This window comes from Rattus rattus, chromosome 4, assembly GCF_011064425.1.
Source record: "Rattus rattus isolate New Zealand chromosome 4, Rrattus_CSIRO_v1, whole genome shotgun sequence".
NCBI classification, from domain to species: Eukaryota; Metazoa; Chordata; class Mammalia; order Rodentia; family Muridae; genus Rattus; species Rattus rattus.
Window position 1 is genome coordinate 22,742,539 of NC_046157.1, and position 71,653 is coordinate 22,814,191.

The following is a 71,653-nucleotide window of genomic DNA, read 5'->3' on the forward strand; positions in this document are numbered from 1 at the left end:
GAGAAGGAACACAGTAGGTTTGCCTTTTGTCTGAATACCCAGGTTCTAACGGTCCTGCTGATTCTCAGCACTTAACCATTTCTCCAAGACACTTAAGACCAGGGTCTCACTAATAACAATGCGTGTGCACAGCCACCGAGCTAGGTTAACTCAAATCTCTGCATTTGAAATAGGCTTATCATGACTTTTGATTAGCTTATCAGACCTGATAGCCTTTATTTTCACCATGCTAGGGTGGCAGGCAGTGAACTCTTTCAGAAGTAGGAACGGTGTCAACTCTACTCTTCCCTAAGCTTCTCCAGGAAAAGGCTTTGCCTTCTACTCAGAGGTCTCTTGTGCTTTGTTTGTTTGGTTGTTTGTTTGTTTGTTTGTTTGGTTGGTTGGTTGGTTGGTTGGTTGGTTAGTTGGTTGGTTGGTTGGTTGGTTGGTTGATTGGTTGGTTAGCTGGTTGGTTGGTTAGTTGGTTGGTTGGTTGGTTAGTTGTTTGGTTGGTTAGTTGGTTGGTTGCTTAGTTGGTTGGTTGGTTAGTTAGTTGGTTGGTTGCTTAGTTAGTTGGTTGGATGGTTTGGTTTTTTAGCTGAAATGGCATCTAATCTAGTTCAAACCAAGCAAGACCACAAGTAGATCCATGTTGCTGTGCATCCTACCACCTCTCCTCCTAATGTTTGGCAAATAGGGTTTACCTGACTGTTGGACACACTGACTAAATAGGGGCCTGATTTAATCTATACATTTGCAAAGCCACGTTCTGTTTTTATGCAGGTAAAAGCAAAAAGAGAGTTCGTAATACTCTTTCCCATGCTTTTGGGAACCTCCATGACCCACTCTGAAGAGCAGAATCTACAGACCAAGTCATGGACTCACAACGACTCTGAGTATCTATTTCCCACACCTCTAAACACCATCAGCCTTGGTCTTTAGATGGATCTAAGGTTGGGTCCCCACTCATCTAAGTCAACCAATTTCTCCAGTCATGGTGATCAGTTAAGGAGACACAAAGAAAATCAGTTTGGAGTTGGGGGATTCACATATGAAATCCTAATACTGGGGAGGATAAAACAAGGGGATTGCCCATTTAAGGTGACAGAGGGGGTGGGGGACAAAAACCTCTACTTAGACTTTAAAAACATATCTTAAGATGTCTATGACATCACCAGAAAAAGGCTAACACCCTTATCTGCATTCACCCACTCTAGGGTCAGTTTCTCACCCAGAGAACACACACTGTAGCTCTCAGGAGCAACCCTGTAAATCCCAGGAAAGAAATGACTGCTGAAAGTAGAAACAAAAGATGTAAGATATAGGGTTCTCGGGGGACAGGCGAACTCCTGGGTGAAGAGTTCTTAAATCCAGCCATTATCCCAGTACTTCTCAGCTACACAGGGGTCAATAAATCCCAGGTAAGTCACAGCTACTTATTTAAATTGGCTCTATAGAGAAGCCACTTAAATAAATATCTCTCACTCACAATGAAAAATACCCCTCACCAACACACCGTCAACTCCCTCTTACGCTTAGTTTTGATGTTACTTGCATTTCTTTTGGCTGTTTGTAGATTATATAGTTATACTCTGAATCAAGAGCAATTATGTATTAAAGTATTAACAATAAGTGTTAAACAGAGAATAATAGTGTACAATAAAATGCCAAGACATTTTACTGGGAAGATATCTGAGTTTTTCTGCTCTTCAGTCTTCTTATTGGAAGATAAAAATCACTTTAAAAAGCTCTGAGTGTATTGTAGCAGTTACCTAAAAATACGGCATGTTGCAAGCTATTGTATACCTGGCACATAGTAGTGGGTACAATTTAGATGCAAGGCAGATCGATAAAATAATAATGGTTCTACCATTTATAGAACCCTGCTATCTATCTGCCAGGCACTTTTTACAGCCTCCCACTTTAAACTGCGCCGGCCCCTGAAGGGTATTATCACTGTCATTTGTCAGATGCCAGAACCTAGGCTGGGAGAGGGCAAAGGTTAGCAGCAGCTAAGTGCAAGGCTGGCATAGAAAGCCAGCTTGGTTTGACTTCAAACTTAAATACTTTCTACTACCCCCAAGCTGTTGTCAAGAAAAGGGCAAGCAAGAGATGCAGAGAAATTCATAGTCAGTTCTGAAAGCAATCAAGAGACTTTCAGTAGAGCCTTGCCAGTTTTGAGGACACACAACGTTGTCAGTTATTAGAGGACAGAAACAAACCTTAGTACATCAAAGCTTCCTTCCTCAACCCTAGCACACTGACAGGCAGGGTACCTGATGGGGGCCATTTCTGTCCCATTCATCTTGTTCCAACAAGTAGGAGGGCATACAGTATCTGACTGGTGAGCTTCAAAGAATGCGTCACTCTCTCTCTGTTCTATTTTCCTTTCTGACTCTGTGATAAAAGACCCTGACCAAAAGCAACTTAGAGGGAGTGTCTTTCATCTCACAGGTCACAGTCCATCACTGAGGAGAGTCAGGGCAGAAAGAACCCCAAGCAGAAACCTGGGAAGAATGCTGCTTGCAGGCTCATGCAAAGCTAGCTCTCTAGCCTAGACCAGGTGCCTACGGAATGGTGTCACCCACAGTGGGCTAGGTCCTCCAACATCAACTATCAATGAAGTCAATGCCTCTACAGACATAGGCCCATCTAATAGGTAATTCTTCTCTTAGCTTCAAGCTATGTCAAGTCAACAGTCAAAACTAACTAGGGCATCCCTCTCCAGTATAGAGGACATCAGGTATTTTTTTTCTTTTCTTTTTATTTTTATTTGCTTTTCCATGCAACTGATTTTACACAAGCAGGTTTTCCAACTCTCTCTGTACCAATGGGGTGTGTTTGATTTGGGGGTTCAGCAGTAGCAGACCCATTGCCGAACCGGCAGCTCTAAAGCCATGGCCAACATTCCAATTTGACCCATAAGAGAGTTTACATTTTGGTTTCCATCTGTCTCAGTGGGGGATTTAGGCATAATTTTGAAACCTCCTAAAACTTCAGCAGTACATTCAGCAGAATATTCGGTAGAAGATAAACTATGACACGCTCAGAGCACACCATGAAGCCTGGTGTGATGTGAACAGCGGGGTGTGAGGTAAAGAAGGTGAAGACAAGACGATAAGGTTCGGCCACAGGGTATCATAGGGTGCTTACAAGGAAGGCCAAAAGGTTGGATTTGATGTGGGTGACGAAAGTGGATAAAGTTTCTCAGTGGACAAAGACATGACACGGTAGTATTTAAACCACAGAGTAAAAGAACATGGCGATTATTTTTCAGCGCGGTCAAGAATGAGTGTGCCTGAATCAATCCGAGTCAAATGGCTTCGTGAATTTCTGAGTGAGAGCTGAGAGTCTGCAATAGCAAAGTAGACCCGGACACAGAACTGAAGGGCTGCATAGGAGATCTCTGTGAGAAACCGATTAGGCTACGGTGACAGCCCTCCTATGGGAGGGCCTAGGGAGTTTGGAGGCAAGCCTGAACGATCCCTGAGCTGGTGGAAAGTGGGAGTGGGCGACCAGATGTTGGGTCTGAAATGTGTCACACATAGATTTATTCCTGACCACCAGAGATAGGGAAGCCGGGGCAGGAAAGAGATAGGGGATCAGCACCCTTCTTATAGAGGCGCCACACCTTTGAAGACCTCTGGGGAAATTGGTGGAGATCGGGGGCATAAATAGGGAGCTTCCCAGAAATGGCATGGGTTCTAACAGGAACATTGGTGAAGTGGAGAGGGATTAGAGGGGAGCACATAAAAACGTTGCAGAGCAGGGCACTTACCCCCCTCTCTACTACACCCACAGTTGAATGCAAAGAAGCTTTCTGCTAACCAGCCCATCTTGGGCTCCTGGGCCCGCTTCCTTCGTGGGCTATAGTAACACCCTCGCACTCTACTCTCCCCTCTCCCTTTCAGCAAAGAAGGATGGCTCTGGGGTGCTCAGGTTCGAGTCCCAGCCCTGGCAAGGATGCCCACTGTGCAGCCCATCCGGTTGCCGCTGCAGTCCGCAGCTAGTTCCTGCTGTCACCCCAGCCGCCGCAGGCCAGCGCCCCTCCCGGGCGTGGGTTTCCGCGGTTTTCCCCGCCTTTGTTGCAGGGACCCCTGAGACATGGACACCCCGTGCCTTCTCTTGAGATATCTGAGGATTCTTGGTGGGGGTCTAGGAGAGGACCGGGATGCCTGCGGTGCACGGAGGCTCCTGGGCTCCGGGCGGGGGCCAGGAGGAGGGAGCGCAGCGGGAGCCGCGGGGGCCGCGCTGCAGAAGGGGAGGAGAATGGGGAGGAGCTGGGGGGCCGGCGGGCGGGGAAGGAGGGGTCTTAAGGGGCGGCGAGCCCAGGTCGGACTTCCTCGGAGCCTGGTGATCGGCGACGCTCCCACCTTCGCCTCCAACTCGCTGCTTCCACCCTGCCCAGTGTCCTCTCGAGTCCCGGACCCGAGCACGGTGAGCGCGGTGCAGAGGCCGGGTCGCTGCGGGCAACGAGGGTCCTGGGTGGAGGGGACGAATCTGCGGGACCCGAAGAAGTTTCTAGGGTCTGAGCGGGGCCCAGCGCCTTCACTCTCACCCTCTTCTCTCTTCCGCAGATGTGGAAACGCTGGCTGGCGCTCGCGCTGGTGACCATCGCCCTGGTCCACGGCGAGGTAGGTGACCGGTTTCCGGGGTTTGCGCCCCAGCGGCCGAGAGTTCGCCCCAGGGATGCTCCCTGGGGGTGGGACTGAAGGTCCCCCATCCTTACGTTGGAGTGAGACTCTGGTACGCTCGGAGCAGAAATTCTGCCTAACAAAGTTAGATCTCGATTCTGAGGTAGTTTGGGCCATAAACTGGAGCCCCACCACGCCTAATATGGAGAGAGGCTGGGGAGTGGGGAGAGGGGACAGGCTGGGCGGATAGGGGCAGAGGCGGCGGACAGAGCAGCCGCACAGTTCAAAAAGGCGCCTCGAATTCTTCTGTTCACTTCAGAGGAAACTGAGAATAGTTATGGACTTTTCTTTCCAAGTCTTTCCTGGTGGGGGAGATTTAAAAGATTTTTTTTTTTTTAACAGTAAAATGAAATGTCCTTTCTCCTTCATAGAGTGAGTTGAGATTCCCTGAAGTGCGTTTTCTTCTTCGTAAAATGGCCTGGATTTTTGTTGTTGTCGTTGTCATTATCTGGGCCCCATAAGACCCTTTTACAATCCAAATTTCCCCTTAAACTCAGTTCAGCAAGTGTGGGAATCTGTGACTCTACCCTTTGGGGGCCTCTGGTTTCCAGTTAAAACATGCAGAGCCTCTCTCTCTCTCTCTCTCTCTCTCTCTCTCTCTCTCTCTCTCTCTCATGTTTTCATTTTTTTTCAACCCAGTGACCTTCCTGAGACACTACAAACAAACCAACAAACCCTATGCGCACAAGCCCCTCCATTAACCCAAAGGTTTATGGACAGAAAATAAACAATTCTAAATTCCCTGAGCTCCAGTCTCCAGAAAAGTGAGGTCAGAAACTAAACATTTGATAATTGTGGCAGGAAATGTGGAAGGAATTAAAACGCATGAGAGAGAAGAAATGGAATGCACATTACAAAAGAAATAGCTCCCTGGTGGGTGGTTTATAGCCCCTCCAAGTTTTTCTTTCACATTACAGCTTAGCCCCACCCTTTGTGTCACAGCTTGACTCTACCCCAGAATTCATCAACGCATACAGTCTTCAGGACTTTAAAACACACACACACACACACACACACACACACACACACAGGCACACACACTGTACTGCTTTAATTCACTGCATCATTGATTGAGGTAGAAACAGACTATTTTAACTCCTAGTGAAATAAAAGCAGCAAGTATTTATTAGGTAGCTACTACTTGTATTAAGGTTCTACTACAATCATAGGGAAACTGAGTCAGAGAAGTTAATGTTACTTACGAAATAAGTTATAATAGTGAGGGCAAGATTCGAACCCAAGCCGTCTGGCTCCAGAGCCCAGGCTCTGCACACCTCCCGACCCCACTTGCAAACATGAAGACTTAGAACTTCACTAAGTATTTTGTATCACTAGGATTACTTCTACCATTTCTTTTTAAGCCTTTCAGCCCTGTGAGGTGGGCTTTGTTAGTTCCATTTTACAGAGTTAAGGAAACTCATTAAATTGTCCATGTTCATGTAACTAGATCTGGAAGTGGGTCAGTGTGTGTCCAGCTCCCTCTACCTTTCAGGCACTCCTCAATGGCACTCCCAGCCATTTTCTCTGACTGGAGGAAATATCCCCAAGTTTTAACCCTGGTTAAAGAATATTCCTCTATCTGTATGATGGACCTCAAAACTGTTAGCGAGTGGCTCTCACCTTTAATCCCAGCGCTTTGGAAGCAAAGGCAGGTAGATCTGTGAGTTCAAGGCCAGCTTGATCTACATAATGAGTTTCAGAGCAGCTAGAACTACACAGTGAGACCCTGTCTCCGGTAATGAAGATTAAGATGATGATAAAATAGCCAGGCAGTGGTGGCACACGCCTTTGTTCTCAGCACTCAGGAGGCAGAGGCAGGTGGATCTCTGTGAGTTTGAGGTTAGCCTGGTCTACAAAGAGAGTTCCAGGACAGAGAAACCCGGTCTTGAAAAATTAAATAAAAAAAAAAAATCAATTAATCAATCAATTTAAAAGAGAGCTGCTGTTCTGTGATAGATGAAGTGAAGTCCTGGTTAATTTCACAGCCAGCTTAGGAATTGCGACTTACTTTGTGAAAAGACAGAACCGTTTGCAGAGCTAAGGAGTGTGGGGTCCGTCTCCTCAGCACAAGACTGTGGGTCCCAAGGTCTGGGATCAGTTCGAGGTAACCTGCTCCTCACTCCAGCCTGCCCATCCCGCTGCCCAGCAGGGAATAGCTCGCCCCAGGTAGTAAGGCCCCTAGCTACAATTTCCTGCTGGAGCTCTATGGAAGAACATTCAGTTCTCAGGCAAAACCTGCAGGGAAAGAGGCAAAGGGAGGTGCTGAGGCATGAAAGCCAGGGGAGCTGGTGCAGAAAAAGAGGACACATGCACAGTGAAGAGGAATCCACCGACAGGAGCCACAGCCGCGCCACACTTCAGGACTCCACTTTATTAAGGATTATTATCTTTTAATCAACCAAGCCTTTGTTGCCTGACCTTCCAGATAGCACTTGTTTTAATGCACGTGTTAAATACTACATCTTTACTCATGGATGAAAAAGTAAATTAACCCTCTCCATGGGAGACGTGACTTGGAATACATTTTAAATACTATAGTCGCAGTTAATGATGCTTGCAGTAGAATTTTTCTCCCCTTGTTAACTATAAGAACCTTCAGCAAACACTCAAATATGGTATTTCTGGTCTTTTGGCACGAGGCCATTTTATTAAGATTTAGATCTGCTGCAATCGTGCAAATATTGTCGAACTCTCAAAAACAACGAGACATAGAAGAAAACGTGAATTTTCTTGGTGCTCTTTGCTTTAATTATCAAACCCAAAGATTTATTTCACTTTTTTAAACGCTGTTGATCGGTTTACAAATTCTGTTGTTTTTTTGAAAAGCCCAAGGCCTTTGGAGTCAGCTTTCAGAATCATAGCTGTTCCTTCTTGGGTAAGGGTGGTCGGTATGATCTTAATGTTAGCGTGTCCGTTCTATTTGGTTAGGTTTGATAAACTGTTACTAAATCTCACTAAGGGGAAGCATTACATTGTTTCCATATTTTCTATGCTCTGATGCCTGCCACCTCAGAGTACCATTGTGGTTGTTTCCTCCCTTGGCAGTTTCTCTACTTTACCTCTTGGATGTCCTTGCCGCCAGCCTCCTTCAGAATAATGCCCCACCCATGTGAGCACACGGGCATGCGCTCTTCAGAGCTCTGCACGTGTGCACGGCTCTAGACATACACATGTTGGACAGAACTAGGCTCGGGTTGGGGGCAGCAGCAGAAGACTCTACTAATATATATCCCCTGGCCTGGCCTTTCTATTACACACACTTCCTACTGAAATGACCGAGGTTGTTTAGGAATAATGCATTTGGGGGCTAGGGGTGACATAGAGAGTTCCAGGTATCAGTTTGTTTGGCCCTGGAATCTTGAGGAGTATAATTCAGTCGCTCTGCTATGACAGGCTAGAGGAGACACACAGCCCAACTGCCTGCTTCAGGAGGACAATCTTAGTAAGTGTCTAAGTGCCCCCCGCCCCACATTCCCAGCTTAGTTTCACTCTGCATTCTGAGTCTAGAAATTCAATATCATAAATTACATAGACAAGGGACAGATTTACAGAGGAGATCACTCATTCCAGCAAGGAATCCAAACTTGAGCCGTGAGCTGGGAATGTGTCTCTTGAGACAGTAGTGTGGAGAAGCAGTAACAGCTCCGTGGACAGATGTGCTGTGCTTAGCTGTTAGGCATGCCATGCTAGCAGGCTGTCCCGGCTTTGTCCTTAGGAAGCCACACAGCTTAATGTCATTTACACCTCCTCACAGGCATGCAGTTAATCACTAGCTTAGTATCTGCCAGGCTGGGAAGGGTTGGGGGCACCTCTACATTCTATAGAATTGTTCTTGAGTCTACAGGGTAACCCACACACCCCCAGCTACAGCTTCAGGGCACTTGCAAGCGTAGGCATTAGCGAGCAAAATGATCTCCTGTACATAAACTACTTGCTGTGATTCTGAAGGTGCCGTTGGGAATCGAGAAGTTAACACATAGCTGGACACCACTGAGTAGCAAAACAGATGGGCAAGCACCTGGCAGATGGAGGTGCTGCGGCTTCCAATGTCTTTGGAAGGTGGATGCCTTAGAGTTCCTGTCAAAGGGAACTGGGTGACAGGAAGCTTGGGCGAACAAGTTGAAAGGCTGTAGCAGGAAGTGGCTCTAGGGATTATGGCTGAGGTGGCTATAAGGAGCCCAGAAGCAGTCTCTAGACAGCAGCACAAGCCTGAGGAAGAATTAAAAATAAAAGATCAGCTGTAAATCCCCGGGGCCACACGGACGGATGGGAAATGGAATGGTTTCTTTTTCTCTCTCCTCTCCAAATAACTGGACATCCAGAAGACTTTGAACAAGCATTATTCGCTTCATAATACCAGCTATTATATTAGTAGGGAAACGTAAGTATGTTAGTCCTGTGAGTCAGATGATGAGTGACCTTCTAGGTTAAATGCATACTTCTTCCCAGCTTGCTCAATTCCAAACCCCGTGGCTTTGTCAAGGATGCTTTCTCCAAGAGTGAGCCATGAAGGGCACAGAACTTCCCTTCACTGTTTCCCTCAGGCATAGCACTGTCTGGTTCAAGCCACGAATGCTCTGCACACACGCAGAGAAGAATCCAGCATGGTGTACCGGGCTTGATTTCTGTGCTCTGCTTCCTTGCAACCCTACTGGCGAGTCAGGAGCTTTAAGCGCTAACAGATGAAGTGTAGATTAGACCAACAGTATTAACAAGTGACCAGGGCAGCCTGGTCAACATAGAAAATTCTAGACCAGCCAGACCTACATAGTAAGACCCAGTTTCAAAAATATATTTGTTTTCTGTTATGTTGACATAGGTCCTCCCATAATTTTGAAAATTCCCTTTTTGTTTCTAAATATTTATTTATTTTATGTCTATGAACATTCTACCTGCATGTTTGTCTGTGTACCCCTTGTGTACTTTTCCCCCTTAGAGGTCAGAAAAGGGTATATGTTCCCTGGAACAAGAGTTAGCGATGGTTATAATCTGCTATGTGCATGCTGGGAACCAAACCTGGGGGTGTTCTACAAGAAGAAGTGCTCTTAACCTCTGAGCCATCTCTCTAGCTCTCAAAATTTTGCTCTGTTAATGAAATCTATAGAATGCAGCTTGGAAAGGAAAGGCTGTGGGTTCAAGGCAGAAAAGTCACATAGTGGAAACTGGGTGTGAAAGGTTTTGGCCCAGCATGCATTTCATCACTCCTTGGTGAAGAGAGATTTTCTTTTAATCAGTCTCTTGGTGTCTAGTGACATTTGGCAGATTCTTAGTCCGTGTTTTAGCAATAATGAATTTTTATGAATAAGTGACAAGGTTAACTCACTCTCTCCAGGAGTCTTATGATTAGATGTTATGTAAGTATTTGGATGTGTAGCTAATTGTTATATTTAAGAAAAGTCTTCATGATGCCTGTCACATTATTTAGAAGAGCTGTAACATTAGGACTGCCCAGACATCTAGCTGAAGAAGGGAGGACACAGCTATGGGTACCATTCTGGGCTGTGTTAGAAAACCTTACCCAGAGAGGTAATTTTCAATGTCTTTATTCCAGCCTTTTCTGTATCTTCTAAACTTTTATGAGTGTATCTTAGCTTCAAGTCCCATGAGAACACAATGCTAACTTTTTTTCTCATGTGTATGGACATATGATCTGTGTGTATGGGTCAATGTTGACGTGTATGTGAATGTGTGTGGAGACCCAAGGTGAATATGCGTTTGTGTTGGGTGCCTTCCTCTAGCCTTCTGCACCTTATTAACTGAGACAAGGAATCTCAGTTACACCCAGAGCTCAGAGACATGACTAGACAGTGATCTTACTCTAAGGGTTCCCTGTCTCCACCTTCAAAGTACAGTGATGTCTGCACACCTCCATGCTTGTCCACCATTTATGAGAGGTCTGGGCATCTGAATTCCATTTCTCTCATTAGCACAGGCAGTGCTTTTCCACTGAGCCATCTCCCAAGCCCAGCATTAACTTTTTCTTTAAAGTGACATTAGGAGGATAAATTCTTCTTGTAAAAGGAAACGGTCACAGGAATCATGACAATGAAATATCAAATGAATAGGACTAACAGGGGTGACCTTAGGAGAATATGGAAGGCGAGGTTCAACAACTAGTGGGTCTTCCAGAGAACTGGTCAAGTCAGTAGTATGTGATGACCTTAATAAACGCCATAGGCAATGAAAATAAGTACCTGCCGACACTAGAGTAAATGGCCTACAGAGGTAGCCTGAACAAAGCATGCATGCAATTCCTACCTTCCCCTACCCATGACAGACATGACTAATCCATCATAGAATTCTTTCCTATGGAATTCAGAGGAGGTTCAAAAATCTCATTCAACAATAATCCTTGTAGCCATTAGCAATCAGTCAGAGTCCCTGTGTGAGATGAAAGCTATTTGTCATTTCGCTGGAATACTCAATCCAGTTTGGCAAGCACTGACAATTTTTAACTGAAATTAGGATAATTAGATGGGAGAGTTCAGGATGGTGTGGCTGACATAGACAACAGAAAGAAGAGCTGCTGGAACCGATGTCGAAAGTCTCAGGAGAAGCCATATACCAGTTTCTGGCCCAAGCATCTAGGTAAAGCAAACCCTTTCATGTTGGCCATCAGTGAGGATGCCGCAGTGAACCGGATCTTGGTTACTGTAATGAAGTGCACCCTTGCCCTAGCTGAGACTGGAGGAGCTGCTGCTCTCACCAATAGCAGCTTCTGCATTCGCAGAGTCTGGCAGGAACTTGCTAATAGAACACTCTCTGGGTAGTTGCAGTACAAAATATAGCCTATAAATTCGCATTTTCTGCTTTGCTTGAAAGATTTCCGTGTAATCTCCTCACGGACTTTTTATGTCCTCATTTGGAAGTAATCACTATTACACTATCCCCAGGATAAAGTCTAAATTTATGGTGCCTGGTATGTCCTCTGGATAGTGTGCCAGGCACGATTTGTGACCAATCGGGCCATTGTCAGGTGAACTGTGGGACATAGGGCAAAAGCTATGTTGTGTTGTAGGCTCATGCATGTGTGCATGTGTGTGTATGTGAGCGCGTGAGATGGAATCTTTGACTCCATGTAGGGAAAGTGGCTCTTTGCTTCTTTCTTGTTTTCAAGATTAAAGTTCCTTGTCTGAGGAAGAAAAAAATGTCTTCCCCCAGTCTTTCACATATCCCTCTCGATACTTAATAAATATGACTTATTAATCTGCAGTCGCCTCAGGCATTACCTCATGGCTCTTACTGGGGTGTGATATCAGTCACTTTGCACACTTCCTTCCATTAGCGGCAGCATGAGACTAATAGGACCGTACAGATCTTTTCCTGGAGACACTGCCCGCCTTGTCACCATATACAGCCCAAATGGCTCTGACCATTGGGGACACCGGGAATGAGCAGCCGTCCTCACCCTTGCATCTGGTTTAGAAAATTCTGAGAGGCAGCAGTGAGATTCGAGGCCCCTGCCCACCCGGACTTCCAGGGGCTGCTCCTGGACAGCTGGGATCGTTTCTGCCTACTGATGTCTTCTCTGTCAGCGTGGCAGCTGTGGCAGCATCTTGTACAGAACTTTATCTGAAAGGGTGTCTCTTCTGGGCTCTGGTGTTTTCCCGTTTTTCTTGTCATTCTGAGGTTCCCCACATCTCCCCCTTCATTGTCCCCTGTCCTTGACCCAGGTATCTCCAAGTCTTTTATTTACCTGTTCATCTGTTTTTAGTTACACTAAAGCATGGAACCCTAGGCCTAGCCCAGCCTAGCCATGACCTCCACCGCTGAGCATCTCCCCTAACCCTTGTGGTAGGATCTTGCTGTGTGCCTCAGGCTGGCCGTGACGTTGTAACGCTTCTGCCTCTGCATCCCCGCTGCTGAGATGACAGGCTGGTGCCTCACTGCCTGGCCCCCGTGGTCTGTCTTCTACATAGACCCTATTACAGAGCACTTCTGTTACTCAGAGTGACAATGACAGTGTGGAGCAATGGGATAGTTGGGATAAAGAGGTCCTGGGATGTGTTTCTCAACTGTCAGGGACACAGAACCCGGTGCTCTGAAGGAAAACACTGGGTCCTGTTAAGAGAGCACTGCTCCACCCGGAGCCCAGCCTGACTTCAGCTTCCATGCTCACACACCCCTCCCCCACTCCCACACACACACACACACACACACACACGCACACACGCACACACACACACACACACACACACACACACACACACACACACACACACACACACACCCCGTTCCAGGCCAGGGCTCCCGCCTGCCTCCTTCCCCCTCTTTCTCCTCATCCTTATTGTCTAGCCTTTCTTCTCACGTTCTTCCCACTCCCCTTCTGGCCATCACCCGGAAGTGCTTGAGCTGTTAGGAGCTGACAGAGAACCTACAACCTCCCGCTTGTCTTCACACAGTTTAGACTCACAGACCCTGACGTGCTCCCATGGGTCACTCCTCTGAAACAATTCCTCTTCTCAAAATCAACTAGAAAGAGGAAAGCCAATGGTCTCCCACACTTGTGCTCCCTGTGGGGCACGAAAACCTCCTCGCCAGAGCTTTTGGTCTAGTGTAGCAGTTCTCAAACTGTGGGTCCCAAATGACCCTTCCTTTCACAGGGTGCCTAAGACCATTTGAAAAACAGTTATTTACTTTAAGATTCATAACACTAGCAAAATTAGTTATGAAGTGGCAATGAAATAATTTATGATGGGGGGGGGTGGTCAGGAACTGTATTAAAGGGCCGCAGCATTGGGAAGGTGGAGAACCACTGGTCTAGTAGGAGAAGTAGCCAGGGAAGGTCACGGCTTCAGCCCCATCCAGTGTAAGAAGCAGTGGGACAGGGCTGAGAATCTACCCTATGCTGAGGTCCAGGAAAGCCTTCAGAGGAAGGTTACAACTGAGCTTGGAAAGGGACCCACAGTTTAGCATAGGCAGAAAGGTAGCCTCTATTTAACCCTCACAAACGGATAAGTGACTATTTTTTTAATAAGGTCTGGTTTTATTTTTTTAAAGATTTATTTATTTTATGTATGTGAGTACACTGTCACTGTCTTCAGACACAGCAGAAAAGGGCATCGGATCCCATTACAGATGGTTGTGGGCCACTGTGTGGTTGCTGGGAACTGAACTCAGCACCTCTGGAAGGGCAGTCAGTGCTCTTAACCGCTGAGTCATCTCTCCAGCCCCATAAGTGACTATTATAAGGCTCATTTTACCATGAGGAAACTATCTAGCTACCCCGCATCAGCTACCTAACCAATGGCAGAGCCGGGATGTAAAACCCAGGGTTTGATATCCCAGGGTCAAAGTTTGGTGGTTCGTGCCCCTGTGTCTGATTCCTAGAAGCCAGACTCTGAAATCACACCAGCAATGTTGCTTGTAGTATGGTCTCAGCACTGTCCTAGTCACTAACCATTCCATGCACATCCATGCTAAGTGGCTCTAGGACCTGAGCTGACACTGCAGCCCTGCCGGCCCCAACCACGAGATCCCCCACTTGAACCCAGCCCCGGCTGCTTCTCCGACTGTAGTTATTTGGAAACATTGGCAGCTAATGGCCAGAGACTTGGGAGATGTTTTAAGGCAGTTTCGGTGTCCTTGAAACGTATTCTTCACAACTGTTCCATACTATGTAAAGCCAAACTGCACATTGGCTCTGAACTCCCACGTAATTGCTAAGTATGGCTGTCCAGGGCACAGATCCCTGGCTGAGGGGCCAGTGGGGCCAGTCCCACCCGGCACTGCCCTCACCAAGCCATGCACCCCGCCACAGGGCCCCTCTGCCACTCAGAAGAAAAGGCCCCTTTCCCCACTAGCTTCGATTAACAAGCTTCCCAAAGCGAACATTGCCCGAGTCATAAACCTATTGGACTGTGGCTGCCATTTCTATGACTGTGCGTTTTAATCAACTAGCTTCATCAGAGTCCTGGGGCCTCCGTGAAAAGCTGGTTCTTTGAATGTACAAAGCTAAAATATCACAACTGGGGGGGGGGAGTGTTTTTAAAACTATGGTCCTTCGCCCGCACAGTGTGCATCTTTTGGCTGTTACTCACTTCGGTTTGGGTGGGGGAACTCCTGAGTTCTCAGGAACTAATAAGATCACATCCCCAGCTCCCCGCTGATGGATGGGTTAACAGAACTTCCTTCAGCCAGATTCCAGCCCCTGGGACGAAATGTCTTAGATAGAGCGAGCCCCCAGCCTGGAGCCTGTCAGAGGTTGCGTCCTGTGTTTGCATTTGCTGAACAAAGAGCTACGGGCTTTCTGGCCTGGCTCTCCTCCCTCCTCCTTCACTTCTCCACTGGGAGAGGCCAGCTAAAGTCTAGACAGCAGCGGCTGCTTGGCACTGTGCCTTCCCAGCAGCCCGTAGGGCTCTGCAGCCCCGATTCCCTCAGCACTGCTCACTCTGGTTCCTTCCCTTGCTCATTTCCTGCTTTTCTCAAAGTCCGCCCTGAGTTGTCTTGGGGCACCAGCATGTACCCACACACCAGGATGTAAAACCTGTGAGTGAATTATGAACCTGCCCAGGACTCGGCTGCTCCGTGAGGTTCTGAGCTGAGAAGTTACGGCTGGCCACGTGGCTGAGATTACTGTCCTTGGAGGGAGCTAGCTTCAAGCAAGCCTCCATCTTTGCCCAGAGAAGGCTGGAATGAAAACCCAGTGGTACCCCCAAGTGCGGACTGAGACAAACATTTAACCCCTCATCCCCCAAAGAGAGTGAGAGTGGCCCACAGTTTAAAATCTATCCCTATAAATCCACACATTCTATGATCGTCAAAATACTCTTAATTAGAAGTATCTCAATTTCTGGGGAGCCATGGGAAAGAGAGGCTGGCCAAGGACCAAGAAAACAGAGTGAAGGAAGGCAGGAGGCCCCTGGGTTCCCCTCTTATGTAGTGAATGCATCATATAAGTCCAGAGTGTGGTGCCTCGGTGCCTTTGTGCCCTGCAATTCCAAGTCCTGATTACTCCACAGATATGAGTCATTCGGTCTTTCTACTTCGAATGGCAACTGTGCATCAACACTGCGGTGGGGGTTGGGGTGGGGGCTGCAGAACTCCAGATCCCATGGCGTTTAGGGAGGGATCAAAAAAACACCGAGGACAATAGCAAAATGAAGATCCTTCCAAACTCCAAAGATTTTCGTGACAAAACCAACTGTCTTCCGACTTTTCCCTTCAGACGCAGTATTGCTTCAATATAGCTGTGTGTGAAAATGTTTGGAATCCTTCTTGCCTCTCACCATGTTGCCTGGCCCATAACCAGGATCTAGGAGCTCCTGAAAGGTGTTGATGAATGCCCTGCCTCCCTCCCCCAGCCCTGCTCTATGAGCCAGCAATGAGTGTTTGTGGCTCTGTCAGGCACTGGTTTTTGTCTTTGTATCAACACTGAGATCCGGTGACTTGTAGGAGTGACCTTAGTAAGCAAGCCAAGGCCAGCCGGGATGCTCTGCCCACCAATGAACTTGGAGCCCTGGCTCCTGAGCCCAGGCTCTCGTAGATAGCCAGGTGCTAAGTTGCCCTGACTTCTGGTCATGAATGGGAGCTAGCCATGCAATGTCTGTGTCCTTCCTAATAACGGTTCTTGCACAGGTTACAACTGTGCACATGCATATACACACACTTGCACATCCGCGCACGCACGCACAATGGCTTAAATTTCGCTCCTCAGGAAACAAAGCCATCAGCCTTATCTCAGTAAGACTTTCCTCAGCAACAGATGCCTATGGAAACTAACGGGGAGGGGCAAGTGTGCACTGGCATTTCCTCTGATTGGCCGCCTTGATCTACCCTTTGGCTTCTGCATACCGTCAAACCTGGGCACAGTGCTTAGTTTGGGGGATTAGGAAACTTATCTGCTAGTGAACTCGTATGTCATTCAATCAGTCGGTCGGTCACTCCACGTTAACCAAAAATGGTCAAAACATCTGCAGTTAGCTAAGCCAACTAGGTTTTGGAGAGGGAGGGTAAGGGACTCCAAGCCAGCCCAGGGGCATTCCTGGTTACTATCCCAGGGATCATTGGATGGTTTACACCGTAGGGTGGTAGAGGAGGAATGACTGCTAGGGCAGCTATATCTAGTGAAGCAGAGTGCATGTGCTCACGGTGAGCGCAGACCCCCTCCCCCCTCCCCAGTCCCCTTTACTGACAGCCTCTGTTTTGAGGCCCAGGGAGCTTCATGGCTTCTTGCTGGCCTGGTCAGGTTTACAGAAGCTTCTGTTGGAGAGGCAAAAGTATGCACAAATGGCTGGCACGGGCTTCTCAAAGTGCTGTAGGTAGGATTCCACCATTAATTAGAGCGGGGCCAGGCTACCCCAGAAACTTCGGGCTCTTCTAGTCTCAAGAATTTTTGGAATGTGAATGTGCCCGGTCCCCTGGTCCCCTTCATGTGCCACTTTCTTTCCTGTCTTCTGACAAACACGCAGGGAATCCGATTTCCTAGGTAGGCATTTATGCTGAAGGGAGGGCTTTCTCTTTCTGCATCAGTCGGTGTCTGGATCTTGTTCGCCCAAGATTCCTGCAGTGCACCATGGGTTGGCTAAAGACCAAGAAAAACTCAGCCGAGGGAACACCAGTTGACTTTGGCTTCCTCAATTTCCCTTTTGGACGGTGGAGGGAGGAGAGTGGGGGCTGGCATCCGGGGGCTTACTAAAGATGGGGTGTAGTGAGTTCACTCCTCACTGTGGCACTGTTGTGGCGGGAATGATGACATTCCCCACTCCTGCCCCACCCTTGGGCTATTTGACTGTTGAAACCACTGACCCCAAGAGAACCACAGTGCCCCAGGAAGCTCATGCTGGGAAAGGGCCAAGGCTGAAGCCTGGTGTCTGCCAGAGGGGAGCTTGTCTCCTAGAAGGAGGTTTAACACAGCTCTTCCAACATCACCTTTTGGGAGTGTCCAGAGCCAGTGCTGGGGGCCACACCTTTACCTGGACTACTTTGCACACCTTAGGATACCCCCTGTTTAAACCATTAGGACCCCAAGGATGGACTTGCAGGGGACACTTTTCCTAATGTGGCCACATTGAATAAATCTACTTCTATTATTACTTGTTTTTGATTGGTTTATTGAGGATGGGAGTCCCAGCCTGGCTTATTTTGGGGGTTGCCATGGCCTATTTCTTTTCAAAGCTTTTATGATTGATTGATTGATTGATTTTGTGTGTGTGTGTGTGTGTGTGTGTGTGTGTGTGTGTGTGTGTGTGTGTGTGTAGGTCAGAGGCATCAGTTCCCTGAGCTGGCATTACAGTTGGTCCTGAGCTACTTGATGTGGGTACCAGGAACTGAACTCTTGCCTTCTGTAAAAGCTGTGTGCACTCTTAACCAAGCCTTCTCTCCAGCCCCTTATTTTTTTTTTTTTTTTTTTTTTTTTTTTTTCCCGAGCTGGGGACCTGAACCCAGGGCCTTGCGCTCCTAGGCAAGCGCTCTACCACTGAGCTAAATCCCAACCCCCAGCCCCTTATTTCTTAATAAAGTGTCCTAATTTTTTGAAGGCCATATTCCTTTCAGGAAGATTATAAAGTAAGCCGCCTTCTCCTAGAAATACAACCAGGAAAAAAGTTTATTTCCTACTAAAGACATGAATAATTTGCTCTGTATGAGATATGGAACTTTTGTTTGTTTGTTCATTTATGGCTTTGATGTTTTAGGCATTTTAAAAAAAATACCCCCAAAATCCACAGTCGTGATACAGAATCCTATAAGAACAACTAATATTTGAGGATTTTGAACTGATTCGGTCATTTTATAGCTCAGGACACTGCATTTCCCTCAGAATCCCTTGACGTCTAACCAAACAGAAGGCTCCCCATGTCTTGGTCAAGTTGTTCCGCTGAATGGTGGTTTAATTAGGAGCCTGCTCTCCTCACAGGCCGATTCCCTGCCTGACTGGGCTATTTTTACAGGTGATGTTGACATTTTGCTCAGTGTAAGTGGCATTGGCATTTAGGGTTCGTGCTTACTCACCTTACAGTGACCTGGGATCTAAAGACCTCATTCCCAGGTGGCTGGTTTTGAATTATAGAAAATGTCTTCTTTCTGCTGGGGAATGGGGTGGGGATTGCTTTCTGTGTAGCTGGCTTGTTGACTATGTGTCTGTGCGTTTGTAGTTGTGTGTGTGTGTGTGTGTGTGTGTGTGTGTTTGTAGTTAAGTGTGTGTGTGTGTGTGTATTTGTAGTGTGTGTTTGTAGTATGAGTTTGTAGTCTTTGTATGTGGTGAGTGTGTATTGCATGTGCTTATATGTAGTGTGTATGTGTGTGTGTGTGTGTGTGTGTGTGTGTGTGTGTGTGTAGTATGAGTGTGTTTGTCTCCCAGGTAACTGAATACAATTATAGCTCGAGACTACCAGTCTGTGGCCTCGGATGTGACAGTAGCCATATTTAGAACGCTATAACCTTCCCTTTAAGGGAGACACAAAGATTAAGGCTTTCTAAGGCTGAGATGAGAGTATCCAAACCATGAACTATTCCAAGGTGATTCTCATCCTAGAAATGTATATATTCAATCTATAGCCCGGGCTGGCCTCAAACTCACAGGCAATCCTCCAGCCTCAGCTTTCAAACGCTGGGATTATTTGTGAGCCCAGCTGTCATGCATATTTCAAGGCTAATGTTCTAATTACTCATCCAGGCAACTTTGTGTAAGCAGAGTCTGTCTCTAGCCAACCCTGGGTCTCGGTGTACCCATTTCACAGACCTATCTGGAGCCCTCTGCTAGTCCAAGAGAAGAGTCTCCTGGGAGCGACTTGGGTGTATGCATCAGCATGGTTCTTTCCATACCTACCTCTGGATATCTGGGGTATCAAGCAAAAGTACTCAAGAATTAAGTACTTTTTCTCAGAATTAAAAGTGGGGCTCTCAGGGACCTGATTGCACTAGGTAGACCAGGCTAATCTAAACCCCACCCAAGTGCTGGGATTAACTGTGTATGCTACCACATCTGTTTTTTTCTGGTTTTCTCTTCCACTACCCATTCTCCATGCTCTTAGCAAATTCTACTGCAGGCTCTGCTGTCAGAATGCGTCTATCGCCTGTCTGGACGCTCCTCTGTCTCCGTGGTCAGCACGGCAGTCTAAGCCACCATCATACTGTGTCTGCGTTACGACAGAAGCAGCCTAAGATGTTCTAGTTGTTTTCTGTGTATCTTCTGGCCATCTGTCTGTCCATTCATACAAGCCCTGTCTACACACTCTGTGCAGTGCTCTCCGCTGTCCCTTACTGGGCTATCTCCTCAGTGGCTCTGGGCCCTGGCCTCTGTCTTCCTGTTATGCACTGTACTGCAGTCACATTGGCCTTTTCCCCATTCTGGGAGCATAACAAGTCCCATCCTGCTTTGCACTTTGCTTCCCTTTGAGTGAACTAACGTCCACACTTCTGTTTTCATCTCGGTTGTTACCAACCATCCCCAGTAATAACCCCTTCTCTCTCAGCCTTCCATAACCCGTACCTGTCTCCCTCCAGCATCACGGTGTGAAGTGGACTCGCTTTTGTTTACTAACAACCATTCTAGAATGCAAACTCCTTAGAAACAGGGCCTTTGTCTGTTCATGCCCCAACGGTTCCCCGGCTCCTAGAACTGCGTCTGTTAAATGATGCTTGTTGAATTATCCACTGGCTGAACCCTTAAGTGAGGCTGCGGTCCTATGCAATGTGGTGCCCCCGCCTTTTCTTTTGTGTCCCAGCATCACCATCTATGCCAGAGTCTGCAGACGGCTCCTGTGCCGAGGACAGTGGTCCACAACACCTGCCAGTCCACACTTCGTTTAGCCTTGATCATCCTAGCAATGCTGACTTCGCTCAATCAGGCACCTGATTTCCGATCCTTTCAGGCCCTAAAGAACTTGAAATTTTTAGCAGAGGCTATCTGAGTCTTAAATATTTTTGTCCTTTAACTTCCATGCTCAGCAATTCTGCTAGAAGTGGGCACCATTCCCAGAGGAAGCGAATAGCCCCAGAACTATGTAATTAAGCATTACACCCTTGGTGATTTTTTTTCCCGTAGCCCGCACCGACCGTTTCTTTCTCTTCTGACTCTGCTGTGTCCTGAGACCCCAACTTGGGGGAATCCTTCCTGCGCTTGTGTTCATGTGTCACAGCCACTGTAGGGCGAGGTCTCCAAACAAAGAAGCAAAAAACATTCAGATCTCATGGGGGAAAGTCCTCTATTGCAGAAAGAGTTCCACTCCACAACACAGCAAACAGCATTGAATGGAGACCTGGAAGGCAGGGAGGGCCACTTCCCAACCCCCATTGACCTGGCACCAGGCTTTCCAAACTCTCTTACAGTTGACCCTCAGACCAGGGCTTTTCTGACTCACCTCAGTGGAGTTGGAAGTCCCTTATTGTAACCAAAAGCAGTTAAACAGGTGGCATTTCTCCAGTGTCAGCCCATTTAAAACCAAGGGTGGTGGTTTTAGGAACTGTCCTGTTTTATGGTACTTGAGATATTCTTGTTCCATAAATGCGGATCTGGCCATAACAGCTTAAACGAGTAGTTTCTGTTACCCCTTTTGGACAGAAAAGGAAGATTTCGTGCATTGTTGATACAGCCTGAGGGATTTTACTCCCTAGCCGCCCCCCCCCCAAATAGGTCTTAGTGCAATGGGACTAAATACCTCCCAATCACTCCTTAGGCCTCCTGTCAGCTGGGACCTGGTCTGTAGATCTGGTGGCTCTTTCTTCCCAGCTGCCCTGAGAGAACAGTGCAAGGAAGAAGTGTTTCAATAATAAAACGTGTGTGTGTTCAACAGTTTAGTGTCAAAACACTGACAGCAGTGTGTGTGTGTGTGTGTGTGTGTGTGTGTGTGTGTGTGTGTGTGTGTAGGTAGGGGAAGGGGGGTAGAGGGAGGGAGGGAGAGAGAGAGAGGCGGTCTGGAGAGATGGCTCAGTGGTTAAGAGCACTGACTTCCAGAGTTCCTGAGTTCAATTCCCAGCAACCACATGGTGGTTCACAACCATCTGTAATGAGATTTGACTTCCTCTGGCGTGTGTAAAGACAGTGACAGTGTATTCATACACTTAAAATAAATAAATAAAAAGAAAGAGAGAGAGAGAACACAAAAGAATCTAATCAAAAAAAAAAAAAATGAGGAGGAGAAGTTTTGACAAGCTATACCGGCCTCATTGTCTGTGAAAGCGCCAAGTAGGAAAGCCCTTTTTACTTATGTGATCCTTTTGTGAGCTGAGCTGCTCAGTCCAAACATGGGAAATAACAAACCTTTCTTTAAAGTACATTTTCATCTCCTTATGTGGGAAAGACTGGGTTGTGGGGGCCAGAAGACAAGTTGTTGGTCGAGTTTCTCCTTCCCCAGTGTGGGCTCAGGGATTAAAGTCAGGACATTGGGCTTCGCAGCAAGCTCCTTTGCCTGCTGTGTTCTCTCCCTGGACCCAGCACTTTTCTTAGAGAGGAAACCATAACGCTGGAGTGCCTGGGCCTTAGACGCTGGAAGCAGAGCCAAAGTGAGGTTTCTGTGCTCGTGATACCTGCCCGCTGCAAAGTCTAGGTGTTCATTGTTTTCATAGCTTGTTCCTAGACGAGGTCAGTCACTGCCTTGCCTATATGCTTTCATTATCTGTGGACTTCAGATAGAGTGTGTATGTGTATGTATATGTATGTATGTATATGTATATATACATTATATATTCATATATATTTCTAGAGCATTCTAAGCTATATTATAGTCTTTCTGCCCCCTCCCCTGAAACTTCTCCTCTGATTCAGTAAGATCAGAACCGAGCACTAGCTATCGAGAGCTGTGATATTTATATGAATAGCTTCACTAGCCACCAAGTAGCTATAACTACTTGAATGTAGTCAGTTCAGGTAAGAAATACCAATTATCTTCTTATGAGTTATGAGTAGTTCATCAGGAGGGCCCAGGAGCTGCCAAGAAAACTCTCCTGCCATCCAACTGAGTCGCCCACCTGTCGCTAAAGGTGCCACAGGCCTTGGTTGCAAGAGAAAGAGAAAGCGAAGTGACCTAAGGTGGAAACTGCCTTCATCTGACTAGCTTTCAAAAAAATCACTCTGCGGCGGGCTCCAGGTATCCGTGGTCTTAGCCAGCTCTGACTCCCACAACAAACCTCAATGCCAGCCAGCCAGACAAAATGCCCCCCATCCCCCAGCCCCCCACCCCCTGGTGCTTCACAGACGGGAACTCATGCTTGGCACTGTAATTCTGGTAGAAATCCATGGCTGAGGAGGTCTTAGGCCCTAGATGATAACTTACTATTGCGTGGCTAAATTTGCACCCCAAACTATTTTAGAAATACTCGTTTATAAACGTAGGCAGACACTGCTTTCCGCTTTAGTCAGACGGTCATCTGTTCGTGGTGAAGGGCGCTGACTGCAGAGATCCATGGTTGCTCTGAGTTCTTAGAAAACGTGGCAGCCGAGTCCTCAGTGCGTCTCAGGAAACGCGGTAGAGGAGGAGACAGAAAGACTGTAGGAGTTCCGGGTAGCGATAGAGGCTGCAACATACGATCTTCTGGGCGTGATGCAACCATTACAATCCTGATCTCACAGCAGCTGAGTTTGCCTCCACTGGGCCCGCACAAGACTAGGTCTGTCAGTAGTCATTCCTGGATGGTGGAGGGGTTCTTTCTCTTCCTGCTAAAACGGTAGATCCTGGGGGAGGGGAATTCATTGTCTTCAGTGATGAACCCATGATCCAACCAGGCTCCAATAGACAATTCCAAACTCATGGCCACGCAGCTCACCCTGAATTAGCTCAGTGGGTCATGAAACAAAATAAAAAGACATGAATATACACAAAAGGAACTTAAAGAAACTGGGAGTGTTAATGAATTCTGGTTGGGAGTGGGGGGATGATAAGAGAGACAAAGGGGTGCATTATGATCATGTATGACGTTGTCAGACAAAGGAAATTAATAAGTGTATTTAAATATATATAATTAAGTTAAAAGTTTGTATGAAAAATATGTAAGATTTCTTAGTAATGCTGGTTACGTGTCGAGACGGTAACATTTGGGAAATACAGCTTGCGGTAAATTTTTAGGTTTTATTTGTGTTTTTGCAAAGCGTTCCTTTTGGCTTTTTAGGAAAGTGGCTAGTATTAAATTAATAGAAGCCTAGACTGGTACTCTATGTTCCTCATGCAGACTGTCAGTTATGTTGCTTGCTTCTCTGTGAGCAAACATACCTGACAAGTTAGACCATTCCAGCAGCAACCTCAGGAGGAGAGGCTTGCTTTGGCCCGCACTTTCAGAAAGAGTTCAGTCCATTATAGCAAGGAAGGTACAGTGACTGGAGTGGCCAAGTCCCTGGTGCTGGGGACTTGTTCCCGGATCTCCTCCTCACACCCACCAACCAAGAAGCAGAGACAATAAGAGGAAACCAGGGATGGTCTAATCTAAAAGGCCTTTTCCCCTAGTGACCTATTTCCTAGCCAGACCTTCCCTACCTCATAAGGAATCCATAGCCATCAAAACAGTGCCATGAGCCAAATTCAAAATACTTAACTCACAAGCCTGGGGTGGGAGGACATTTCAGATTTGAGCTACAGTGTCACTTAGCCATAGATTGTACTGGCTGTGCAGTCTTGAATCAGTATGATCAGATCACACTGTTTCTGTCGCTTGAAACCCCACGTGTGTGTTCACTCCAAACCTAATCTACATGGGCTGTACCACCACCACCTTCTCCTCCTCCTCCTCCTCCTCCTCCTCCTCCTCCTCCTCTTCCTCCTCTTCCTCCTCCTCCTCCTCCTCCTCCAAGTCTACAGCACATGGACATGGTGTGGTTTGAGGGAGAAAGGATGTGTGTGTGCATGTCTGTCTGTCTGTCTGTCTGTCTCTGTGTTGTTTTACTGTTAGATTATTTGTCCTGTTTCTTTACCGTCTTTGAAATGGAGTCTACTCATTTCCCCTTCAACAGCAAGAAGGACTGCTCAAAGGTTAATTTGTGTTTACCTTCCTCCACCGGAACTGGTTTTATGTAGCTCTTAATTTGTTATTGAAAGATTGATATTTCTCTAAACCTAATTGATAAAACCCTGGGAATGCCAGATCCTCCCACCTGGCAAAGCAGGGAGAAACCAGTAGTTAAACATTGGTCCTGGTAAGTAAGTCCTAAGCATCCCTTGTTACCGCAGAAATCTTGGGGTGGTCCCAAACTTGTCAGAGATCCGGATCCCACTTTTCTAGTCTGAAAGTCTGGGCATAAGTATGGGTAAATGAGAATGTTAGCTCAGTGGTTTGCAGTCTAAAGCCAGAGTAGAGATCGGGGTCACCACCAGCGTGCAGTAACTGTCACAAACCCCTACGAGATGAATGGCTGGGGTTGCCAGCATCTGGGGAAATACTAGAAGCTGCATCCTGGGTGGGCCCCACCCTCTAACTATCCTACAGTTTTCTAACTGGGCCTGTGGCTGGGCCAGATGCTCCTAGTCTGCGTTTATTATGCCTAAAGTACAGTCATGTCCGCTGGTCTCTTGGGGGACTCTGACCTTTCCCTGTACTTCCTAACCACAGTATCCCAGAACCATTGCTTTTAGTTAAGGACCATACAAAAATATACCCCCAAGAAATGTCCCCTCTTCAGGAGAGATTTATTAAGCTCTCCTGCTGGAAATGATTAACGACTGACAACTTTATCACCAAGAAGCAGTTCTCAAGCACCATCTTCCTTCGGTGACAATGTATGAAATGACCTTTTTAGAGAAGCAAGAGAGAAGATTTATAACAATAACATCTAGAAGGGTAAGCAGCCACTTTGCCCCAGTTTCCCAGCATAGGTGGTCCCTCACCCGAGTCTCCCAGCATCCCAGTAGCAGGACCTCTAAGAATCCTATGACCATTGAAGCAGGGACTGCAAGAGGCAGCCCATGCCCTGAGTAGTAATTTCTTAGAGTCCTCGCTGTTTCTAAGTTCATAAAAAAAATTCCATTTGGGTTTTAGTATCTATGTGTCCCATTGAAATCTAGTTCCCAGATCTGTAGCTGGGTTTTGGGGAACCCTCAAACATCAGGTTAGAGTTCCTACTCTATAAAATAACTCCCTAGCCCCAGACCTCATCATCAACGTGATTGCGGTCATAGTTTGCGCCTGCTGCGTCTGCCTGGAGCTGTGTGAAAAGTCCTTCACCTTCAGTTGTTTCAGTGGATAAGATAGGTCCATGCAAGCCCCATCCACAGACACTTTCCCGCTCGTCCTGTAACACGGATTCTCCCAGAATTGCTGGCTATGTAATAAAACAGAAATGGAGCTCGAGGTCTCCCTTCCTGGCCCTCGGCCTCAGATGCAAAATCGGACAGCACAGAGAACTTTGTTCTAACAACTTACCCTTCCTTCCTTGCCGCTGAAGGGAACCATTGGTTTCCATTTGGCATCACTGAGAGGTGGGAGAGGGAGCAGGAGGACCCAGGAGCCTGGAAACAGGCAGGCTGGAGAGGGGGGTACCACCTGCCTCAGGCAGCTCCCTGGAAGCCTATTCCTGGGACTCCAGGTTTCTCCTGGCCAGCAGTTTCCATGGCAACACAGTGTCTGAGCACTTCTAATTACATCTGTCTGCTTCTCCTAGAACCCTACTGAGCCACACACATATGGAGGCTTCATTTAGTTGGGAGTTTCTGAGGTTTAACCCCTTCAGCACTTTTAGACTAGGAAAAAAATGTTTGTAATCTTGACAGCTGTTTTGCAGTCACACGGCCCCGAAAGATTCCCAAGGCTCTGTCTCTACTGCCTCCCCGCTAACCCCCCATTTTTGGACTGGAGACCCATGCCGCCTGACTATACCAGGTCTCCTTGTCCATCATAGCTGACCTCCCCGTCATCCTGTTAGCCCCAGCCCATGCCACTGACAGATGAGGTCAGTCTCAGTTGGCATCACAATCCCGTTGACCATACCCTTTCCCAGGGAAAGCACCCTACATAGGTCCAGCTAAGTATGGGCCCTTTCTCCCAATTCTCTTTCCAGTAAATTCCAGCCCATTGCCAGGATAGCACATGAGCCAGAGGGGAGTGCCAGGAGCCAAGCCTCAAACGTTCTACCATAGGCAGGAGACCCAAATGTCCTGCCAATAAAGAAGGAACAGTGCAAGGCAAGTCTTATTTCAGGTTTCTCATAGGGTTTCCATTGCTGTGAAGAGACACCATGACCAAGGCAACTCTTACAAAGGACAACACTTAACTGGGACTGGCTTCTAGTTTCGAAGGTTCAGTCCATTAACCTCAAGCATGGCAGCATCCAGGCAGGCATGGTGCTGGAGGAGGCGAGAGTTCTACATCTTGATTCGAAGGAGTCCAGAAGGAGACTGTCATCTGCAGACAGCTAGGAGAAGGATCACTTCCATACTAGGCAAAGCCTTCAGAGCCCACCGACACAGTGACACACTTCCTCCCACGAGGCCATACCTATTACAACAAGGCCACACCTCCCGAAAGTGCCACTTCTCATAGGCCAAGCATATTCAGACCTCCACAAGGTCTAAGTTCTAGGATAATGAAGGGACAGGGTCCACAGAAAGAGGTCACCAAGCAGCTGTGCCAGTGACAAGTCACGGCACTGTGTCTCCTGCCTGATCTCACTTGCTCCTCTTTGCCTCTGCTTCTCTGGTGACGAGGCCACTGTGGCGTCAGCCTGACTGTATCCCCTGCAGCCCCACCTGACTTCCGCCATGTTCTTTCTCTCCTTTCTTAACCATTCAGCATGGCTCCCCTACAGCCTACATCCATTATAGGCAAAAGACATGGCCGAAAGCGCTTTCCGACTCCCATTGCCTCGCAAGCTGCCTATTGGTTTGTGTGTGCCCATCGAGACACACGCTGTGTCTTTTGTGGGTCTCAGACAATCCCAGATTGGTAAAACTTCAGGCTGAATGTTGATGGTCTGGTGGAGAGGAGTGGGGTCTTTGGGCCCTCGAGGAGTTGGTTCTGTCACCATGACTTACCAATCAGAAAGAAAGTCTCATTGAGGGTGAAGTCACGTAGCCTGAACTAAACGTTGAAAGATAAGAAGAGTTTGGACCAGCAGACAGTAAAGCAGACTTCCCACATGGCGATGGTGTTTTTTTAAGCTGGTCTTATCGGACATTCTCTGTCCATCTGAAGGTTAATGAAGCATCCAGCGATATCTCATAGCACTGACACTTTCAACATGAAATACCTCAGGAGCCTAGGACTTTAGTCTATGTGCCTTTAATCTGTCCTGGCCACTTACAGTACTCACAGGTCCCTCCCCCTACTTTGTGCAGTCAAGGAGTCTAAAAGGAAGAGCATCCCTGGTGATAAGACCAAGGGTAGCAAGGCCTCATTTACCAGTGGTGTCACATAAGAGAGGAAAAGACCATGTGCTGTGCACTTGTTAATGTGTCTGAGTAAGTGCTGGTAGATGAGAGTCAGGCAGCCAGCCTGTGAAAGGTCATGGGAACCAATTTGCAGGACAATGGCTTCTCTTCAGAGTAGGTAACTGTGGTGGTTTGAATTAGAATAACCCCCATAAACATTTAGTTTATGGGGAGATTTAGTCGGGAAGGAATGGCACTATTTGAAAGGATTAGAAGGATTAAGAGGTGTGGTCTTTGTCCGAGGGAGTGTGTCACTGAGGGTGGGCTTCAAAAACCTATGCCCAACCCAGAGTGTCTCTACCTGCTTGCAACCCAAAATGTAGTACTCAGTTACTTCCCCAGCACCATGCGTGCCTGCCACCATGCTCCCTGCCGTGATGATAGTGGACTAAACCTCTGAAAGTGTAAGTGAACCCCCAGCTATATGTTTTCTTTCGTAAGAGTTGCCTTGGTCATGATGTCTAGTCAAAGCAATAGAATAGAGACTATGACAAGGAGCCATGTGCAAACCGGGATGGGAGAATTAAGCTGCAGGTAGGGCTGAGCAGTGGAGCACACTACTCCCTAATCAAGGAAGTGATGCTTTTGCCACAGCTACCCCCCAGATCCGCTTGACTAGACTAACCAGAGAGCAAGATGGCTCTTGGTTTTTCCCATCTTTCTCCTTCCTCCCACCAAATCAGAACAATGAACTCTGCATTCCACTGAGAATTCCGAAGAATGAACGCTAATTGGTTCCTGGCTGGGGAAGCCTGAGGAGATGAGGGCCAGCTTGCTTGGAATGGAGGGTGGAGAGCGAGCAGGGATGTTCGTACAGATGTGGCTGTCGCTGCAGGGGATGCTTCTAAAACTGGCTGTCTGGGACTGCTCAGTCAGCTGCCCTGGAGTGTGCACCACTCCGAACAGAGAGAATTGGGGATTTAGGTGTGGGGAAATTTAAAAAAAGAAGAAGGGAGAAAAAAGAGACTCTCGGTCAACCATTTTTCTTGAACTACGTGTGGAAATCATTGGAGCATGAATGAAAAGTAAAGGCAAGGCCTGGCAGAGCAGGACATGCTTCAGTGACAGGTTCCTGGCAGGAAAGGAGATGGTGAATCTCCAGTGAATTTCTCTTTCTCCCCACTCCCCCTTTTCCATACAAGGCAAATGCAAGTAGAATTAAAACTTAATTAGTAGCATCCTAGTGGAGGGTAGAAAGTTCCAGTGGGCTCCTCACCAGTGCAGTCAGTGCACTTGATATCCACCGTTGTTTCCTCTAGAGCTGTGGTTCTCAACCTCCCTAAGGCCACGACCCCTTAATACAGCTCCTCATGTTGTGCTGACCCCCAACCATAGATTCCATCGCGACTCCATAACTGTGACTTTGCTATGGTTATGAATTGTGATGTAAATATATCATATGCAAGGTGGTCTTTTGTGACCTCTGTGAAGGGGTCCTTCAACCCCAAAGGGGTAGCAACCCATGGGGTGTGAAGTGTTGCTCCAGAGTAACCCTGGGGAGAATGGGAAAGCATTGCGTATGAAGTCCTTCGACTATGGGGATTTACTCTAACGCCTCCAGCGACATCCTTGAAATTCCATCCAGACCGCAAGTGCACAGGATAGGCATGGTGGTCATGTCTGTCACCCCAGTACCATGGGGGATGACACAAGAGGAGTGCTGACAGTTCAATACCAACCCTGAGCTACACACACAGTATTTGAGGCGCATCAGGGCTTGTGATGGTTTGAATATGCTTGGGCCAGGGAGTGGCACTATTAGGAGATGTGGCCTTGTTGGAGTAGGTGTGTCACTGTGGGAGTGGGCTTAAGACCTTCACCCTAGCTGCCTGGAAGTCAGTCTTCTACCAGCAGCCTTCAGATGAACACTTGATATTCAGGACCACATGAAGTAGTAAATCCTGAGGTAGTTAATGGAAGTCAATGTATGGGGGCTGAACATTGTGTACAGCCCCTGTATAAGTTGGTAAACTGAGGCTTGGAGATATGCAGCTTCTTCTCTAGCTCACACCGTATAGGAGGCAGGCACCTATCTAGCTAGGGTCCCTCCCCTAGGTCCGGCCTGCCTCTCGGCGACTGATTCAGAGCTGAAATGCTCTCACCGCCTCACTCCAGCGTTTACCAAGTCACTTCTCACTCCGCTGTACTCATCTTCCACTCTGGAGCTCTCGACAAGCCAGCCTCCTTCCTGGTTTCCTGAATCCTCCTCCGCTCCTTTCGGCAGCTTCAGAGCCCTCACAGGGCAGCGGGCAGGCTGCTGACTTGAGAGGAACGAGTGAGCATGTAACCCACCCTACATTGTGGGATGTCCTTCTGTCTGCTTAGACTTGTGTCCATACCTACAAGCCCTGTCTACCAGTCTGGTACTGCATCTGCCTGGAGGGAAGGTGTCCTTTCTGACTGCAGAGCCCCCTGGTGTGGTGGGCACATGCTTTGCAATCCTTGGGTTCTGTTTCCTAATTCCCTTCCCCTCCCCAGCTGCCCCCAACCTTTCACCCCCACCCTTTCCTCCTGGGCCCATAGGCTCTTCTTCCCCTACCTCTCACTCCTACACAGATGACATCCAGATGTGCATCTCCAGATGTGCATTTCCGGCTGCCGATGGGCTGTCCTACTGTCTGCTTAGACTGGTGTCCCCCCACCCTCTTGTCAAGGCTGTGTCTCTGACAGAGAGCTTCCTCCACCTGATGGTCCCCCAAGACTAAAGGCCTCCATGGCTCCCAGGTTCCCTCCTTCCTTTCCCTACACCCAGTATATTGCCAGACCTCCATATTCTTTAGAAAGTTGTAGATGTCCTTTTATTGTATCTACTCCCATGAGTGGTCTCAAAATGCTCCCAATCCTTTCTTTGTTTCTCCATGTGTCCACAGGGCTTATGGGTAGACCCTGCCATGCTGTAGGAAATGCTACAAGCCCATCTCCAGAGTGACCCCCCCTCCCACCTTGGCAAGATTACAGGTGTCAACATGCCAGTCTCAACATCCAGCCATGTTAGATCTCTCAAAGATGGAGGTCACACCCTCAGTTCCTTTTAAACTTATACTATATCCCTTGTGCCCTGTAGGTCACTGACTGTTACCTTCGTTGGTTTTTGTTTGCTTGCTTGCTTGTTTTGAGGCAATATCATTTTACTTCCTAGGCGAGTATGGAACTCCTAGACTCAGGTGATCTTCCTCACTCAGAGCTGGAAGTACAGGTGTGCTCACCACCATAGCCATCTGGGTCCTCATGATATAGCCTTGGCTGGCACAACTCTCTGTGTAGCCCTGCCTGGTCTAGAACTCACATTGATCTGCTTGCCTCTTCCTCCCCAGTGCTGGGATGGCAGGCATGTGCTGTCACCATTCTGTAGTTACTGTGGCATCCACCAGATCTACGTTCAAGTACGTTTAAGTGATTTACTTCCCTTATTCGAAGAAGCCTGGAGAATTATGTCTATGCTCTACGTTGGCTATTGAAGTGGACAGACTTTGGGCTGAAGGCTGAAGAATGGAGAATGAATCCCTTGTGCAGATCTACAAGGCTAATTTCAAATGGATAAATGCTAGAAGTTTCACCAGGCAGTCTAAGCTTTGACTGTTACACAAAAAAATTATGTGTTTGAGAGAGACAAACAAACAAGCAAGCCAACAAAAACCTTGTTTTTTATTCATATACAACCAAATGAATTAATACATCTGTTACCTCTAAGTAATAGACTATTGTGTGCGCGCCCTGAGAAGAGTTAAGTTCCCCTCCCCCATTCTGGCAAATTAAAAACAGCCGTTACAGTATAGTTCACAAAATACCATAGTCTGCAGAAACTTCTCATCTTGTATAACTGAAACTTGGAATTCCCGCCCGAATGGCATTTAATGTGAAAACTGTTCTCTGAGAGGGTCTGTGGGGAGCCAAAGTATGCAAGCCACTTGCTTGAGAAAAACCGTAGGTGCACCCAGCTCTAACAGACAGACAAACAAAAGGCCCAAAGCCATTATTAGAAAGATCCCTGTAAGACAGAAACAATGTTGCAAATGGAGAGTTGGAGGGAACCTGGATGCTAATGAAGCATCTGTTTCCTTGCTTTCACTTACTATTCCCGCCCAGAACCCTCCCTGGGCTCCATCTTGCATTCACAGCTGTTCTTGTAGAGCCCTGCCCCAAACGTTCAAGCTTTAGGCCTCCTGAAATCCACATGTGACCCTGGTCTGTTAAACTTGAGGTAAGGCATTGGCTGGGAACACACGCAGGCAAAGGACATTTAAGTGTGGGGCTGGCACAAATGTCTTTGTGTACTGCCAAGCAAATCAGACCAACCGCTCTAGACTGTCTCTCCCCTTTCCTTGTCTTTTCCTGTCTATGGTGCGCTTGCACGTTCTTTTCCAAGGCAGAAGTGCAGAGACTGCGTGGGTCATGTGACAGATGCTCCAGCTAGATTTCAGCAGCTGGAGGAGGTTTCATTTTCTCCTGCAAATTCTCCAGCTTTTTTTTATGAACGCGCACTCAGGGAGAGCATCTGAGAGGCCCTGATAGTCTCATGAAGTTTCCGTGGCTAATTCTGGCAAAGCAAGGGAAGCCATTTTCATTCAACAAAGCTGCTCTACTATGAAGCAGTGGCAGAGAGGGCTGCATATCCATCTTGGCATAAGCAGGACAGAGTGAGAGGAGGGAAGGGGTGGGGTGGGGGCGAGAACAGAGAAAACAGTGCTCACCCAGTTCCAAATGACGCTGCATCAAGCTGTCATGATTAGCTCTGCTTATGCACGTCCATCCTTGCCAGAACCTATGTTTTGCAGAAATTGTTTCACTTTACAAGGCTTTTTAGAAACCTTTCGGTGTATATTTTGCGCTGTTCAGCCCAGAGACCCAGGCACAGGATCGCCTCTCCTGTTTTTTGCAAATAACTTCCTTTTTTAATTTGCATGCACAAAAACTAATTGCCGGTCTGTAAAACCTTGGGCTGAAGATGATCTATTCCTTGGCTTTGGTTTGTAGAGAGATAGAATGGTTTATTGGAACGAGACTGGAGTTGAAAGCTGGAGGCCAGGGCCGGGCATAATGTCATCCTAGGGGCAATCAGCATGCCAGGGTCTCAAATCTGGAAGAGCTTCACGTCAAGCTCCTGTTAGAGAGCCAAAAAAACAAAACAAAACAGACGAGAAAATTGTACTGGCTGGTTTTGTGTGTCAACTTGACATAAGCTGGAGTTATCACAGAGAAAGGAGCCTCAGTTATGGAAATGCCTTCATGAGACCCAGCTGTAAGGCATTTTCTCAACTAGTGCTCAAGGGGGGAGGACCCAGCCCATTGTGGGTGGTGCCATCCCTGGGCTGGTGGTCTTGGGTTCTATAAGAGAGCAGACTGAGCAAACCAGGGGAAGCAAGCCAGTAAGTAACATCCCTCCATGGCCTCTGCATCAGCTCCTGCTTCCTGCCCTGCTTGAGTTCCAGTCCTGACTTCCTTTGGTGATGAACAGCAACATGGGAGTGTAAGCTGAATAAACCCTTTCCTCCCCAACTTGCTTCTTGGTCATGATGTTTGTGCAGGAATAGAAACCCTGACTAAGAGAAAAACTAACCCACCAAAATTGCAAAGAGTACTTAAGAACATTTGCTCCAAGGACTTCCAGAGGACCAAAGTTCAGATCCCAGAACCCATGTGTGCTGCTTCATAACCATCTGCAACTCTAGCTCCAGGAGACCCAGTACCCTCTTCTGGCATCCGTAGGCATTCACAGCATATCTTCACACAGACGCCTGTGGCTGGTGGTTCTGGGTTCTATAAGAAAACAGACCAGAAAGCAGCACCCTTCCATGGCCTCTGTATCAGTTCCTGCCTTCAGGTTCCTGCCCTGCGTGAGTTCCTGTCCTGACCTTTGAAGATGAACAGAGATGTAGAAGTGGAAGCCAATTGAACCCTTTCCTCTCCGAGTTGCACGTGGTCATGGTGTTTCATCACAGCAATAGCAACCCTCGCTAAAATCGTGGCAAATATTTTGTTGAGTTGTTTATTTGTTTATTTAAACTGTTGTTGCTTGGGGTCTTTTGCTTTGTTTTGTAGTATTGGGTTTGTTTTTTCTTTTTTATATTTATATGAGTACACTGTAGCTGTCTTCAGATATCAGAAGAGGGCATCTGATCCCATTACAGATGGTTGTGAGCCACCATGTGGTTGCTGGGAATTGAACTCAGGACCTCTGGGAGAGCAGTCAGTGCTCTTAACCACTGAGCCATCTCTCCAGACCCTGGGTTTGTTTTTTGTTTTTTGTTTTAGACAGTATTCTTGTTATGAACCCCACCTTTCCATACCTGTCTCCCCTGTGCCGTCCATCATGCAGGTGTTCTGTTGGCTTTTAAAGCTACGTCTCCGTGTGGTTTCATACTTCAAGAACACAGCCCCTGTTAATACCTAGTCCATCCTGAGTGCATTCAGATCTAAGTGTCTGCTCACACTTTTATAAGAATGGACATGCCTGAGAACTTGTATGGAGACCGTGCACAGGCCAATGTGGTTGTCTTTCCCAAAAAGCTTGACCGATAACAGTGTGAACATCTCTACTTCATTTGAAAGAATTGCATGCCATCCCTGGGCCAGGCCTTGCAGCTGACCGCTCTGCCTGCAGCGCCCTCCCTTGGCCTTACTTGAGAAGGGACTGTGGAGACCAGGTCAACTTGTGTCCCTTTCCTGACTTGCCTGTCACTGGTGCTGCCATGCAGTTTTCTGAATCTCAAACACCCCTGCCTTTGTTACATGCACCTGAAAATGTCAGCACCGGAACAGAAATGGCGAGGACAGATGTCTGTAGCATCTCACACCGGTGTGAGTTAGCCTCAGTATGCCAGCCCACAGCCTTGGGCTTTGCAACCCCTGACTAGGTTACTGCCTTCGACTTTCTGGCCAGAACCAGCCACTCCACAGAAGCCCACCTATGACTCTAAGGGACTTTCCAGCAGTCGTAGGAACGGCTCCAATACTTTGGTTCCCAAAGATGTTGGGACTTAATGGCCGACTTCGAATGACACAAAGAAATGCTTCTGTAGAGGAAGTAACCTTCATTGTTGACCTTGACCTCGGCAATCCAACATACTCTCTTTGAGTGCGGAGGGGAATGGCTTTGAGCGCCACAGATGAGATAGACTTCCCAGACTGGCAGATCCTTCTGCCCGTGTCCCTGGCGGGTCTATCCTCCTCTCCCTCCCTCCTGCACTTCTCACTGAAAGGACAGAGCCCGGCAGAGCTGCGGCAGCCAGGAAAGTTCTTCTGCATTGCGGCTCAGGGCTGTGTGAGACGAAGAGAGAGATTGCCACCTATTGACAGATATATCACCTGCAAAGAGAACGCCTGTGTAACCAGAGGCTCCTCCATCTCTGTGTTCCATGAAAGGCCCTCCAGGGGTTGCTGGGCACTTTGCATTTCCCGTCCTGTCAGTTCTGCCCTGGTGGTACCTTTCCACTGTCATTGAGGCAGGAAAGAATGGGGACATGGCAGTCCAAGGTGACGGTGACAGCATTTCGGAGGGAAAAACTGAAAATAAATCACGCCCTGTAGCGACAGCCACTTCCTGTTTTAGACAGCACACAGCGTGACTCAGTTCATTCTCAAGACGGTTCCAACCTTCGATGTGTTTATGTTTGCACCCGAGGAAAGAGGTTGCACGAGAATATCTTACTCGTGGCAAATAAAGAAGAGAGTTGGATGTGAGGGTTGCGTATGGGATCTAAACACTTAATGCAGTCAAAATTGTCTCCTTACACTTGCTATTATACCATCCATATCCCCACTATAATTTCCCTAACCTTAATGCCTATGGCTGTAAGAATAAACCAAACATAGAGGAATCGTTGCCTCTGGTTGAAGGAACATCAAACTCTACCTCTTTTTGTCACTGGGCCTCTACGGCCAGCTTCCTTGCCTGTAAACTAGGGATGATATGACATAAGGAATTAGGAACTTCTATAAAGGTCAAGTAGCATCGGCTATAGTAGGTCACTTAGATGGAAGCTTATAAATGGGTGCTTAGTTACCTGTGGGCTGAATAGAGGTGTCTCTCATTTTTTTAGATTGGGTAACTTAGGCAAATTATTTGACCTTGTGGAGCCTCAAATCGCTCATTTGTAGAATGGAGCTAATAATAATATGCATGCTCTTATCGGGCTAGCCATTCAATAAGGTGAAATTCTGGGTGTGAACGCATTCAAATGTTAATTGCCCTCTTCAAGTATTAGTTGTTAGGGCACCAGAAACATTCTTCTCCAAATGTATGTCTGAGAACTACTTCCGCAAATGACCTGTGTCGAATTCAGACTCTACATAACAGTGTTTATTTGTAATATTTACCAAAGTAGACGGTAGAAGGGGGATAGCTCATTGGGTAAAGCCAGTTGTGGCCAAGCTTGAAGACCAGGGTTCAATCCCTGGAACTCACCCGATGGAAAGACACACACACACACACACACACACACACACACACACACACACACACACACACACACAGAGGTTGCTCTGACCTCCACACGCATGCCCTGACAGGTGTGCCCCTCCCATACACCACACACCAATAAATAAACAATATGCATGCACATGACAGGATGAAGCTCTGAATGCCGCGGTGTCTTCTGCCGGCAGCATTGTCAGGTCTTCCCATTGATCACACTACCGTCCCCCCCTATCCCCACCCCTACCCCCGCATCCCATCTATTCCTGCTCCACAGATGAGGAAATGCATGGTTTGAAGGATCAGAGGGACAAGTTAAATACACACACGCTGGGAACATTTTGAGTTTTTCCTTGAACGCAGACATAAGCCCACGCTCAGTTTTGTGTGCATTTGTGTGTCTCAAGCTCCTGTGATGGGCCCAGGGGTTAAAGTGCTCAGATCAAGTGAGGTGAAGAGGCCACTGGAGTTGTCTTTTACAACAATCGGCAATCTCTCTCTCTCTTCCCTTCTAGCTCTGCTTTTTGCTCTCGGAGGCACAGATCTGACAAGAGGGAGGGCCCCCTTGAAGGGTTTGCTCAATTTTATTCCCCCTCTCTGTTTAGGAAACAGAGCTCTAAATCCATCCTCCAACCTTCTGGGAATTACTTCCTCTTTTCTTCACTGTCTGCCAGCTTTTTTTGAAGTCTCCTTAGCAACATTTTTTAAAAAATTGTTTAGCAACAGCATGTAAGCCAATGAGCTCTGAGTATGCAAATGAGTTCTAGACCAATGAGAGCACTGCATAGCAGGCACGGGGGCTTATGGGAATCGAGAATAACCTGGAGTTTGCAGAGCAGCCTCCAGGTGGCAGCAGAGCAGCTATTTTGGACCCATCTTCTCTCTCAGGCTTCTTCTTTGTGTGTGTGTGTGTGTGTGTGTGTGTGTGTGTGTGTGTGTGTGTGTGTGTGTGTGTGTGTGTGTGTGTGTGTGTGTGTGTGTGTGTGTGTGTGTGCTGTGTTTGTACTGTTTAAAGAATTTATTGTTACAGTAAGCCTTGTAGGTATGAGTTCTTTAGATACACAGTGGGCATGGGCTGGAAACAAGGACTTTGCCATTACCCCAGTCATTCCTAAGCTTCTTCAGTCTTTGTTTTGTAACCAGCTCCAGCCCAGTAGTCTTAGGCCTGGAGGCCTTGGGCGTTTCAGCCTGTCCTTGCCCTAGTAGAGCAAAGGACCCAGGAGAATCTCTGTCACTGTTTGTCCACTGCTACCACAGAGTGGTTCTGTAACATCTGTCTGGACAGGAAGCCTGACCAGCAAGATGCTGGAGGGCCATTCTTCTCTCTTTGGGGTGGCTTTGGTCCTCTTCATCTTGTAGCCCGGGCACACAGACAGTGGCTGAATATCATGATAGCATATCCACGTGCATATCCCTTTGAGATGGTACTGCTGGGACCACCTTGGTGTCAAGATGTCTGGATGTGTCTCCAGTATCTTCATTTCTTCCTAGCTTAGACTTCTCATCCTCAAAGAGTCAGTTAAGGTGTGGAGTCTTCAGAAAGTGCCGTCCCATTCTCTCGTACACATCTGTACCCAGTGTTGCCTTCCCATATATGTGTCCCTCCCTGGGAGTCACCGAGTTCCTGAGATCAGAGATTTCCCTGTGTATCTCTAGCCCCTAGCATAGTGCTAGCTTTATCATAAATGCTCAATACGTATTTATTTTAAATGAGGAAGAATGCAAGGAAGACACTCCTGGTTTGCTTGCAGGGGAACAATTGTCAGTGCCTGAACCCGAGTCAGAAGAGTGCCTGTGAGTTTGGTGCTAAAAGTTAGAGGATAACATTTGGCACATGAGGGCCCGAAGCCCGAAAGGTCATTACCACCACTGGCTCATCCTGTGGTGGGCTCATCTCAGTAACATGGCTTCCTTTACGATCTGTGTTTTAGGAGGAACCAAGAAGCAAATCCAAGATCTGCGCCAATGTGTTTTGTGGAGCTGGCCGGGAATGCGCCGTCACGGAGAAGGGGGAGCCGACGTGCCTCTGCATTGAGGTGAGTCCTGATGTCAGACATGGAGGGTGGTGACTGTGTAGGGGGCCTGAGAACTAGCTCAATAGGAAATGTGCTTGCTACAATCAGAGCCTCAGGACTTACACAGGTGCCTGGTGTGGCAGGAGCCTGTGACCACAGTACAGGGGGAGCAGAAGCAAATTCATGGAGTTCATTGTCCAGCCATTCTAGCCAAATCATGAGCTCCAGACATAGTGAGGACTCTATCTCGAAAAATTATACCGAGAACAACCAAGGACAACAAACGCCATGTGGATCATTGGCCTCTATACTCACGGGCACACCAAAAAAGAAAAAAGGGGGGGAAATGAGGTTAGCAAGGAAGTAGAAGCAGTCTGGTTGTCAACCAGCATATGAATGGATGATGAAAATGTGGTACATGTAGACAATGAAATAGTCAGGGCGGGAGAGATGGCTCAGCGGTTAAGAGCCCTGACTGCTCTTCCAGAGGTCCTGAGTTCAATTCCCAGCAACCACATGGTGGCTCACATCTGTAATGAGATCCGATGCCCTCTTCTGGTGTGTCTGAAGACAGCTACAGCGTACTCATATACATAAAATAACTTTTTTAATTATATAAAAAGAAATATTATTTATCTTTAAAGAAAAATGAAATTTGTAGGAAAACAGATGGACCTAGAAGGTGTACTATTAAGTGAGGCGATTCAAACTCAGAAAGAAAAACAAAACACATGTTCTCTCTCCTAGGTGGATCCTAGACCACACATATAACACAGAGAGGGGTTCGGGTGGGTAAAATGAGGCTGAGAGAGGAAAGGTATTGCGATGAGGTCATCTGTGAGAAGGAAGGAATCTGCAAAAGGACGCATGAGTCATGAAAGAATAAACATTGAAAGTTTTGTCTAGTTTCCCATCTGTCTCTTTTCCCTTCTGAGTTTGGTTTTATTTGTTTTCGTGCTGTATCAAGGACTGTTTAGCTTAATATGTGAATCCAACACATGTCCTTCCTCTGAGGTAGTGGTTGTGGTAGTTGAACCCTCTCTCTAACTCCACTCACTGACCGCTGGAGTAACAAGGCGGCACCATGACTAGTCACAAGTGTATTCATCACACTGACCACTTTGAAAAAGTGACTTTAAGTGTTCTGAGGAGAGACTCCATAAGAGTGAATGGCTCCTTCCACTTAAAACTCTATGAAGTCGGGGTTGGGATTTAGCTCAGTGGTAGAGCCGCTTGCCTAGGAAGCAAGGCCCCTGTGTTCTGTCCCCAGCTCCGAAAAAAAGAACCAAAAAAAAAAAAAAAAAAAAAAAAAAAAAAAAACTCTATGAAGTCACTCCATGACAGTGTTACTTAATACGTGAACTGTACTGCAAAACATGAAAATAGGTATGGCATTACATTTTTTTCTTTAAATTAAAAAGTCACCAATTGTTTATGTGTTAAATAGTGTAGGTAATTAGACATTGCCACTAATGACTCTCAGTCCTCAGTCTTAGGTAATTGGCATTAGCAACTTTTCTAAACTTGAGTTTCCCCAATTTTATACAAAATACTATTTCCACATATAGGTCTATGCAATTTACTTTGCAGTGTTTTCGGTGGGCTGTGGCAGCCACCCAGATCAACATAGTGGTTTTTTTAAGCTCATTTTTAAACAACAGAGTAATATTTAGAGATGTAAATTTATTCATTCATTTCCTTAGAGATGGATATTTAAGAGGTTCTCTGGGTTGTTTACCATCACAACAATAGGATCATTTTACAAATACCCTTTATTTCTTAGAATTTATGGCCACTGGGGGCCTACTGGGTTAAAGGATATGCAAATTCTTAAATTATCAGACAGAATGTTGGCTTTGAAGTTTTATTTTTGAATGGCATTTGAAAGGCAAGATGAGCCTTTGAGAAATAATCAAGACTAATAAATTTTCATTCTTAGTGTGAATGTAAATACACTGGCCTTGGGCTTTTCTTTCCCCCCTTCTCTCGAGCTGCCCTGTATCCTGGAAACGGGCTAGATCCTGATTCACTGCACCTGAAGGGAAAAATGTGCCAACTTGAAACCTTGTTGCGGTAAACTCTCCAAGCCAAATCAGCCCGGCCAAAGAAAACACAACTCAGTTAATATGAATACAAGCTCACAGCTAGATTGTATCGACCACTACACTACTCCATTCCCCTGGCTATGAGAGCCCTTCTAACTTGCGGTTTCTCCAGGTCACGTGCTTCGGTTTCTCCAGGTCACGTGCTTCAACTCCGTCTTCCTTCCCCCTCCTCTTCCTCTCTACTCCCCCTCCTCTCCCTCTCCAACTCTTCAGCTCCACCTTCCCTTCCCCTGCCCAATCACCGGCTCTCACAAGTTAAAATGGAGAGAAAGTTCGGATGAAGTCACCTGAATATGGGATTCAGTCTTGGGCCAGTGTAATTAGCATCAAATACAAACAGCATCGGGGCAACCCACAAAGCCTCGAACCTCATCCCATTAGGATCCCTTCACCCTGGAGGTCTGCATTAGAAGGGTGCTGACCACCATGTGGTAGCGTAAATTAGACTAAAATCTGACTTCTAGTCTCAGCTTGTCCATGGTAAATGTGTGATTCTAAGCAAACACAATCCCCAGGAGTTGCTGTGAAGATAAACCCATGTTGGTTTTGCCTAGCACGGAAAACAGGGTGAGCACCAGTATAAAAGCTGACTGAATAAATGCAGTCCGCCATTCTTGGTTTGGAGGGGTCTGAGGCACTTCTGGCTCAGGAGTCTGGTTCTTTGTATATCTGTTTTGGTTTTTTTTTTTTTTTTTTTTTTTCATTTGTTTTTTTGTTTCTTCATACCTCGAGTAACTCTGATCTGTCTACAAGCTGAATGAACTTTATCCCATATTTCTGTCCATAATGATTTCCTGTAGTCTTTCACCCTTTCTGTCAGCCTTACAACACCAGTTGTGAAATTAGGACAAAAGCTGAATGTCTCCCAAATACTACAGAGAAGAAGTCCTTGTAATTAGGCCCTGGAAGAATCAGGGGTGTGTGTGAGAGAGAGAGAGGGGGGGAAGGGAGAGAAAGAGAGAGAGAGAGAGGGAGAGAGAGAGGAGGGAGGGGAGAGAGAGAGAGAGAGAGAGAGAGAGAGAGAGAGAGAGAGAGAGAGAGAGAGAGAGAGAGAGAGTTTTCACGCTCCCAGCTCTGGCTGTTTCGTGTCATGGAGTGTAGGATTAGTCTGTTTCTGTTTCTATAACAAAGTGCTGAGCACTTTTCTAAATCATAGACTTGTATACTTCTCACGGTTTTAAAGGCTGTGAGGTACAAGATCCAAGCTAATTCATTTATTGTCTAGTGAGGGCCTGGCCTCTACTTGCAAATGAACGTTTGAACACTGTATTCTCAGGAGGAAAAGACAGAAGGGCCAAAGGCACAAATGCTCTGTGGAATCCCTTTTGCAAAGGCCTTCGTTCTGTTGCTGAGGGAGGAGCCCTGGTAACTTCATACTGTTGCATTGGGGGAATCCGTGCAGTACAACTATTCCAGCCGCAGCGGGGTGTTTGTGCACTCAGGCTGGACCAGGATAGACAGACGGACATGGAGAACTTGGGGTAGTAGAGTGTCTGCTGTGTCAAGTAGAGTCACTGATGACCAGAGCTGGGGTTCCCTGGGCTCTGGTGTTGTACAGGCTCCGTCTCTGATGGTAGTCTGTCAGGTGGTCACCTGACAAGATGGCCGGCTGCTCATGTGAGTGCACATAGCCACCCCGGCTACACAAACACCCTCCTGCCGGTCTGTTTCAGCAATGCAAACCTCACAAGAGGCCTGTGTGTGGCAGTAACGGCAAGACCTACCTCAACCATTGTGAACTTCACAGAGACGCCTGCCTCACTGGATCCAAGATCCAGGTTGATTATGATGGGCACTGCAAAGGTAAGGCATACTGTCATCACTGACTGGCGGGTCTTATAGCGGGGAGGCAGGGACAGAAAGCAGAGCAGTGTGGCCTGGCACCATTTCACCAAGTCCAAGCTACCCGGAGCTGGGGAGTGCCTGGGACAGCCCTGGTGGATCTTCTTTCTTTCTCTTGTTTCTTCTTGAGGCAAGAAGGAGGGGAAAGAGTGTTGGGGGGGGGGACTTAGTCTTACAAGAAATGTAGGGTTGTTGTATGGTGATAGTATATGGTTTTCCTATCACAGTTCTAAGTCACTTTGCTTCAGTAGCTGACCTGCCTTCTGAGCCCCTCTGAGGTGTGGGGAGGGAGCAGAGAGGGTGGACACCATTTAGCACCTCATCCTAAAACAGCAGGAGATTAAGTAAAGAAGCCTTTGCTCCATCTCCACAGGAACTGCACTGTTCTAACTTTCAGCCCGATAGCTGAAGTCCCAGGAAGAAAAGGGGATGCTTTGAAAAGTGATTTTAGTGTTTATTTCTAAGTTGTAAAAAGTTTCCTATGAAAGCTCTCTAAGGAAAAAGGGAAAGGGGCCTTGTAAGAAAGAGAAAGGGGATGAGGGCGGTGTTCTCTTTGTCCTTAGCACTTGTACATCTTGCAGAATACATGATCACATGGCAAAAAGTTCATCACAGAACTGTGCAGAATTAATCTCCACATGAGTCTCAAAACCCCAGGAACTGCTCAACCCAGCAGGAAGGAATATAAATCGAGACGGGCAATCCGCTTTCCACAGGCAGGAAGGATCCCCGTCCTTAGACCCTACAAGAAAGAAAAGATCGGGATTTAAGGCAGGAGACTGGAGAGATGGCTCAGTCATTAAGAGTGCTGACTCCTCGCTCAGAGGACCCAAGTTCAGTTCCCACCCAGCACCCACATGGCATCTAGGAACCATCTCCAGTTCCAGGGGATGCAATGCTCTCTTCCAACCCGCACAAAGCAAGCATATTGGCACACAGACATACATGCAGGCAAAACACCCATACACATCACATAAAATAAACCTTAAGGAAGGAAAGAGGGAGGGAGAGAGGGAGGGAGGGGGAGGAAGGAGGGAAGAGAGAAGAAGGAAGAAAGGAAGGAGGGAGAGGAAGGAAGGAAGGAAGGGGAGGAAGGAAGGAAGGAAGGAAGGAAGGAAGGAAGGAAGGAAGGAGAATTTAAGTAAGGTAAAACAATGACAAGGTTGCAAGACGTTGCAGTTTCAATCCAAGAAACAGACATTTTCTGTTATTCTTCTCTTTGCATTACACAATGTCTTTCGTCCTGCAGAAAAGAAGTCTGTGAGTCCATCCGCCAGCCCCGGTAAGTGCCTGACCTTTCTGCGGTATGTGTGCGTCTTAGGGTGGAGACTTCATGGAAGAAGCATCATGTCGGCCACAAGTCCCATTGAGCTGCCAAGGTCATCTGTGAGTCAGATGACTTTTGATCCAGATCTGGTCTGGGCACAACACAGCACAGTAAAACCATGAAACTGCATTTTTAGGATGTTCATTTGTCGTGGAGTATACCAGTCTGTTTGGGTCTGAATGTCGGCTGTTCTACATTTTTGCTGACCTCACTGTAGGGACAGCCAGTGAGCCCTTCCTTCAGGGCCTTGTGAGACATGTTCATATCATGGACACATTGAAATCAGAAGACACTGATTTCAATGTCTCTTTTTGAAAGAGGATAGTTGGGAATCCCAGTATGGAGACTGCCAGAACTTTCTATTAAAAATATAGGGCTGGAGAGATGGCTCAGTGGTTAAGAGCCCCGACTGCTCTTCCAGAGGTCCTGAGTTCAATTCCCAGCAACCACATGGTGGCTCACAACCATCTGTAAAGAGATCTGATGCCCTCGTCTGGTGTATTTGAAGACAGTTACAGTGGACTTATATATAATAAATGAATAAATCTTTTAAAAAAAAATATATTAAAATCTCAACATGGTTTATAGTCCCAGACCTCACAGGGACCTTGTGGGTCTCACTGCGATTGCCTTAGAGTTAAGGTATAAAGGCTCAGAGAATTAAGTCCCTTCCCCTAAATCACACAGTAGGAAAGGCAGAGGGGAAGGGGCACAGATACCTATCCCCTGTCCCTGTGCCCTCCTCAAGGCCTGGCATATGCTGTCTTCCAGGAATCTCCTTTGGCCAGAGCTCTCTCCACCCACTCCACTCCCATCCGATGCTCTCTGACTTGTAACAGCTGCCCAGAGCAGGGCTGAGACATGGCCCTTCCATGGCCCCATTTTCTGTTGTTTATAATGAAGGGTGATGGGATTAAGTTTAAGGCTCAGTCGGTGAGATGGGAGAAGGGCGGCAATCCAGCAACATGAACGATTGCGATGTTTTCATTTACTGATGTGCTAATACCTACAGCTTACCTCAGAACCGAGAGAGTTTCTTTAATGAATGATCACTTTCCTCCTTTGTTCCCTGGCATTCATGAAAACATCCTTTAATTCTCTCCCTTCTTTGTTTCTTAAGTAACAACTCCTCTGTTTCAAGTTTCTACTCCAATGGTCTTCAACTTGGTACTGCGACCCTTTGATACAGTTCCTCCTGCCATGGTGACCCCCCAACCATATCGTTATTTTTGTTGCTACTTCCTAGCTGCAACTTTGTTACTGTTATGAATCTTGAGGTAAATATGCAGCCCCCAGCCTGCTCGTTATTGCTGTTTGACACATGTGAGTGTGACTCCTGGGGTAGACAACGTTTCTGTCCTCCAGTGCAGTAGTCCTGCCTCCCTGGGTGCTTTGAAGACTGGATAGGACTGAGTGGCACGAGGCTGCAGGCAGGGGCTGCTGATGACCCCAGGGTTCGCCTCCTCACACCCACCTCACGTCCCTCTCCTCCCCGCAGTTGTCTGCTATCAAGCTAACCGTGATGAGCTCCGGCGTCGGATCATCCAGTGGCTGGAAGCCGAGATCATTCCAGATGGCTGGTTCTCTAAAGGCAGTAACTACAGTGAGATCCTAGACAAGTACTTTAAGGTAAGCAGAGCTGAGGCCAACCGTGTTCAGTCCTAGGGAAAGGAGGACGCCATCTTCCCCTTTTGTGACCGCCAGGAGACCAGGGGCACCTTAGGGTCCCTGAGTGTGTCCTCTTCACCAGTGATGTTACAGAGCTGTGAAAGGTGCCTTGTGACCTGCCTGATCGGTGGGCAGACAACAGTTAACCTTTGGGATCCAACATCAATGTGTTGTTCGTTCCCCTTGAGCACTTGAAACCACCAAAGTCTTGAGGAGCTGCCATGGGAAGTGTGGCCAAGCTCTCTCCTGCCTGTGTGACAAAAGCTAGTACAGAGCACCTGGTTCAGCCACACCAGACTTCAGCGTCCTTCCTGACCAGATTGCCATCTCTCCACATCACTAACTTGGCCTTCACGCTTCTTCATCCGAGAAGAGACAAGGAATATTTGGGTCTAGAAATATTCCTAACCCTCATAATGTGGCTGTCTACTGTATTACCATATGTCTACCATAGAAGACACTGTTCTATTGGGGGCCCAGACAGATAGTGATTTTGAAGGAGGAATGAGTGAGAAACTTACGTTTGGTGGGGGTTGTGGTGCATCACACACAGAAACCGTTGGAAGAAATGGTTACGGGCACTCTACTAGTTTATGTGGCAAGAGCATAGACACACGCCTGCAATATTTTCCGACACACAGACGCCCCTGTACTCAGCCACACATTCAGGTACTACATGCCCATAGGGGCACCGAACATTATATGCTTTCCGGATGCACACAATGAGGTCATTGCTGTAGGTGCTCACTCCAGTGCCTGTTCACAAAGCCTGCTGTCCCAACAACCAGTCAGAGAGAACTGAGAGTACACATCCACGGGACTTCCTGGAAGCTCTTGGGCTCCCCTCTCCCAAGTATGTTTCATTCCAGCCTAGCCTGTGCATTCTTAATCATGCATGCCCACGGATGAAGAGACACTGGTTTGGGTTGAAATAGATATTTGGCCATTTAAGGCAGTGGTTCTCCACCTTCCTAATGCATGACCCTTTAATACAGTTCCTTGTGTTGTAGTGACCCCAACCATAAAATTAATTTCATTCCTACTTCATAACTGTAATTTTGCTACTGTTATGAATTGTAATGTATCTACCGTCTTGGGTAATCCCAAAGGGGTCATGACCCACGGGTTGAGAACTGCTGATTTAAGGCATCTCCTACATGATCAGGTAGAAGTTTTGTCTACTGTAACAGAAATTAAACTCTGGGTTCCTAGGTTTTGATATTACACTGGAGAGAAAGCATAGTTCTTCCCACTGTCCGCAGGCAGTGTCTTGGCCATTGCCAAAGACATGGGCAGGTCCTCTACAGAAACCCACATTACTTCACTGAGCAGGAGAGTTGGACAGGAGCAGAAAGCAGTGTCAAGAAGATGATTTGGGGTGGTTGCCTGACAAGCCTGATAGCCTGCACTCAATTCCCAGGATTCACATGGTGAAAAAGGAAAATCACTCTTACAAATTGTCCTTGGTTTTTCGCATACATGTTACGTCATGACCCCCCACATTCACACATATATACACACATACATACATACACACATATATACATACATACAAACGTAAATAGTAAATAAACATAATTTTAATTTTTTAAGAAGATTTTTTTTCTTGAAACCAAATGAGCAGTGTCTGCATGGTTTATTGTACGTAGTCTCTCTATCCTGTCCTTACAACATGAAGCTGTTGGGCACATGACAGTTTCCAAGAGGCCACTTGGGATCTCGTACCCAATTGTAGATGGCACCTGGCCTCAGGCACTTCTGATACCTGTTATTAAATCTGATTGCCAAGTACGTGGGCCACAGGGCCGCCCGCTACATCTCCATCTCCCCAAGCAGTAACACTCTTGGAGGCTCCTAGCGCCATCCGAGCACGGCCTCTTGGGAAAGCAGCTTTTCTCTGGAGTACTGTACTCAGAAAGCCTGCTCACGGCTCACAAACACAAAGTTCCTCTTCTAAGACATCTGAGGAAGATGCCGCCCTACCAGGTCCACAGCTGCCTGTAGGTGAAAGATGTAATGTCTCAGAGCTTTAGTTCTTTATCCCAGCTGGCTTTCCTCACAGCAGATAGTCGAATGGCAAAACTAATCAGAATTCGAGTAAGGCCCACACTTGCCTTTCTCCTGCAGACACCATTTCTTTGATGAACACAGAGCAGAAGGAAAAGGGCGGCTGGTAGGGAGAGTCTTTTCGTCGCCATGCTGTTCACACCTCGTGGCACTAGATGGGAGACTGGGACTGAAACTGGAGCCAGCCTTCCTACCGCTCCTCCGAACGCTCTGTCAACACACAAGGATGGTTCCCAAGCACGGGTCTCAAAGTACTCACCTTCCTCCTTTCTATACTCATAAAACCAAAAAGGGGAATGTTGCTGTCTCAGAAATAGAGCTGCAGATAGTATCGGGCCTTTGCGACTGGTTAGTTGCGTGAATCATGCTGGATTCTGGCCAGGGATTGAAATGCCACTGGGTTTAATGCTATTTCTGGGCAGGTACCAGACTTCTGTGATGAGACTGCCAAGAGCTGGGGTGCCCTTTAGCTCTAGGCCTGCGTTCTGGTTCTCGGATAGTTGAAGTGTAGGTAATTAGACATTGGCACCAATGACTCTCAGTTCTCAGACTTAGGTAAAGCACTGACTTTTAAGAGCCCACTGGACTGTAAGTACCAGGTCCAGAGCGCCCTGTCCATGGCTGTGCAGCCACTGGTGAAGTACCAGGTCAGGATCGCTCAGTCAGGAACTGTACAGCCACTGCAGGACCATTGCTTTCTCTTCGCTCACTCTGTGTGACAGGGTTTGTTCTAGTTGTCCTCAGGAAAGTCCTTTGGTCCTCAGAATGCTCCCCAATCAAGCTTATTGATTCCTTAATTAATCAAAATCCCACAAGTGAATTATTGCGTACAGGGCAAGTGTACAGTGAGTGCCTAAAGAATATCTAAGATATGTTCCTGAGAATCAGGACAAGAGTGAGAAGCAGGTTCTAAGCAAAGGCTTAATGGTTGCTTCATGTATTCCCCTCACTGTATATGCCATGGAAACTTTACAGCATGGGACACATGGCAGCCATGAGAGGAGAGAAGATGGCTGTTTTACGTTACTCAGGAGTCTGGGCAGACATTTCTTCCAGATTCTCTTCCACGGTGTAAGGAGCCAACTTGAAAGTAACATGGAGATGCTGATCACTTCCCAGCGCAGCCTTCAGAAAGTGTGGGGAATGGGGGGGTGGGGGCTTTCCACTGGACCTAGTTAGGAGAGCATCCAACATGGAATTAGATCTAAACCTTCGGACTGATGCTTCCTCTTGTTGCTAGGACCTAGCCATCTTGAATAGTTGCCGATGGCTGACGTCTCAGTGTAGCGGAGGGAATAATGCTTGACCTCATCACTCCTTGTTCAGCTGTGTCCTTAGGGTATCCACAGGTCATCTTCCTGCACGGTGTAGCCTGAGGACCTGTGCACACGTCTGCACCGGGGCCCAGTGTAGGGTGCAGGGGAAGGGAGGCTGGTCTTAAATAGCAAGACAGACTTCTGTGCATCCCAAAGGGAGCGCGGGAGATCACTTCCCAGTAATCTACTGCTGCAGCTGCCCTCGAGCAGCCCGTTAGAATCAGACACCCAGGACTTCACTGCCCACACCCTAAGTTACTGCTTATAATGCCACGCCCTGCTCTGTGTTCACTGGAGTGTGAGACAGTGACTTTACCAATGGCCTGAACCCAGGTCTACAGCACAGTGTCAGGGACTGGGTCAGACATCTGTTCGGGCCGCCCTCCTGAGCAGGATCCATACTAAAAGAACCCCTCGCTCCATGGCTTCTCTCCAGATACTGTCACATGCTCATCTTAGAGTTCTGCTTCCTAGTTTGGGCACCCAGTGATCTGGTCCATTGCTACTATGGTGCCTTTTGGCCAAGCTAGGGTAGGGTTGGAGTGTGTTAAGTGTAAGATTAACTGAGAGGTCAGGCCAGAGGCTGCACCGATAAAACTGGGGCTTTCCTGAGAGATCTCTTCGTCTCTCTCTAGAGCTTTGATAATGGTGACTCTCACCTGGACTCCAGCGAATTCCTGAAATTCGTGGAGCAGAATGAAACAGCCGTCAACATCACCGCTTACCCCGATCAGGAGAACAACAAACTGCTCAGGTAAGGAGTGGGCGCTTGGCCATATGGTCCCCGGGGACGGTTGCCTGAGAGGGGGCGGGATTCGAACCCCTTCCACCAGCAAAGGAACATTACAAAACTGGGATTTAAAGCAACATTGATATCTGGTCAAGCAGTTACTGTTTGGGGTCAGAACTTACAAGGAAAAAGTAATTTTTAAATAAATTATCAAGGTCATATCGTGCCTACGCTGCTTCTGGGTGTTCTACCCCCCAAAGGAACTGTGTTGATGTGTTCTCTATTTGTAGACCTGAAGTCTTTCCACTCCTGGTGTTTAAGGTGATCTGAGCTGTTTGGTGTAGAGTCCTCTAACTGTTATGAGTGTCTTCTTTCTTCTAGTGTTGTCTTCATATTGTATTAATAGACAAAGCTTCCGGGTATGGAGCTGGTACCTCAGTAAGAGTTAAACATGGGGAAGGCGCCTCTCTTCTGTTCACAAGTTCAAAGTGCAGCTTTTGTGACTCTTCCGAGCCATAGTCCTTGACCTTATGGAAAATAAACTCAGAAAGATTGAATAATTAACTCAAGGACATTTGAGTAGAAAGTGTCTGAGCCAAGGCCCATCTTAGGCAACAGAGGCGGGTGATAGAGCTGAGGAGGCTCAATAAAACTCCTGAAAGAACTCTCTAGAAGGGTGTGTTGATCCTTGTCTTGTTGGCATAAATATTATTTTGGGGGTTGCTACACCCCCTTGTTGTCTTTAAATATATTAGGGGTTTCTACCATATAGTTCCCAAATAAAAGACACAGAGCCTTTAGATTTATAATAACCTAAAAAATAAAATAAAATAAAATAAACTAGAGCTGGGCAGATATCAGCCCTCTATGCTATGTTATCTATTTCACTGTTAATATCCCCAAGATATCACTTGCCATGTTCTGCCTGGGCCAATTCTACTCCAACAGGCCGACCCTCACACTCACCATCCAACTACCCATGGCAACTTTCTTCCTTCTTCCTCCTCTTCTTTCTCATCTCTCCTGCAACCCCAAGCCTGTGGACCTTGGCTCCACTTCCCTCTCCTGCCCAGCCCAGGTTGTAGGCATCTTTATTAACCAATCAGGGATAACCTGGGAGACAAGGTTTACACAGCAAAAGCTGGCGTATGTGCGGATCTCCGTATCAGGGCTAACCAGATCTTGGGGTCCAATATCAAACATTTTGAATGCAAGCAGCACCAGACCAACCCACTACATTCTTTCCAGTCCTATATTCCTTTTCATGCCGTCTGTCACCTCTCTTCTGATGTCACCTCTCTTCTGATGTCATCGCTCTTCTGGAATGGTTGACTTACTAGTCATACCACAGATGACAGTCTACACTAGAGGAAGGTGTGCAAACGGTGGGAGCATTTGTTAATCAAGGCGGACAAAACTATTCACAAGACTTTAGTTGTCACTGGGGAAGCATATGAACAGCTTAAGTGATCTGGAACCCAGCTTGATAAGCTGAAGGTTGGAGGTTATAGGTTATAGGAGGTTACTGGGTCACAGTATGACAGGCCAAAGGGGAGAGAAGCATTTTCAGTGTAGTCATCTTGCCTGGGGCTCCAGGTGTCTGTGGGCCTGATGCTGGCTTCCTTTCTTAGGGGAGAAGCCAAGGCCCTGCTGATGGTGTTTCTCCCGTGTTTTGTTTCAGAGGCCTCTGTGTTGATGCCCTCATTGAACTGTCTGATGAGAACGCTGACTGGAAACTCAGCTTCCAAGAGTTCCTCAAGTGCCTCAACCCATCCTTCAACCCTCCTGAGAAGAGTATGTCCAATCTAGAAACTGAGTGTTGTTGGGGATGGACGCATGCAGGGAAGGAAAGACTGGTAGACCTCTCCAGAGATAACTGATCTAGCCCTCGTCCATGAAACTGGGCTGTCACCAACCCATCCTCTCCATGATGAGGTTGAGGCCAAAAACTTATAGGACATTTGCCCGTGAGAGACGAGGCCATCCTTGTCTGAGAAAGGGGACATGTAAGTGCCCAGACTGTATCAAAGGCACCACCCCATTCAAATCTCATGTCCCAACTGTTGTCTTTGTTTATGGTCCAACAGAGTGCGCCCTGGAGGACGAAACCTATGCAGATGGAGCTGAGACCGAGGTGGACTGCAATCGCTGTGTCTGTTCCTGTGGACACTGGGTCTGCACAGCGATGACCTGTGATGGTGAGCTTGCTTAGTGCAGAGGAGGGAGCGTCACTGTGACTTGAATGAGAGAAGGTGACAGGGGTATGATGAGGAAAAGAAAGGCCAGGGACTGGAAGTAACCCAAAGCTCCCCGGCAGAGCACTGGGTGTAAGGCGTTTGTTCCAGGTGGGTCAGGTGTGAAAATCACTCCAGAGGCCTCAGATGAGAGAGAAATATGAAACTGAAATAATCATCATGACAGAAAACACTCATCTGTGAGAATTGCGTGCCGGCGCTCTACCACGGTCTTTGCATCCTAACCAACTTAATCCTGCTACAGCCACACTGAGAGCTACATGCCCTCCTCCCAGAAAGTAGTCTATGGAGCCTCAATACACCTTGGTGTGCAGGCTGTGTGATATGAGAGGGAATTGAAGAGGCTAGTACCAGAAAATTAGCAGAACCAACTTAGATCACAAATCTCAAAGATACAAACAAACAGGGGTATTGAGATAATGCCCAAAGGAGCCAGGGCCATGAGAAGTGGCTGTGAGGGAGGGACTGACTATCCATGCCTACTGTTTCCTAATGGTGAATATCGTGTCCAGTAAATGGAGTCCCAGGCTCCCTTCCAAACCTTCTAGATTGTAATCTACCAAAAGAACATCTTGAAGATCTGTGAAGGATTTGTTTTTCGTTTGGTCATTTGTTTGGGGTTTTTTTTGTTTTGTTCCATTTTACTGTTTTTTTTTTTTTCTTATAGTCTTACTTGAGAAATATTTATTAGTGATGTTGTAGTGATCAACCCCAGGTATACGGAACGACCTAGAGAACTCTTCAAAAAAGTAAAAACTCGGGTACCCAGCTACCTCTCACCCCAATCAATTATATCAAATTTCCAGCAGGTGAAAGCCCGGCGATTTGAATTTAATTTCTCTTTGTATTGTAGTTCTAGGGAATTGAACGTGGGGGTGGGGACATGGTTTGCACACTGGGCAAGCACTCTGCCAGTGGACTACACCCCGAGCCAGAAATCATGTTTGCTGATGTTCTCTGGGACACTGTGTGGGTGTGAGAATGGCTGAGAATCATGGCCGCAGAGGAGCCTCCTGAGTCGGGAACCCCGTTGTTGCCATTATTTTTCTGTAGGACTAGCGTATCTTACGGGTGTGCATTATTAAAGAAAGAAAGAGGGGTGGGGGATTTAGCCAAGGGGTGGGGGGTTTGCCAAGGAAGGCAAGGGCCCGGGGTTGGGCCCCAACTTAAAAAAAAAAAAAAAAGAAAAGAACAGGAACACAGGAACAGAAGCCAAAGAATTAGGGTAGATTCCTTGATTCTATGATCGTGGATGTTGTAAAACTCAGAGAAAGGTGGGCAGTTCAACTCTCCCTCCACAGGGTAAATGGACAGTCTATGGGTAGTGTCTTCTCTGACTTAGCACAGCCCCCCTGCTCTGAACTTTGATTCTTCTTACAGGAAAGAATCAGAAGGGGGTCCAGACCCACACAGAGGAGGAGATGACGAGATATGCCCAGGAACTCCAGAAGCACCAGGTGAGTGGCAATTACAGTGCTGGTTCAAACCAGACTCTTAACACCACCGAGAAGCTGTGTAGTGCCCCCCAGGAGATGAGGGAAACTCGCTCCATTTAACACAGGAGATCGTGGATGATGCCATCTCACCTATACCATTAAACTGTGATATAGACCCTTCCCTGAAGGAGTTACTGTGATAAGAGGGGCTGGGGTATCTCTAGAAAACCTTCTATCAGCCATCAGCTGAGAGCTGCTACTAGGAAATGGTTCTTCACATTTCTGTCCTCCAACATGTGTGAGCAGAATAGACTCCTAAGATCAGAGAAACCCCGAGGCAGAGAGGCAGGTGTAGGTAGGCAGTGAGATGTCAAGCTGGTGTTCACTCAAGAAACGTTCAGTGCGAGGCAGCTGGACATGGAATGCCAACTGTGTCTCATAGATCCCAGCCATGGTTGTCAGCAGTTCCCTGGTGCAGTTTTTAAATTGAAGTAGAATTCATATGTCGTAAAATTTACCCCTTTCAAATATGCAATTTTGGCCAGGCGGTGGTGGCACATACCTTTAATCCAAGTCCTCTAGGGGAGGGGAGGGAGAGGCAGGTGGATCTCTGAGTTCAAGGCCAGCCTGGTCTACAGAGTATGTTCCAGGGCAGCCAGGATTACACAGAGAAACCCTATCTCAAAGAGAAACCATAAATAAATGAATTAATGAAATTAATATTATGCAGTAATACTATATAATAATTAATGAAATTAAATAAGCAACTGTGTGAGTGGGTGGCTTTCAGGGTATTCCTAAGTTTGTCAGCTCCTCCCCACTGTCTAATTCCAGAGAATTTTAACCTCCCCAGAAAAACCCATGCACATTAGAGATTGCTCCTCATTTTCCTTGTCCTCTGCCTCTGACAATTACCAATCTATTTCCTGACTCTGAATCCAGACCCCACAGATGTATCAAAAGCAATGGGTCCCAGAGGTGCACTTGTCTGGGCTTGAACTTGGCTATTCAACCTTCCTATTGTCCTTGGGAATATTCTGAAGTCAACATCTTAACATCTTCAGCTGTAACAAGAGAGCACTACAACACCAGGTCTTACAACAGGGCCTGACACGTTCCACCAAGGATGTACGAATAGCTAACAAGGGCTTAGCACCATTAGGCATTACAGGGTGCCTGGTCTGGGTACGTTATATACAATGACCCTCTTCTGCCTGACTCCTTCCACTTAGCATAATGCTCTGCAGGCTCATGCCCTTTGTATGAAACTGCTTCATCCCTCTCCATGTGAGTGCCATTCTATATGTGTGATCGTTTGTGTATGTATTCAATATGTGATGGGTATTTAGGTGACTCCTGACTCTGATGGAGGATGCCGGTGTGAACGTTATTGTACAAGTTCCTGTGTGAACATATGTTTTCACTCCCCCTACATATTTAGGAATGGAAACTACACCATAAGATAGATCTGTGTTTAAGCCCTAGGGGGTTGCCAGACTGCTTTCCAAACACCATCCGTTGTACATCCTCCCCAACAGGTCTCCGTTTTCTTTACACCCAGGCCAACGTGTGTTACTACTGTTCTTTATTTCATCCCACCATCTGGATGTAGTGGTGTCTGGTGGTGTTTCCAGTTGCACCCCTGTAATGGCTAGTGGTGCTAAGCCCTTGTTGGCTGTCTGAACATCTTTAGAAGAACGTGTCAGGCCCTGTTGTAAGATCTGGTATTGTAGTGCTCTCTTGTTATAGTTGAAGGTGTTAAGATGTAGATTTCAAAATATTCCCAAGGACAATAGGAAGGTTGAATAGCCAAGTTCAGGACCAGACAAGTGCGCCTCTGGGACCTATTGTTTTTAGTACATCTGTGGGGTTTGGGTTCAGAACTCCTTCCCTTAAGTACCCTTTTGTCCTTAAAACCAGGACAGTAATATCTGATTCTTAGATGATCATAAGGGTCAGCTGGTGATTCTGTAGACTGCCCCTCATGTGTATCACTCAAGGAGGAAACACACATGTAAGCAACTAAATTCTAACATAGCACATGTCCATTGATGCTCTGAAAGTCTGGGGACCTGGATACACAACCAACCTTTTAATGTCTTCCTATTGATTATATTCCTTTACATCTCAAAGGGAACAGCAGAAAAGACCAAGAAGGTGAATACCAAAGAGATCTAAGAAGAGGCACGTAGCACCTCATCTGGAACCCAGCACCTCCTCTTCAGCGCTAAGTCCAGTATACAGCGTCTGTGGCAATCACCGAATCACCAGTATTTGCTTGTACGGCAGCAAATCTTATTCTGTTTGTTTTGCAATAAAGGAAGTGAGGGTGGCTGGCTAGCCAGGGCAGGCAGGCCACAACCTTCACTTCTAGGAATGCTTTAAGAGACACTAAAGGGCACCTTGGGGCAGGAGGCGAGTATCCGGTTGGCAGAGGAGCAGAGGCAGGTCTGAATGAAACCTTTCTGGGGTCAGCTGTGAGGATACGACAGGAAAAGCATGTGATGTTAGGGGGACCACTGAGCTGGCCCTGCTGGAGGAAATAGGGGGAGCTTGGTGGGGAGGAACCCTGCTGCTTTGACCCTTGTCACCACTGTCATCATCCCAGATCTGCAGCAAATCTGCTTCTCCTTTTGGTCCCCACAGTCACCTGCATACACAGTCGCCCCATTAGTTAGCTGTGTCCCTCAGACTTGGAGTTTCCTGAAGAGTGGGTTTGAATGATGCAAATACTTAACGGACTTCAAGCGCCATGGAGACCTAACCAAAATTTTAAATACATTTCCCTTCTTTTTTTTTTTTTTTTTTTTTACCAAAGGTGCTTTTTCTCTGTAAAACACTTTTTCTTTTTTGCAAGCTGACTTCATTCCTCAGTTATTACCGTTATATTATTGTTGTATTTTAATATTTCATCTTTTGACTAGATATTACGCTTTTGTGATTATTTTTTTTTTTCATTAGTCTTACCATTTCAGAAGTGGAGGTGAAAGGGGTTTGGGTGTTTCTCCAGGCACAGGGAACTCTAGCACAGATGCCCCCTTGCCCTGCCACATCCTAGACTGAACGCAGTCCAGAGCTACCGCACCCCCACCCATGGCTCCCAGATGATCGGCTGGGTGCCACAAAGCACAAGAGGTCCCTCAGACAGAATCCATGGGGACAAAGCATCTTCATAGACAGTTGAGATCCAAAGAGTTAATTTGGTTTCGTTTCTTGTGAGAAGTTCCAAGGACGGAAGCCCAGGCCGTGGCAGCCTGCCGTCATCTGTGGCTAACGGGCAGAGCGAGTCACTGCGGTCCTAGCCGCTCCTATTTCTGGGTGTCCGTTTCCTTAGTGAACTGATAAGGAGGCATCTTGAGATTTAATCAATGGTAGTTTGTGGTTTAGGCAATACTCAAGCCCCTTTGTTGTCCTGTTTTATGTGCATTGGACGTAACAAAAAAAAAAAATCAAAACCTTATCTCATTTGCAAAGTTCAAACTGTAGACCATTCGAATAAACTATGGAGGTTTTCCTGCATAGCAAGTACGGGATGTTGAGATGGAAGTGGAAGTCCTCCTAAAGAGTGTACCCCGTTCGCACCTGAACGGAGACGACTCTGCTTTCCTGAGCGCTCTGCACCATCCCCTTCAAAAGCTCTGAGCCCCGCTTCTGCAGTCAGGATTTCAAACTCCTTCTCCGAGTGCCTTGGAGAGCTCACAGCAGCAATGCCTTCATCAAAGGCTTTGCTCGTTCTTGGACATGATGGGAGAGGACAGGTATATCAGTTCGTTCAAGTAGCAACAGGGTCTGTTGGTCAGTCTCCTTTAGAACATTGCTTCCAACCAAGACTATCCCACCCTCTAACACTGAACACCCAAGAGCTAGCCACATTCCTCTCAAGTTCTGCTGCTTCTGTGTAACTAGGGCAGCTGTTGTCTGAACCACCACAGATTCCTGTGACCCTTGAACCATTCATGAAAAGCTAAGTAACCTGGTTTGGGAAGACTTGGGTTGAGGTTTGCATGGGGCCAACAAGCAGGATAGCATCTACTTCAGTTCCTAGCGTCCTCTAGAAACCTTTAGGCCAAGACTGCAGGCTCCCTGGGCTTGCTCTGTGGTTTGGTTTGGTTTTGTTAACGTCGGTGTCACTCAAGATCTAGGACCCAGGGAGGTCTTTGCATATGCCAGGGCTCTGGATGCTACTGTCAGTCTTGGGAAGCAGGCTCGTCCGCCGGCAACGAAGTCCATGTGAGCACTCTGAATGCCTTGGTGACGCCAATGACCTAAACAGTTAAACTTCAGAAAACAGTTTCAACAGATTTCTATTGCCCATGTGGTTATGAAGATGCGTTTGTATTTACTATGCTTCCATATTTCATTTAACTGGTTTTTGTTATTTCTGATTTTTGTTACTATTAATAAATAAAGGTAAAACAAAATAATAGTTTGTTTCCTTATCTCCAATGAAGGTCAAATGAAATTATGAGACTATTAACCTTTTACCACATAAAAGTAGGTTTTGAGTTCCTCTGAGCCTTGGTGGGGGGGTGATATAAATACATGATTATGCCCTTCTATTTGATGCTAAGCATTGGGCCACCATGCGTGGCAACAGTCATTGATTCTCAGCAGTTCAACCAATTATGAGTTTCTGCAATAACCATTGCCCATGGCTGACCAGGGCTGACAGTAATGGAAATCTGTGGCTGTAAAGAGTCTACAAGAGCAATTTAACAAGCACAGCATAGCTGCTTAGATCAGTAGCCGTAGCTTTCCTCCACTGGATTCGTTCACCTCCCCCTCTGCCTTACAGTACCAAACATAAGACCTGGCTATCGAATGGCATTAAATCCAACCAGAAGAGGGTTGGTACCAGGAATAGTCATGCTACCATTGCACCAATGGGCACATCTTGCCTGGAAAATGGTGGTCCGGCTGGCATGGTCCATAACTATGAAGTGTTATGTGTAACAATTCTTCCCCAGCCTCAAATCTATAAGACACTCAAAGACTACAATTCTCATTTGTTTGTTTGTTTGTTTGTCAAGATGGGGTTTCTCTAACAGCCCTGGTTGTTCTGGAACTCATCAAACTAACAGAGATCCACTTGCCTCTGCCCCTCGAGCTGGGGTTAAAGATGTGTGCCTGCAAGCCCAGCTCCAAAGACTACAATTCCATAACGAAACTTCTTTTAGAGAGGATCCACCAGTGTCCATTTCAAGCGAGTGCCAGTTGGTGTGGGATTCGGCAGCTAAACTAAGATGGCTCTGTCTAACTCAATTAAGGGGAGATAGTACAAGGTTGGAGTGTTTCAAAGAGACAGAAAAAGAAGAGCTTGAGAAATTTACAACAGTGGTGATAAAAGGGCTGGAATGGGCTAAGAAAAAGACAACATGTAGAGAAGAATCCAGGCTGATCACAGCTCCAAACATTTGGCTTCTGTCTGGTTAAGGTCATTATTGCAGTGGCTAAACATCATGACCAAAGGAAAGGGTTTATGTCACTCACAGTTTCCTATACACTTCCTCATTAAAAGCAGGAGGGCAGGAACTCAAACAGGGCAGGAACTTGGAGGCAGGTGCAGAGGTCATGGAGGAGGGCTGTTTCCCATGGTTTGTTTCTCCTGGGCTTGTTTCTCATGGTTTGCTCAGCCTGCTTTGATATGGAGCCCAGGACTAACAGTCGAGGGATGGCCCCACCCACAATGAGCGGATTTCTCCCCATCAATCACTATTAAAATTTCCCACAGGCTTGCCTGCAGCCCAGTCTTAATGGAGGCATTTTCTCAATGGAGCTTCCTTCCTCTGATGACTCTAGCTTATGTCACGTCCACATAAAACCAGCCAGCACAGCTTCCCAGAGGAAGTGTCATGCAAAACGTAAGCCAGCCAGTTTTGGTGACAAGAGACATGCCATCCTGTCTTAGAGGAATGTTTATAATATGTGTGTTTACATTAAGAAAAGATCTCAAATAAATAACCTAAGGATGCACCTTGAGGTCTTAGGGGAGAAAAAAACAAAACAAAAAACAAAAACAAAACAAAACAAAACAAAAAAACCCAAAACCCATAGATGTCAAGAAATAAAATTCAGGGAAGAAATTAATTAAATAAAGACTAAAAGGACAATACTTAGAATCAAGCAAAGAGCTGTTTGGTTGAAAAGATAAAATTTATAAACTCCTAGCTCAATTAAGTAACACAAGGAAAAAAAGGACCCTAATAAAATTACAGATGAAGGGGAGGTGTTACAACTGATTACAGTGAAATCCAGATCATATTTTGCAAATTTAGATTTTAAAAAACTAGAAAATATGGAAGCAATGAATCTATTTCTGAAGCATATGACCTGTTAAAAGATACAAACACTTATACATAATTATAACGGGCAACACAATTGTAGTTTTAATAAAAAGTTACCCTCGCAAAAAAGCCCAAGTCCAAAAAAAGTGGACAAATACACTGAGAAATTCTATTCAATCATTAAAAAAAGAGCTGGGGTTGGGGATTTAGCTCAGTGGTAGAGTGCTTGCCTAGGAAGCACAAGGCCCTGAGTTCAGTCCCCAGCTCGAATAAAAGAACCAAAAAAAAAAAAAAAAAAAAAAGAGCTAATACCAATACTCTTGAAACTCTTCCCCAAAACGAAAAGAGAAGGCACCCTACCTACACATTCTGCAAAGCCAGCAGTACCTTCATATCAAAACTAGATAAAAATACAGACAAGAGGAACAACAAGCAAACTAATTTGCCTGATGAAAATTGAACTCAAAATTCTCAGTAAAATGATGGCAAATCAAGTTCATGAACGCATTAAAAAATCATATACTGTGGCTAATGGCTTCATCCCAGGGATGACAGGCTGGTCCAACACACATAAATGAGTAAATATATTACAACACAAAATTAGAAATAGGGACAGTAACCACATGGTAAAAAGCTTTGACAAAACTCCACATCTACTCATGGTAAAAGCTTTCATGAAACTAGGAACAGAGGGAACACAGGACAACATAAGAAACACTATCTCTTCAGTCCTTTACCCAACACTAAGTTGGGGAAACTAAAAGCATTTGCTGTAAAATTAGGAAAGAGACAAAGATGCCTATTCTCACCACACTTTAGGATAGCCTAAATCTCACTGAGAACAATAAGACAAGAAATAAAAGAGATACAAATAGGAAAGAGGTCAAAGTATTCATATTGCCAAACCAAACCAAACAAACAAACAAAATGGCAGGAGGAGTCCCCTTGGGAGAGTTCTCAGCAGTAGGAACACTTGATGAGCAAGCACAGGGACCTGAGTTCAAATCCCTAGCACCCATGTAAAATCCCTGCTATGGCTTTGTGCCTCTCTGTAACCCTAGAGAAGCAGAGAGACAAGGGATCACTAAAACTTGCTGGCTGCCAGCCGAGCTGCAGGTTCAATGAGACCCTGCCTCAAGAGAAGAAGGTTGAAACACTCAATGTCCTCTTCTGGCCTCTATGTTATGTGGGGTGTGCACACACACACACAAAACTACACACAACAACACCTACAAAAATAAACATAACCTATGTTCTTGCATGTACTGCATGAGGTCTGCTAATCTTAAGAAATCCCACAATGGGGGTTGGGGATTTAGCTCAGTGGTAGAGTGCTTGCCTAGGAAGCGCAAGGCCCTGGGTTCGGTCCCCAGCCCCAAAAAAAAAAAACAAAAAAAAAAAAAAAAAAAAAAAGAAATCCCACAATGAATGCTTTACATAGGAGCCATCAAATTAAAGGTCAACATGAACTATTGCGTCTAAAATGGCTCGAGTCAGAGTTGATCACTGACAGCACTTCCTGCATTTGTGTAGGAGCTCACTGTGGTTTTTGTGTTTTTCTGGTTTTCCTTTATAAGCTGACAGAGAAAAATCAACAATGTCATGGCTCAATCCCATCTGAGTTATGGTCCTGATTGATCTGTATTACAGTGTGTGTTCAATAAACCATCCCTATCTGGAAAAAAAAAACTTTAAAACACTGAAGGAAGAAATTGAAAACTAAACGAGCTGGCAACAACTCCCATGTGTATTGATTGTGAAAATTAATATTGTGAAAATAGATACATTGCCAGAAGCCTTCTACAGGTTCAACACAATCTCCATTTAAATTCCATTCTTCACAAAACAAGGGAAAGCAACCCTAAAACTTGTATAAAATCACAAAAAGCCAATAACAAAAAACAAAACAAAAAAAAAAAAAAAAACAGAGAAAGGACTGCTGGAGGAATTCAAATAACTAATCATAAATCATAGACGCACAGTAATAAAAACCATCTGGCACTGACCCCACACCCACACCCAATAAAGGATCCAGAAAGAAACTCACACAGCGACAGCTACCTAATTGTGACAAATCTGTCAAAAAAGAAATACATGGGAAAGGGGGTGAGGGGAAGTAGCTTCAAGAAATGAAACTCTTCTGTCCACACACTGAAGAGTGACAAACTAAGTCTGTGTCCCTTCCTTACACAGGGATCTATTTCAATGTAGCCAAGACCTCAGTATAAGACCGGAAGCTTTGAAATTTCTAGAGAAAATAGTCAAACTCCTGAAAGTTAGGGGTATAGTAAGTACTTTCTGAGAAGAACTTAATAGCATAGGAAATAATCCCGAGGATTGATATCTGGGATTACACAAAGTAAAACAGCCTCTGCACAACAAATAAAACAGCTGCTAGAGCAGCGGTCCTCAACCTTCCTAACGCTGTGACCCTTTAACACACTTCTTCCTGTTGTGGTGACCCGGACCGTAGAACTATTGTCACTGCTACTTCCTAACTGTAAATTTGCTACTGTTATGAACTGTAAGGTAAATATCTGACATGCAGGTATCTGATATGAACACTATGAACACACGCACACACACCCAAGGAGTCATGTCCCACAGGTAGAGAACCACTGTACTAGAGTAGAAAGGTAGCCTACATCTAAGAAAAAGCTCCACCAATTACGTCAGACAGGAGACTGATACCCAGGATACATAAAGAACTGCAGAACGTAAGTGACAAAAAATTAAATCAATAAAGGGAACTAAGGCCAGCCCTTAAAAAAAAAAAAAAAAGGTAAATAAATACTTCAAGAGCCTTCAACATTCTTAGCCACCAGGGATATGCAAATTAAAAGTAATTTCAGATTCCATGTCTGCCCAGTCAGAATGGCTCTTGTGAAGGGAACAAATGACAACAGGTGCTGGCAAGGATGTGGGGAGGAAGGTCCCTCACCCACAGCTATCGGGCATGCAACCTGGTGTAGTCACCTCAGAAGCAGCATGGCGGTCTCTCAATAAACCAAGAGTAGAGCTGCAATTTGACTCAGCTACACTGTAAGCACCCACTGTTCACAATAACTAAGAAATAGGACCAGCCTCGATGTCTATTAACAAATGAATGAAGAAAGCGTGGAACGTATGTACAAGGATCTTCCTTCAGTTCTAAGAAAGAAAGAAAGAAAGAAAGAAAGAAAGAAAGAAAGAAAGAGAGAGAAAGAGAGAGAGAGAGAGAGAGAGAGAGAGAGAGAGAGAGAGAGAGAGAGAGAGAGGGAGAAAGAAATCATGATATTTGCAGGGGAACAGATGGGTGAAGATCATTACATTAGGTTAAGGCATTGCGCATGCGTGTGTGTCGGTGCGCATGCATGTGCGTCTGTGTGCGTGCCTGTGCGCCTGTGTGCCTGAAAGAAAGAGGTAAAGAGAAGATGCTGGAATTCCTATGCCATGAATAATGAATAATTACAAAGTGACGTGTGCATGGAAATGACATCACTGAAACCAATTACTTCCTACACGATCTCAAATTTTAATTAAGGAAAATAAAGACAAAAATGTTACCCCATTCAAATACACCGTGAAAATGGCTTATCGCCCACACCAGCTGTTCTGTCAGGACAGCACTATTGGGCACAGCTGCAAAGATGGACCCCAGTTAGCACTCTATAATCCAATCGGCATCCATGAGCCTGGCCCTTGCGTCCTGGGGCATTGCTGTAGGAGTCCTGCTCATGTCCCCATGCCCCCACAGATGGGGAAAGATCAGCCCATGCTCCTCATTCTGGCCTATGGCCCCTGGAAACAAGCCGTGCTGTGACCTATAATACACACTGCTGGCGCTGCTCCCTGAGTCTGCCAGACTCCAGGCAGTACAGTGACTCTCCACTGAATAAACCTGGCTACAGAAAGGGTCTTAGGATAAACAATGCCAGACCCTAATACCACCCTGACACACTTCATCACAGAGGATTTCTCCTCTGTACACGTCATACTCTGGCTGTGTACTGACCACATACACACACGCATTTAAAAAAAAAATTCACTGACCATGCTATTGCCATAGATTCCTGATTTCAAACCAGTATTCCGTTTTATTCTTCAAATTTCCATTCTCAGAAATAAAAGTTCACCTAGCTTAATAGACACCACGTCCGGGATCCCTTTTAAACCCTTGCTGACTTCTTTCAACCTCCCACCAGTCCCTAGAAATATTTCTCCCAGTTTTGCAATCTATATATCTGTTTGTGAAGTAAAAAGCACATTAAGGCAACCTAAACGAAGCACAATGCAGAAGGTGAGTCTTGTACAGAGAAGTTTATTTTGCATTATTTAAGTATAAATTGGTTTGTTTAGCTTTAACCTTAGAGCACCAGCGTCAAGCTCTCATCGGTCCTTGAACAAGCAATAGGAGAAAGGAAAAATAAGTAGACTATGGATGAGGACATAGATCTAAGCAGATGCTGGCAGACCCTTGGAGTAACTTTAGCAGAGATGGGACATGAAGACATCCCTGGATAGCCAGCACCAGGCACTATTACATACCGTGACCCGCATGCCTTGGGGCTGACCTGGCTGGGGTGACAGGGAGTGGAGACGCAATAGACACAAATGCGGAGAAGCAGGGATGGGTGGAGCTGGGATTGGTCCTGATGAAGGTGCAGCAGCATCCTGGGAACTCAGGTGTTTGCTCTTCACAGCTGAGGATGGAGGCAGGTTAGCTGGCCTTGGTAGGGCCTCTCCGTTAGGGGAGCAGTCTCGGGCCACAGTTCATCTGGAAGGAAGACACTGTGGTTGATACTCTTGGTACCTACGGTCAATATCTACACACAGACCAGGGAGACTTGCCATTCTCCTGCGTCTGAGGCGTCAGCATCCTTGACGCAGCCTTGTTTATGTCAACAGAATACACTCACTCAGGAGAGTCATGTAGTCCACACATCTCCTGCTTTCTTCTTTCTTAACTGCTCCTGACGCAGCTCGACTTCTAACACAGCCCTGTGCAGAGTCCAGAACCAACAGAGAAAGAAAGAAAACGCCTCTGCCTCTGGGCTCTCTTATTCAGGTCATCCTGCACAAAAATAGGTGAAAACTTGAAAACCGGTGAAGTCCTTCCCTGAAACATGCTTCTCCGGAGGCTGCTTGTCAGACCCGTACCTCAAAGACCGCTAGGACCCCTGTGTGTACATGGTCTAAAATCTAGCCAGCTCCTACGTGTATGTGCTTATTCAAAGTCCTGAGTGGTTCCTTCAAGTCTTGTTAACACTTTCAAAAGCCAGTTGTCTCAGAAGTGTGTTCCTGCCTCTGGGTCAGCTCTAAGTTTGTAAGAGCCAGGCCACAAAGTCTTAGTACAATTCTTGTAGGCTTTGGCGAATCTCAGCACCACTTTCCAATTGATCTCTCTTCGTGCCCTCAGGGCGGCTGTGTTAATTTGTTGATTGGCTTGCAAAGGATAGTTTAATTGGATGCCAGTCCCTTCCTAAGGCCCGGTACCCAGGAGCACGTCTGCAGTTACAGCAGCTCCATGAACTAGGTTAACACTGCGCCCCGTCCTGACATGAGTCTGTAAATTCAGTCTTGAATAACAGGTAACCCCCTGGGTTGAGGTAAGACTTTGCCGTGCTTAGCCAGTCAGAACGAGGCCAGGCATTGTCTCCAAGGATACTCTGAATAAATCCTTGTGCATATGGAACCCTAGGCCCATCGGCTATATAGGCTTGTTTGATCTTCCTTAAGGATTTGAAAAGCAGCGTCTCATGATAACACACCATTTGGTTTGGATTTTGTGGATCAGATCACACAAACACGGAAAGCGGTTAAAAATATTAATGTCTCTCCCAACTATCTTGCCTTAAACGGGGTTGCTGTGAAGGATTAAGTTTACATCACCTTAAAGCTCTCAGTGGCCCAGACCCAAGGTGCAATATCACTGTGGGTTGGTAACATTATTCTTATAATCACTTTCCTCAGTATAAGCATCTGAGGGGTCAGGTAAGTCAAGGCAAGGAGGGCATGTGAATCAAAGTTGCCTCTCGGTCTCTGCAGGTCCTGGTGACATTGTAAGAGCTGCAGCTGTCACTATCTGTGGCTTTCTCAGGGGCAGAGGGCCAGTCCTTTATAACAGGAGTTAAAGTAAGATTCCATAAACCAAAAGTAAAACAGGAGTTCATTCTGAGGCTCCGGGTCTTAACTTTTCTGCCCTCTTTTCCCAAGGAGCCAACTATCCCTTCTTCTGGAAACCAAGCCTGCATCTCCTGAACACAGCCTAAGAATTGACGGAGCTGAAATGTTTTTAGGTTCTGCCCATGGTTCCTCTAAACCTTCTTCAAGGTCCTAACGTGTAATGGTGTGTTTCTAGATTATGCTTGCCTCATGGTTTACACCCAACCCATACGACTGGCTCCTCCTTACCTGGATCGGTGCCCTTCTTACGGGAGCGTTCCCTTGCCTGACGAACGTGAGTGCCCTGTGGTCAAGGTTCCTATTCAGGCACCGCTTGGGAAATCCTGCATGGCTTTGAGAATGCCCTAATTGGAGCATCAGGAAACGAAGCAAGACGGACTTATGTCAAGAAGGCCTCGATGGAGTGAGCCATGCGCTGTGACGGAGACCCGCCAGCAGTCCAGAAACTCAGAGCATCTGACTGTGGAGGTGGGTTTATTGTACAGAGCTGAATGACGAGGCTGGCTAACCTTGGCAGGACTTCTCGGTAAGGGAGTAGTGACTGGGTACTGGGAGGAGGAAACTGCAGTAGATGCTTTCTGCACATGGTGCCAACACTTGGCATCCTTGATGCTCCTGCCATGCTCCTGCCAACAACACACATTCTCTTGGGACCTCATCCGGTTCCACAATTACACCATGGGATGTAACAGGTAAGTGTCGCTGTCTTAATAGGGGAGTCTTCCTGTCAATAAGATACATGTGCATGATAAAAAAAATAATTCTTAGAGTCTATAAAGAAAATATAACAGGTTAAATCATCTTATAGAACAAGTGCATTTGCATGTGTGCTTATAACTGCTTTCAAAGAGCTTAGTTACACAATATACATTCGCGTGGAAAGTACATATCTATGTGAGTCAGCCTCCCTGTGCTGACAAACTCTGGTTACCAAGGAGGGTTATGAGGCTCCCTGTGGGTTTATTTTTCATTACTGGTTTTATTGCTCTCTTTGAGAGACTGAGCATCTATCTATGGCTTGGACTCTTCTTGCTTGTGTTTGTGTGGTCTGGTGGCCTTTTCCCTCTAGGTCAGTAGTAATTAGTTCTTCATGTCCTAAGCACTAGCAATTATTGTCCCCTACTTTGTTCATTCTTCCATGACCTATGTGTGGTATTCTGTTTTTTCTTTCTTTTTTCCTCAAACTTCCCTACTGATATAAGCCCACATACCCATCTTTTCCTTTGTCATTAGCGTGTGCCACCAGGGAAGCCGGAGAAGAGAAAACAAGCACAGAATAACTCAAAAGCCCTCAAAAAGAACACCAAACAATCAAGAAAAAAAAACCTCTCTAGAGAGAAATCAGAACGTGGTGTAATGCAGCCGTTACCAGAACCGAGATGTGTATAAGCAAATCTAGAGTAGCAGTCTTGGGAATGTTCCAGAACCGAGTATGAGAAGCTCGGGAGAGGATCTGAACTGAGCCTCCTCATCCTACGATCTGGTCTGTTTCATGACTCACTATGCGTGATTTCTAGTTCCTTTGTGAGGTAAAGTGGAGGCTAAGGTCAATAGCATTTACACATCTTCTAAGCCTTCCCAAGCACTTGCGTTAAGTGATTGGACGGATCAGGACCCAGTGTGGGAGGGGGATAATGATCTCTGCCTTGTGAAGCCCATATTCCAGTAAGGAGAGGCAGATACCAGGATAATAAAAGGTAGGTTATGCGATATGTTAGAAAGCAATAAGATCGCAAGATGAGGGAGATTAAGAGAATGTGGGATGCGGGACATCTGTGTTTTAGACTTTAGGCAGGGTCAAGGCAGGCCTCAGTGGGAAAAAGTATAAAGAAAGGAAGTTGAGATTGGAGGGGGGATGGCTGAACTCGAGGGGGCCAGAGCAGCAGTGTCGGGAGAGGGAGAAGTGATGGGCGGGACAGAAGTTATGGGAAGGGAAGTGTTTCTTAACAACCATGCTAAGGGGCTGGAGAGATGGCTCAGTGGTTAAGAGCATTGTCTGCTCTTCCAGAGGTCCTGAGTTCAATTCCCAGCAACCACATGGTGGCTCACAACCATCTGTAATGGGATACTCTCTTCTGAAGAGAACTACAGTGTAATAACATATAAATAAAACAACCATGCTAAGACTTGGGTTTTACTCTACCTGAGAGAAGGCCGTCTACTGTTGAGTGAATGGGGAAACTGAGTGCTTCTCACTCTGCCTGTGTGCCCAGTCCTTAAAACTCCTTCTGTATCTTTGTGTCAACCTGAATAATCCTCTCTTACACATTTGTACATTCAGTGCCCCACGAAGTGGATCCTACAGTGATTCTGAGGGAGCGAAGAGTGTTGGATTTCCGTCGGGAAGAGTTCTGGTTCCATAGATACCACTGGAATCTGTAGAAAAGGAAGGCGTGTGCATGCGTTGTTGGCAGAGGAGAACTGGGAAGTCTGAACAGATGAAGGAAACAGAATTGAGCAAATGTTTCTGCAGACCCTGGTGTGAGGCACAGAGAGAGGAGCTGGGAGGGAAAATACAATCAGGGTCAAACCCCTGTCCTAGGGAAGTGTGTCAGCAGGCTGCATCCTCTTGTGAGCACATTGTACTAAAGAGACGAGTCTGAGAAACAAAACCAGCACTGTGGTGTCAGCATCGTGGCTGAGTTCTCTAAACCAAAGTCTGAGGTGGGATGTAGTGGTGAATGCCTCTAATCTCAGGAGACACAGGGAGGGAAGGCAGATGAAACACTGAGGGTTCACCATGACTGCCCTGAATCCTATTCACTTCCGGATTTTCATATATTAAGGAGCACAGCTAGGAACCCAAAGACAGTTTCTCAGGGGAAGAGGGACGACCCCTGAGCAGCAGAGCAGGCAGCTGTTGCCCTTGGCAACTAGCTACAAGATGAAGAGGCTGAAGGTTATGATGTCGGGAGGAAAGACAGCAGGCAGGACCAACAGTGTTTGAGCAGCTGCCCCATGGGTGGGCCTTTGGGATATATAAGTTGATCAAGGCAACAATTGCTCCTCCCATTTCTTTATCTGGGCCACAGGTGTCATTTTCTTCTCATCCTGGGCCTAGGCTGGTTGTAAAACAGAGTTTTATCTCTAAAGCAATAAGGTTTAGGAGACCTCAGACTTTGTCCAGACATTTGAAGTACTTGCTATCTATATCAGTGGCCATCAATAATTCTGTTATTTCCACTAAGAATGTGATCTGCCAAGGCTAAACTCTGGCACACCAATTCTGACATACTCCTGACAGTCCCCTGGAAGCTCCAGGGCCTTCAGCTCATTCTCCTTCCTTCTGCCTGTGGCCACAACACGTTAGATCAAGGAACGAGAAGGTGAGAGGATTACAAAACTGAAGCCCAGCTGTGCTACGGGATGAGACCCTGTCTCAAAGGATGGGAGAGAAAGAAAAGAAACCCACCACAAACAACAAGCCAGATTTTCCCAGCGTCCACTTAGAGGGAGTAGCACATATGGAGATGTGGAAATGGAGGAGAAGCGACCAGAGCTATAGGTTCAGACCTGGGTCTGAATCCCACTCTGTACTCACTATTGTACCCCATCAAACAAATGTGCTCTACGTGTCTTTTGTTTGTAAAATGGAGGTGATAATCATCTGGATTTTATAGAATTGCTATGAGAATCACAATAATGAAACATAGTATTTAGAAAATCTAAAAATCCTAATGTGCTAAGTACTAAGTATTTGTTATTCTTATGGTGGAAGCCATCGTTTTCTTTTTTTCTTTTTTTTTTTTTTTTCGGAGCTGGGGACCGAACCCAGGGCCTTGCGCTTGCTGGGCAAACGCTCTACCACTGAGCTAAATCCCCAACCCGCCATCGTTTTCTATAGAACAAAAATGACAAGTCTTCAAAACCCTGATATGTCAGCTAAATGAGGCAAACATGTTAAGACCTTAGCATACAGTGAACTGCTCAAGGAAAAATAAATTAAAATAAATTACTATTACTATTATTAGGTTCTGGACCCCTCTAACTCCTATACCTACAATCTCGCCTCCCCACCTCCCTGCCTTCCTCTTTAAGGATTAAATGAGCTAATGTGTGTCAATTTAAAAAAATTTCTGGCATACAGGAATTATTGTGTCAAGTATCATGATCATCAACTTCTCCATTTCATACATTGCCTCAGTTTTCATACTGGTCCTGTGTGAAAGATGTCTCCCAGATAAGGAATGAGTAGGCATACACTTAGGAACTTCTCCAAGACTAAAGAACTAGAAATAAAAAGAGTCAGGAATCAAATCCACATACCTCCCATTCTATACGTTTTTCTTTTGTTTTTTTTTTTTTAATCTATTTATTATCATATATGAGTACACTTTAGCTGTCTTCAGACACACCAGTAGAGGACCTCAGATCTCATTACAGACGGTTGTGAGCCACCATGTGGTTGCTGGGAATTGAACTCAGGACCTTTGGAAGACCAGTCAGTGCTCTTAACCGCTGAGCCATCTCTCCAGCACATTTTTCTTTCTTTTCTTTTTTTTTTTTTTAAAGATTTTTGTATCACCATGAAACATTAATTTCTAGTTCATGCGCCTTATAATGAAATTGCTGACCTCACAGAATTAACACATGCATCTCCCAGCTATGACAGTTCTAATGACATCAGCACAGTCTTTCACTTTCAGGCCAGGCATCCTAAAGTGGTCCACGTCCTGCTTTGTTTTCCCATAGATCTGAGCCACTGTTAGCACACACCTCAAAGCTTATCTTGAGAGTATAAATAACAGGGGGTAGAGGTGTGGCTCAGGGGTTAAGAGCACTTACTGCAGAGGGAGGACCAGGGTTTATTTCCCAACACCCACCACTAGGCAGTTCACAATTTCTTATAACTCCAGCTCCAGGGGACCCAATGCCCTCTGGTGTCTGTGAGCACCTGCATGCATATTGGTAACATAGCTCACACAAGCAAGCATACATATGTACATACATAAATACATACATACATACAAATAAATAAACGAGATTTAAAAGGATAACATAAAAAGGAATATAGATATCACATCTGTGCAAATGCACAGGTCCATCTCCCCGGTTTGTCCCCTTCCTGGAATATCCTTGCAGAGGTTTTAGAAGTGGATATATTCTTTATGCCCAATAATAAAATTATCATTCAAATCATCTAACTCACAAAATTAAGGTTTTGAGCCAATTCAAAATTTTGTTTTCCAGTGGAAGTGGAGCCCTCTCTGACTCTTTTGCCTGCTTTTGAGACCCTTATCCTCCTGCTGGGTTGCCCTGCCAAGCCTTGATATGAGGGTCTGTGCCTGGGCTTCTTGTAACTTGTTATGCAGGGCTTGGTTGATATCCCTGGGAAGCCTTTTCTTTCCTGAAGGGAAACAGAGGAGTGGATCTAGAGGAAAGGGGAGGGAAGGGACTGGGAGGAGAGAAGCGAGTGCAATTGGATACACTATTTGAGAGAGTAAGTAAATTAGAAAATATTTCCAGAACAATTTTCTTTTCTTTTTTTTTTTTCCCTCAAGGTCTCATTATCATTTTCTCCTCTGTCTCTAACCTAGGCTTGAGTCCTGTGAGCTCAAAAAAGAGGAAAGGCCCAGCCACACCCAGGAAGCTGCCCAAGTTCACACGTGCTGCTGTAACAATGTATCATCACCAAGAGGACTGGTTCATGGTTCAGAAGGATGGAGGGCCCAAGATTAAACTTCCGACAGTCCAGCATCTGACAAGAGCTCCCTTTGTGGTTCATACGCAGTACCTCTCATCTGTCCCCACATAATGAAGGGACCAAGGACCCCTCTCACACCAACACTGATCTCATCATGAGAGCTTTGCCTTATCCACCCAGCAACTTCCCAGAGACTCTATCTCTTATTCCCATTATTTTTACTGTAAAGATTTCAAAGAGTGAATTGGGGGAGAAGATAAAATTCAGACCATAGCAGAGTGGTAAATTAAAATCTATTTACACAAAGCACAGAGACGGCAAAGATTTAGACATCTAGATACAATGAAGATAAAAATCACTGAGCCAACGGAAAAGTTCAAGATAGCCTCAGCTTTGAATAGCTGATATTTCCACAGCCTCTGTCC

The 71,653-nt window shown here is 46.3% G+C and overlaps 2 protein-coding genes across 2 annotated transcripts in view; one reads left to right on the forward strand and one right to left on the reverse strand.

The window, feature by feature from the left end:
* Positions 1–4,293: 4,293 nt before the first annotated feature.
* Fstl1 (follistatin like 1) lies at positions 4,294–57,559 on the forward strand. Its single transcript, XM_032900188.1, has 11 exons — positions 4,294–4,416; positions 4,557–4,613; positions 38,306–38,410; positions 42,168–42,297; positions 43,586–43,618; positions 45,162–45,292; positions 49,350–49,468; positions 51,126–51,238; positions 51,532–51,642; positions 53,080–53,156; positions 55,269–57,559. The coding sequence occupies exons 2-11, from the start codon at positions 4,557–4,559 to the stop codon at positions 55,311–55,313; spliced, it is 921 nt and encodes a 306-aa protein (XP_032756079.1). The 5' UTR covers positions 4,294–4,416; the 3' UTR covers positions 55,314–57,559.
* Positions 57,560–68,767: 11,208 nt separating this feature from the next.
* The window catches only part of LOC116897981 (V-set domain-containing T-cell activation inhibitor 1-like), a 14,923-nt gene continuing 12,037 nt past the window's right edge, over positions 68,768–71,653 (reverse strand). The window contains exon 5 of the mRNA XM_032899385.1: positions 68,768–68,874. Within this exon, the coding sequence (XP_032755276.1) occupies positions 68,768–68,874 (107 nt within the window). The remainder of the gene's footprint in view (positions 68,875–71,653) is intronic.

Bases quoted from the DNA above. Each gene is read 5' to 3' on its own strand.
- Fstl1 (XM_032900188.1), top strand. From the start codon at position 4,557: ATGTGGAAACGCTGGCTGGCGCTCGCGCTGGTGACCATCGCCCTGGTC. The intron at 4,614-38,305 runs GTAGGTGACCGG...TCTGTGTTTTAG, and splicing joins TCGCCCTGGTCCACGGCGAG to GAGGAACCAAGAAGCAAATC. The intron at 53,157-55,268 runs GTGAGTGGCAAT...TACATCTCAAAG, and splicing joins AGGAACTCCAGAAGCACCAG to GGAACAGCAGAAAAGACCAA.